Source organism: Corylus avellana, chromosome 10 (assembly GCF_965113065.1).
Source record: "Corylus avellana chromosome 10, dhCorAvel1.hap1.2, whole genome shotgun sequence".
Taxonomy (NCBI): Eukaryota; Viridiplantae; Streptophyta; class Magnoliopsida; order Fagales; family Betulaceae; genus Corylus; species Corylus avellana.
The window spans coordinates 8,111,666-8,176,688 of NC_142499.1; the positions used below are offsets into that span (position 1 = coordinate 8,111,666).

At 35.3% G+C, this 65,023-nt stretch overlaps 3 protein-coding genes across 3 annotated transcripts; 2 read left to right on the forward strand and 1 right to left on the reverse strand.

Annotated features, from left to right (window-relative positions):
* The first annotated feature begins 21,874 nt into the window (after window positions 1–21,874).
* LOC132161910 (F-box protein At2g32560) lies at window positions 21,875–25,032 on the forward strand. Its single transcript, XM_059572130.2, has 5 exons — window positions 21,875–22,639; window positions 22,720–22,799; window positions 22,910–23,082; window positions 23,184–23,258; window positions 24,457–25,032. Exons 1-5 carry the CDS (start codon window positions 21,956–21,958, stop codon window positions 24,642–24,644), a joined length of 1,200 nt encoding a protein of 399 aa, XP_059428113.1. The 5' UTR covers window positions 21,875–21,955; the 3' UTR covers window positions 24,645–25,032.
* A 557-nt stretch (window positions 25,033–25,589) lies between these two features.
* Window positions 25,590–42,118, forward strand: LOC132162063 (Ubiquitin-associated (UBA) protein). The gene is made up of 8 exons (XM_059572308.2): window positions 25,590–25,723; window positions 25,836–25,936; window positions 32,730–32,870; window positions 34,712–34,778; window positions 36,676–36,827; window positions 36,959–37,060; window positions 37,493–37,615; window positions 41,500–42,118. The coding sequence occupies exons 1-8, from the start codon at window positions 25,699–25,701 to the stop codon at window positions 41,665–41,667; spliced, it is 879 nt and encodes a 292-aa protein (XP_059428291.1). The 5' UTR covers window positions 25,590–25,698; the 3' UTR covers window positions 41,668–42,118.
* A 1,786-nt stretch (window positions 42,119–43,904) lies between these two features.
* LOC132191625 (uncharacterized) lies at window positions 43,905–48,635 on the reverse strand. Its single transcript, XM_059606711.2, has 7 exons — window positions 48,557–48,635; window positions 47,419–47,923; window positions 46,265–46,317; window positions 45,996–46,060; window positions 45,827–45,905; window positions 44,973–45,278; window positions 43,905–44,306 (listed from the first exon to the last, which is right to left on the reverse strand). The coding sequence occupies exons 2-7, from the start codon at window positions 47,871–47,873 to the stop codon at window positions 44,152–44,154; spliced, it is 1,113 nt and encodes a 370-aa protein (XP_059462694.2). The 5' UTR covers window positions 47,874–47,923; window positions 48,557–48,635; the 3' UTR covers window positions 43,905–44,151.
* Between the last annotated feature and the right edge of the window lie 16,388 nt (window positions 48,636–65,023).

Sequence of the window (65,023 nt, forward strand, 5' to 3'; positions counted from 1 at the left end):
GTATAGTAGTCAAATCCCCTTGATTTGATTACAATCTCAATATTTGATTACAATCAACCCATAAATAAAGAATATTTGATATCAAAATAATTATGGAACATACGAAAGATATATTATATTTTCTGTATATTCTAACATATATATATATATATATATATATATATATATATAACCCCTTTGACATCATTCTTATGCCCTGCCCCAATAATGGTAGGTCTTTTTAAAGAGATGGTACTTTTGTTGATAGTGCGTTAGAGATTTGGAGGATAATTGCACAAACACTTTTTGCTTCATCGCTTTAACTCAACAGCCATGACATCTCTATTCCTTTTTTATTTTATTGGTCGTATATATAATACATTTCTTCTTTGGGAAAAGAAAATAAAAATTATATAAATATAATACTCTTTTTTTTTACATAGCCACTCCTCTGAGAGGAAATGATTATTCAAATTAGTGACATCTGTTTAATAAAGTGTGGCCCTTAACCGATTGAACTATCCGTTGAAGACGTACGTATATAGGTGAAGTAACTAATGCAATAAGAATAATACAATGGATTAGGATATAACTTATAGTCAGATTTTAAGAACTCTAACAAAAATAGTAGACAGTTATACGAGTGCTATAAAACTTGACGATATGGTAATAAAAAAGCAAAATTATACTTAGTAGATCGTTATGCGATTGTGATAGCGAAAATAAACTATTGGTTTTTTTTTTTTTTTCTTTTTACAAAACCCTTACCAATTTAAAGGTTGATTTTCATTACCACATCATTCTACAGTCTACTAAATAACATTATTCCACTAAAAATTCAGGCGTTAATTTTTATTACCATACCATCTCACTTATATACTGTCAGTCTAGTAAACAACTTTACTCGAATGTCATCCAGTTTATAGAAACAAGTGATCGTGAGAAACATAAAAAGGATAAAACAAAGAGGATTAATAGGGCGGAGAGAATTTTCTCATTGTGCGGACATGTCAAAAAAATAAAAAAGTTGTAAGAATATACAGGAATTGAACCATGACTTCAACATCCACAAAAATGGAATCTGAATAACATATAAGAACCCTAAAATCTGATACGCACAAATCCTCAATGCATACATTAATTGAATGAAAAGGGTCCACTTCAGTTTCTCCTGAAGAAACCGTCCATTTTGGGGGCTTTCACTTTAGTTTCTTCCTCTGTGGAATCCAGGTAGTTACAATGACATCACGCCCATCTTCAGCCTCTAATGGTGGGTTTTTTATTTTTTCTTTCTTTCTCAATTTATATGAATAATTTGTAGCATCAAATCAAAAATTAATATCATTCCTCTTTGTAGCCAATATTCCTTCCATTTTAAAGGGTCCCCCACCACCTCCCACATGAACATTTCAAAACATATCAATAATACAAGCATGGATTAGGTGCCTAACCAAATGGTCCATGCTTTCCCACGCCTGAGGCCAATGTTTCCCGAGAATAAACTAAAAGTAATGTTATTTAATAGACTGCTATACACGACTGTTATATAACTGGGATGGCCTGACAATGAAAATTAGGCATTTTATTTTTGTTTTTTACAAGTGTTGATCCAAGAGTAATGCTACACACTCAACTCTCATATCACATACTCTCATACAACTGGGTTGATGTGAAAGTGTTCGTAAGCCTTTGGATCAGCTTTTACTAAAAAATCTAAGGCCTGATAAACACTGTCACATCAGCCCAGTTGTATGAAAGTGGGATAAGAGTGAGTATTTAGCATTACTCGCTAAATATAATGGCTGATTTTCATTGCCACGTTATCAAATTGTACGAGAATCATATAACAGTCTATTAAATAACATTATCCGTAAATTAAACTTACCTTGGCAATTCAATTTCTCTTCTGCTTTGCATTAAACAAGTGGATGAGGTAATGAAGACATAGAAGTTGATAGGTTAGGAGATTAGATATCCACAAACTGCACACAACCTGGATAGCACCAACACAAAAGTAGTTCATCGTCGACACTCAAATGCACACCTAGAAATCCAACTCCCGTAGCGTTATAGGATAGCAATTTAGACAGTAAAACGTGAGACAGTTAATTTAAGATTTATCTGCTCAAATAAATTTTGGACTATTCATCTCCATGCTCAGACATATAGTTTCTGGAAAAGAGGAATGTTACGTTCCTCTTAGTATATTTTTGTGTTCTCTTAATCCTATGTGAATATTGTTTTCTAAAAAAACTTATCTCGTTGGTTCCTGATATTGTTTTTAGAAAATAATATTTACGTAGAATCATGAAAACACTAGAAAAACATAAAAAAAGATCCGTGTCACTTTTCCTATAAAAAAATAAAAAATTCTTTCATATGTGATGTCCAATTTGCTAATAATTCAAACAATAAATTGTGGGTAATCGATAGAGTTAGTTGCAATAATTGAGTTAGTTGCAATAATTGAAGCATCTACTGTACGCCTAGAAAACACAATCATAGACATTCAAGTAACCTAGAGTGAGGACCACCAAGTAGAGTAGGAATTTGTTTATTTTACATCACAAAGGATATGGGTAACAAGAGAATCCAGGCAAGTGTCAACTACGTTACACACAACCCAACAAGATGGGCATCCTCCAATAATCACTTTTAAAAGCATTTCCATCCCTTTCCTTCCCAAAAATATGATCAAGATTTGTTTCATTTTTTAACTTCTCATTCCTTTGGACCCAAAAAAAAAAAAAAAAAAAAATTGATTGATATTATTATTTTTTCAAATGGTCTCCTACTGTCCTACTCTTTATAGAATATTTCATCTAAAAGTGTTCAATTCTTCTTCTTTTTTTAAAAAATATATATATATATATAACCTAGTAAAAAACTCAATTCATTAGAGTTTTGAGCAAAGACCATATACTCTTAAAGCAAACATGACATTTAATTTAGAGCATCTCGGCAATGATATGTAAAATAATTTCTCATTTTAGTTACAATTTTTTTTATATGCATTCTAACATATTCTTTATTATATTTATTATATTATTACCCGCACTTGTATTTTAAAATATTTATATTTTTTTTCGATTGTCATATTTCTTTAACGTTCTTTTTTTTTTTTTCATAACCTTTGTATATGTTTTAACAATCATATTTTTCAACGGTAATAGTCGAGTAATGCTACAAATCTCTCCAAGAATAATGTAACTCTTAAAATTATTATTGAGCTTGCGATTGATCATTATTAGATTTTGATTAAATAGTGATTTTAAAAGTTATCTCATCTTTTGAGGGATATAAAAATGACACAAGAGGAACTTTTAGAATTATTAATTTACTCGCGATAGCCACATGAGCAAAATTATGAGACTACATTGGTTTTGCCTACTTTTCTGTTAGAGTGTACTGCCCAGCCACAAAGTAAATGCTCCACAAAAAATGGTATAAAATTCATTCAAATTGATTTGGAAGAAATTTTTTTCAACCCACTCTAATAAATATCAAGTATCATCTACCATATGAGAGCTATATATATATATATATATATATATATATATATATATATATATATATATGTCCACACTAAAGAAGGAGTGAGGTTTCGAACTAATGACATTTACTTCATGAGTCGTGTTCCTCAACCGATTAAGCTACCCCATTGGGGACATTTTTTTTAACATTATCAATAGTCATGTATGGATACAAATTTCATTCGAACTGGTTTAGAGGAAACTTAATTCCTTCAACACACTCTAATAAACAGAGACAATCCTCTCTGTTTTCAGCTTGTTAGTTATAGGATGAGGGGTAAAATTGTCCAATTTTTTTTTTCCTGAGGGACGGGTGGGGTAAGTTATTTTATGTTTTTTTAGAAAACAATATTCATGTAAGATCAGGATAATACTAGGAGAACATTAGAAGGAATCGTAACATTTCTCAAAACTCAAACATATTAAATGACACTCTTTATTTATTAAAATAGGTTGAAAGAAATTTTTTTCTAAACCAATTTAGAGGAAATTTTCATCCCATAAAAAAAATTAAAAAATTAAAAAGGAAAGAAAGAAGTAAATGCATTGTAGCTGTTGGAGTTTACTGGCAAGCTACAAAGTAAATGCTACAAAGTACTAAGTAATTTGCTTCTAAAAAAATAAAATAAAAAAATAAAAAAAGCTACACAGTAAATGCGCCACAAAAAAATAGTAAACGCGGACAAAATTTCTGTCGGGTTGTATTAACTTTGCTTTTAATAATAAACCTAATGAGAAATATTATGGACAATATTTTTATACTTTTAAAATTGATGTGATTTTAAAATAACTATTAAGGATCTGTTTGAGATTATGACTTTAATAAGTGCGATTTTAAAAATAATATTTTTAAAATCACTTGTTTTTAAAATGGTAAAGGCGTTTGGTAAAACATGTTAAAAAATGTTTTTTTTATTAAATATTTGTTATGTGAATTCATGATTTTAGTTTAAATTCGCAATTTTTTCAAACAAGCACCTCCTAGCCTGCTTATTGAAATTGCAGATTTTTTTTTCCCTATTTTAAATTAAGTACTTTTTAAATCGCAATATCAAACGCTTTACGTTTTGAGATATTTTTAAAAAACGCGGATTATTCTTGCGAAACCGCAATCCCAAACGCACCCTAAATCAAAATTCAAGAATGATTCATCTAAAATTTAATGGTGATTTTAAAAGCCACATCAGTTTTAAAACGATAAAAATAGGATAAAAAGATGGTCCTTTTTTTTTTTTTTTTAAAGGGAAAAATTCCATACTCATTCATTGATAAGAGGTCGCAAGCAAAGCTCTTACAAACAGAGCAAAAGCTCTAAAAGCAATTATAGCCGAAGCTAAAGTTATATACGTTAACAACATACCAATCAACCAATACAAAACATTTGTTAACCCATGACTATTCATCAGGTTTAAAAACAGATCTACACCAAACAGACACTTTCCAATGCATAAGTAACGCTTATTTCTCAGCCTTTAGAGCAAAGAACCCCCAAGCCGAAACTCTTCCTCTTCGACCCGATAGCTAGGATATCGTTCACATCCACAACCCAAGGGTCTGGACCAAAGCAGCAACGAGCAAATCAAAGAGAGGACAAAGCCTTATTACAAGTAAAAAACATGAAAGAAAAACGTATAGGGAAATAAAGGGATAAAGCGGAAATACAAGCAAAAATAGGAAAAAACGGAAATAGAGGGAAAAAAAAAAAAAAAAAAAAAAGGAAAAAAAAATACTATGCAGATAACGGTAGCCGGGAGGAAGCCAATCGCGTGCTAGCCGGAAACCGACGTTGAAGGTGGGGTTGGAAGTTCATTGCAGTGGGGACGCGAAAAAGACCCGACAGCGGACAGTGGGCGGCAAAGCAAGCGCGGAGGAGATCGGCGGTGCACACAAAACAAACTGGGGGGAGAGTTTGAGTGAATCCCCAAGAGCAGCACCCACAGAGTTTGCCAAACAAGCAACAGAAGCAAATTACAACACACCAAGATTAACGTCAAAAAAAAAGGCAGAAAGGGAAAGCAAAAAAAAAAAAAAACGAAATCAAAACTACAGTCGGAGCGAATAGAAACCCAAAACACAGCCGGAAATACGGATCCATTGCAAAAGGTGGGATGGGAACGGGCGAAACCGGTTAGCAAGGTTGTAGGGCATGTGTCGAGGTGGAGGGCGGAGGGCAATAGATCGGTAAAAAACGAACCGGTCCAAAGCCAAGTCTGATCCAGCAAAAAAAACGCAACAGAGGGTGATGGCGAGGGAGGAAAGTGGCAAGGTGGAGAAATGGAGAAGGGGCACGCTAGAGAAAAGTGGACCAAAGGGGGGAAAGGGACAGAGAAGGGGGAGAGAAGAGGCAACAGGGCTAGGGGCATCAGGTAAACTTCTAGCACTCGTTGCAAAGAGGGCGAGGGGAGGAGGGAGGCAGCCAACGGCCATCCCTCCTCCCCAAGCCTGGAGATACCTTACCTGTGTGGTTGCAGAGCTCAGAGAGAAAAGAGCTAGGGCCGGCTCCAATGAGAGAATGTAAAAGTATAGATGGTCCCTAGCATTACTCAAACATAAAAAGCCACAAAGTGAATACAACTAAACCACAAAGTAAATGCACGGTCAAAGTAAATGCCCCAATAGCAAGGGATCCGGCTTAAAAGCAAAAATCAACCAACTACTTTCCAACGGTCATATATTTTCTCTATTATTTTTTTTTTTTTTGGAAAAATATAAAAAAGCCCCAAAATTATCAGTTGTTTGCAATATAGCCCCCATAATATTCAAAAGATACTAAAATAGCCCCCCAAACTACCAAAATGTATCATAAAGGCCACTTATTTTTTATATTCCTATAATACCCCTATTCTTTTAACAAATAAAATAATAAAATAATTGTTAAAAAAAATTAAAAAAAAATAGTGAAAAATACAAAAAAAAAAAAAAAGTTTTTTGGAAGAAATAAATAATTAGTCACTGTAGTTGGCCTAAATTATAAATTATTTCATATCATATTAAAGTAAAATCAATGGGCGAATAAAAACAATTTTTTTTAACAAAATTTGACTCCAGTAACTAAATTGTTTTTTTTTAGAATATCTCAAGAATTGTAGTCATTGTAGTTGGCCTAAATTAGCCAATGTAGTTGGCCTAAATTATTTATTTATTCCAAAAAACTTTTCTTTTTCTTTTTTTTGCATTTTTTAAAAATTGTTTGGTTTTTTTTTTTTTTACAATTATTTTATTATTTTATTTGTTAAAAGAATATGGGTATTATAGGAATATAAAATTAAAAAAAAAAAAAAAAAAAAAAAAAAAAAGTGGTCTTTTTGATACATTTTGGTAGTTTGGGGGGCTACTTTAGTACCTTTTGAACATTTGAGAGCTATATTGTAAACGGCCGGTAGTTTAAAGGGTTTTTTTTTTTATTTTTTTCCTTTTTTTTTTTTTTTTTTCCTAAATACAACCGTCAACTACAAAAAGGAAGGGAGTGGGAAATCTTTGTCACTATGAAGGCATAGGAGAGGGAGAAGTAGGAATGGAGTCGGGTTTAGATCCGGTAGGGCCTAATAACTTATACGGTGGGCACAAAAGTTTAAACTTCCTAATTTTCGTTGGTGTTTTGAATAATGGGAGAGATGTGCCAGTCATGAGTGAGCGAGAGTAGTTAGAGAGAAAGAATCACTACTAAAGAGTCACTTCGATGATAAATGACTTAATCTCAGAGACATTGCTAATTAGGATGCTAGAAGAGCACTTAAAAAAGTTCTAGTGGCTAAAGGTTTTCTTTACGTGGTTTAAAGGTAACAAAGAGAACAAAAGAGAGGTTTCAAAATACGCTCAAAGGTTGAGAACCTCTCTCCAAATTGATATGAACAGTATTGAGATTCATTTAGATTTTTTAAAATATGAGATTCTCGTATTTAAAATTTGAGTCTTTCATTTTATTAAACAGTCTAATTAAATAAATGCAAAAGTTTATTTATTACCGAAGTAATTAATTTTTGTTTTCAAGAGGTCAAATCCACTTTCCTCAGTAACACAAATTTCTGCATTTGTTTAGATCATTAGATGAAATTGGGGATCATATTTTAGAATATGGATAAATGTAAAATTGGTCCATGTGGATGACCTAAATTATAAATAACACCCTGTGATATAACAAATAATTTATAAGTTCCTGTAATTTGCCTAAATTACAAATTATTACCTATGGTATAAAAAATAATTTATACGTCCTTAAAGTAGGCCAAAATAAGAGTTTACTACCTAAAATCAATTTTCATTAAGTAACTTAACAGAATTCTTTACTTTGTTACGTCATACCAAAAGAAAAAAGCGACGCGTGTTATTATGAATTTCTAACTTTAAAAAATGACAACTATGATTTTTTACATCATTTTAAGACACCAGCTAAGATTACACATCAGCCCACTCCACGTTATACTGCTACAGCAAATTAACATATTCTCTTCTATATCCAAAATTTTACTTTATGTGAAACCCTTCCTCATTTTCATCTTTCTCGCCACAATTTGGGAGCATTTTGCAAGAATTTGACAGTCACATTCAGCGAAGCGATTTAGGAGATTATGTTAATTTACTGTAGCAGTATGACATAGAGTGATGGCTAATATATAATCTTAGCTGGTATCCTAAAATGATTTGAAAAATCTTATTCGTCTTTTTTTAAAGTCAAAAATTAATAATAATATGTATCGCATTTTTAATTGGTTATGACGTGACAAAGTAATGAATTCTGTTAAATTACTTAACAAAAATCGATTTTAGGTAGGAAACTGTTATTTTGGCCTATCCTAAGAACCCATAAATTATTTTTTATACCACATGGAGTGATTTGAAATTTAGGCCAATTACATGGATTTATAAATTATTTGTCATACCACATTAAGTGATTTATAATTTAGGCCAACCACATAGACCAATTTTACATTTATCCCTTTAAAGTATGAGAATCTCATATTGTAAATAATCTGAGGGAATCCAAATCCATGAACAACAACCTCTCACCCTTTTGTAAATCGTGCAAAACACGCGTTAAATAATCAAAATAAAACCTTGGTTTGATAAAGTAAGCAAAATAACTAATTAAATAATTAATAATAACGAATATCATATGTTGTTACTTATCACAGCAATGACAGACTTATTTTGTTCTCATCGAAAGGCATAAGATTTTAGCTCTCAATGGGTAATACAAATTAATTATGTCTATGATTTGTATGTGATGTATTTTGAGCATATTGGATATTGACTTGTGTCTTTCTATTATTATTATTATTATTATTATTATTTTTTGAAAGGAGACTTGTGTCTTTCTATTATGACAACAATAAAGATCTCTAGATATAAAGAAAAAAAGACATAAGGTCGTTTTTTTAGACATTTGGGCTTTTCAATCTGAAGCATAGTTTTCATTGGAAAACATAAAAAGGACCAATTTAAATTAAGCACAACTATTGATCAAACATTTGTGTGTTATTTTCATACTACATAGTATCACATTGGCTGGCGATTCATGTCTATAAGAGTGTTAGGGTATGTTTGGATTGCGCTTGAGAAATAGAGTTTTTAATTTTTTTTTTTTTAAAAAAAGCTTTTTGAAAAGAGCTTCATTTTTAAGCTTTTGCCAAAAGTGCGTTTTGACAATTTTTTGGCTTTTTGACCTTCAAAAGCACTTTGAATTTTTTTTATCCAACAGATTTTTTTTTTTTTTTTTTTTCCAAACAAGCTTTTAGAGTATTAAACGCACTTTTAAAGACCACAAACACAATCTCAAATAAGCCTTTAGTAATTGTGATTTTGGAGTGGCCTCGTGTCGATTAAATGGTGTAACGATGCCCAAAAAGCCCATACTTGATAGGCTATTAATAAAAAAAATTTAGGCTTTGCCTCTTAGAGTTTACTTTTTATCATAGGAAGTACCTTTAGTTTGCCTAAAGACAGAGATGGTACTTCCGTCAAAATTCCGACCAAAATTTGACCACGTTAGCACCAATCACAAATTGACACGTGTCCATATAATTAATTAATTAAAAAAATAATTTAAAAACATTAAAAAATTATATTTAATTAATTTTTTTTTTTAAAAAAAAAAAAGTTTGGGGGTGGCCAAAGCCACCCCTTGGCCATATGGGGGGGGGGGGGGGTGGCCTAGCCACCCCATATGGCCGTATTGATGGTGGCCGAACCACCCCATGTTTGAAAGCAGAACTAGCATCACGACATAGTCGACCATGTCTCCCGAACAATCTAGATTCCGGGGTTATGCTCCTCGTTTGCGATTGCAATCTCTGGTTGTTGAAAGATAGAGACTTCGTTGTGATGGGACAAATGACTTTTTTTGGTAGGATCACAAGCCGCTTCAATAGTTCATTGAAAGCCTTTGGTGTAATGAACTGCAAGCCCTTAAGAAATAGAAAGAAAGACATAATATGACATTGAAGACCTAATGGAGGTCTATTTCTTGCTTGATTGGCTGTCATTAAGGGTGTCAACCCGATCGCGGTCCCGGTTCCTGGTTATTGACTAAAACCGAAGTACCCCGGTTATTAATTTTGGAAAACTAGAACCGAGTAACCGGTTCCTGGTTAACTGGCTATACAATAATCGGCCGGTTCCGGTTAGTACTCGGTTATTTGGACCGGGTAACCAGTTTTAAAAAAAATTTGTATTTTGGGCTTATTTTGGACTAAAATTCTCCCAAATTCGGACCTAATCAAAAAGTCTTCAAATCATTATGATTTCAAACTTGAAATTCAATGGGTAGAACAAAAACTCAAAGAGAAACTAGACATTTCAACAATATATCAAAATCCTCAAAATCCCATGCATGAACCTTAATTTTCGGACCCAACTCAAAGTCTCACAATTTCTAGCTTCTAATCCCAGAAGTTAACGAAATTTACAAGAAAAGGGTAATGATTTTACCTATGGCTGGAATCTTTCTTCTTCTTCTTCTTCTTCTTCTTTCTTTCCTTCTTTCTTTCTTCTTCTTCCTTCACTGCCAGCAGCTCTCTTTCTCTCTCTCTCTTTCTCTCTCAATCCGGAACTCTCTTCTCAATCTTTGAAGCTCTCTCTCTCTCTCATGTGTGTGTATGTGTGTTGGCAGGAAAGATAAGAGAAGAAAGTGAAAGGGAGAAGAGAAAGAAATGAGGGGGCTATGCGTGAGGGACACTAAAAGAGGCGGAAGTGAAAAAGTGAAGTCGTTTAGGAAAACGGCTAAACCTAAAGTAAAAACAAAAGCAAAATATATATATATATATATTATTATATATTGGTACCCGGTTACCCGATTATAACAGGGTGCCAAAAACCGGAACTGGAACCGGGGTACCCGGTTACTGGTTTTTTCCAACTGGTTCCCCAGTTTCCCAGTTCCGGTCTCGGTTTCCTAGTATTTTTTGACACCCCTAACTGTCATGCTAGTTCTGCTTTCAAACATGGGGGTTGTAACACCCTTGCTTCAAGTGGTATGATATTGTCCGTTTTAGGCTAAGCCCGCACGATTTATTATTAGGTTTAACCCCATAAGGCCTCATATCATTTAGAGAAAGTATATTCCACATAAACACATCATCTTTTCCATGCCCAGGCAATGTGAGACGTCACAATCACCCCCTCTTAGGACCTAACGTCCTCGCTGACGACCCTCATGGTCTTGTGCACGCTCCCCTCATCTCAGACTGAACTATGGTTCTGATACTATATGTAACACCCCTGTTTCAAGTGGTATGATATTGTCCGCTTTGGGCCAAGCCCGCACGGTTTTGTTACTGGGTTTACCCTCAAAAGGCCTCATATCATTTAAAGAAAGTATATTTCATATAAACACATCATCTTTTCCATGCCCAGGCAATGTGGGACGTCACAATCACCCCCTCTTAGGACCCAGCGCAGGCATTGTGGGACGTCACAATCACCCCCTCTTAGGACCCAGCGTCCTCACTGGCAACCTTCATGGGCTTGTGCATGCTTCCCCCATCTCAGGCTAGGTTATGGCTCTGATACCATATGTAACACACATACTTCAAGTGGTATGATATTGTCCGCTTTGGGTCAAGCCCGCACGGTTTTATTATTGGGTTTACCCCTAAAAGGCATCATACCATTTAGAGAAAGTATATTCCATATAAACACATCATACTTTCTATGCCCAGACAATGTGGGACGTCACAATCACCCCCTCTTAAGACCTAGCGTCCTCATTGGTAACCCTCATGGGCTTGTACACGCTCCCTCGATCTCAGGCTAGGCAATGGCTCTGATATCATTTGTAACATCCCGATATTTCTCTTCTTTTAGCTTATAAATAAATTCAAGTGTTAAGCTGAAATAATCTCACACAGCAAAAAAACTGTAATTATCAATACAAAACAATACCGTTAAAATGTTTTTCTTTATACAAAAATACCCAAAGTTATGCCGTACAAGGCATTTATACAAATCTATCCGACAATCCAAATTCTAGACAAAACTTAACTAACTTGGAATTTCTATACATCTCAATATGAATTTTTAATTACAACTACATAATTACCTTGATTTTCCATTCCTGCAAGCACTACAAAAACTGTGAAGTAGTGAGTCAATTGATTTCCGACAATATAAATCATTGTTGAATCATATATATATCAAAAGGCCAGACAAGTTATATAACCACAAGAATCCGTATTATTGGATATTAATATCATACTTAGTAAGTAAGAATACTTACAGTGGGTTACAGGAATTAATCATCAGATGTAATTACTTGTCGAAACTCATTTTGTTGTAATTGATCATTACCCATAAATTTTCCAATCACTCTCTCTCTCTCTCTCTCTCTCTCTCTCTCCAAACTCTCTTTCTCACCTTCTCTCTCAATCTCCTTTCTCTGATTTCATCTCAATCTGTCTATGTGGTTATAAAGGAAAATAAAGATAAAAAATATTTATAGTGGGAAGGGAGATGTACGTGTGTTTTCCAATCACTCTCTCTTCTTTCTCTCTCTCTCTCAAACTCTCTTTCTCACCTTCTCTCTCAATTTCATTTCTCTGATTTCATCTCAATCTCTCTATGTGGTTATAAAGGAAAATAAAGATAAAAAATATTTAAAGTGGAAAGGGAGATGTACGTGTGTGAGAGGAGGAAGGTTAAAACAGAGAAAAAAAATAGGAAGTGGGTTGAAGTGGGTTGGATTTCGCTCCAATTTATAAAAAACAAATCTAATAAAATCCCAACTTCCATTAATAACTCCACGAATTTCTCACTTCATAAAATCTCATTAAATTAATCACCAACTATAATAATCATACTCCAAAATATATTAATCAATCATCAATTATCATATCTCTTAAATCACTCAATCAAAATATAATCTCTCATATCAAATCAGATGTCAAATCGATATTTATTCCTATAATATTCATATGATCTAATCAATTTCTCAAGAATAAATATCATTACCTAATATGAATAAAATATCGTCAAATAAATATCTCTAAAATAAGACTTTGAAAAATCTGAGAGGGTACAATCTTTGTATAAATGCCTTGTACGACATAGCTTTGGGTATTTTTGTATAAAGAAAAGTATTTTAACAGTATTGTTCTGTGTTGATAATTACAGTATTTCGGCTGTGTGAAATTATTTCAGTGTAACACTTGAATTTATTTACAAGATAAAAGAAAAGAAATATTGGGATGTTACAAGGGTGGTTCGGCCACTCTTAATCTAACCAGATGGGGGTGGCCAAGCCACCTCATGGCCAAAGGGGGTTGCCAGCCACCCCAAACTTTTTTTTTAATTTTTTTTTTTAACATTTTTTAATTTTTAAAAATATTATTATTATTTAATTAATTATATGAACACGTGTCAATTTGTGATTGGTGCTGATGTGGTGTTCATCAAATTTTGGACGGAGGTACCATCTCTGTCTAAGAGCATTCACAATAGCTTTCTTCTCATTTTCCTTACATTTAGGGAATCAAAATTACTTTTTGCCTCCCTATTCAAATACATAGGGGTGTTCAAGAACCAACCCGCCAACCGATAACCGCTTATAACCATTAATCGATTTGGTAGTCGATTATTAAAAACTGCTAACTACAACCGCCCTAATCGGTTAGTGGTTTTAGGGGGTAGGGAAAGACGGTTGTAACCGATAACCGCATTTATATATATATATATATATATATATATATATATATATATATATAAAACATCCAAAACGACACCATTTTGGTGTTAAGGGTTTCATCTTATTCTCCCTAGTCCCTCCCTGCCTCTCAAGCCCTCGTTCTCTCATTCCACGGTGCAAATCCCTTCACACTCTCATTCCCTCGTTCTCTCAAATTCTCAATCCCTCTTGAAACCTGTAGTTGTTGGCTGTGATTACTGCTTTGCTTCCATTTGGTTTGTATTTTGTAATATGTATCTAGATTTGAGATTTGTTTTTTTAATTTTTTTCATTTGTACTTGGATTAATGGACTTTGGCTATGTTTTTTTAGCCATGTTTTTTAGCTATAGTTTATTTGCCCTTTTTTTCCGTCTTTTTTTGGAACATTTTGGCCTTAAACCCTGAAAATAAGAAAAAAAGAAAAAAAAAAAAAAAAAAAAAAACAAATTAAAGGCCCAAAACACTTTAAAAGCCCATTTAAAAAAAAAAAAAAAAAAAAAGCTGTTATAACTGAGTGGTTATTGGATTGAATAACCGCTAACCGCCAATTATCAAATAACCGATAATCACCTAGGCGGCTGTGGTTATTAAAAATCAATAACTGCCAAAGTCGGTTGCGGTTATTGATTATAGCCAATAACCTACGGTTATAACCATTTGAATACCCCTACAAATATACTCCACAATAGCTTCTTTTTATAGTTCCTTATAACATTAAAATATTATTTGTTTTACTTTTGTTTTGTTTTTATATTCATTTATTTTACATAGGAAAGTGTGAGAGGAGAGAGAATGTTATTTTAAAATTATAATAAACCAGGTGGATTGCTTCGGTTCAACTGTAGCAATCCTAATGTATATGGGAGATATAGAGAAGCTATTGTATGTAAGTTTTTGTGATTTTTTTTAGATTTTTCCTATGTATAAGGAAGGGAAGCAGCTTTAGGGTAGTTGCTGGGAATGCTCACCCAGCAGGTTCCTCATCATTTTCCCTACATTTAAAATGATTCAAACTACATTTTGCTTTTCTATGTCAAAACACACCCTAATAGTTTCCCTTAATCATTCCTTATATTATTAAAATATTTATTTTTTTAATTATATTATATATATGAGAGGGGAGATGAGAGAGAATTGTAAGACATGAGAGAAGAAATGAGAGAGAATTATTTTTTATTTATTTTAATAATCATAAAGATTGCAATAGTGAAACCCAAAACATTGGGTTTCACTGTAACAATCATAATGTTTAGGGTTCATTTAAGGATTCTGCAGTGAGATGTTTTTTGCAATTTTTTAGACATATTCCTTAAACTTATGGAATAGACTCCCTTATAAGGAGTTTGTTGGGAATGCTCTAATGCAAGACAGAGGTACCTCCTGTGATAAAACGTAAACTCTAGGAAGAAAAAAAAAAAAAAAAAAAATCATATGGATGAATAAAGTATTTAACATTTTTTATTTATTTATTTATTTATTTAAGACACTAAAAAATAAAAATAAAAATAAAACCCAAAACCGTGTAAAATAGGCAATAAAAATTAGGGGTGCAAAGGCGGTTACGGTTAGCGGTTAGTGGCAATAACATCTAACCGTAACCGCCCTAGCGGTTAGTAAATTTCACTAACCGCAACCGCTAACCGCCTAGCGGTTAACGGTTAGCAGTTAGTGGCCGGTTAGCGGTTAGTGAAATAGATAACCGCCCGCTAACCGCTTTTTTAAAATTGGGCTTTTTTTTACCCTCATTTTTTTTCTTGTATTTTTAATATCTTCTTGGGCCCAATTGCTATAAATATTTGAATTGTCATTGGATCATATGATTAAGTGTTGATCTTATAAACTTACAAACAAACAAAAATACTTCAATTGTAGTTATAAGTAACACATTGTTTAATCCAATGTCAATTACTTAATTTGATATTATATGAATCACATTGTCATTGTCATTGTACATGAATAATTGATTAAGTATTGGAATTATAATTGGATCATATAGTTAAATATTTATCTTATACATTTATATTATTCAATATGCATATAATATAACTATAAGCAATTATATATATATATATATATATATATATATATATATATATATATATATATAATTCAAAATTGTTCAAAATTGTTAATTTTCTTTTTTTTTTCTTTCAAAAAATGGTTAAATTTCTTTTTCTAAAAAATGTTCAAAAAATACATTAATACTTCAATTGTGATTATAAGTAACACATTGTTGAATCTAATGTCAATTACTTAATTTGATATTATATAATCATATAGTCTCATTAAATTATATCATATGATTCATATGATTAATTATTTAAATTCTTATCATATTTACTTATAATCTTTTTTCTTTGAATTGAACTTAATATCTAATGGTAAATGGTAATGTTCAAACTCCTAAATCCTAAATTCCTAAAGTATCTAATAATGCTTTAATTAAATTGTAGACTTGTAGTTATAAGTAACATATTGTTTAATTCAATTGAATCAATTGTGATTATCATTGTACATGAATCATATGATTAACTTGTAGACTTATGACTTATGAGTTATGTCATATTATATATGTATTATTTATTATTATATAATCATATGATTTAATGATCAAGTCATCATGTGATATAATCATATCAATTATAGTGATAATATATAAATTACTAAAATTATAATGATAATACATTAATACTTAAATTATATTTATAAGTAACACATTGGTCATTGTTTAATCCAATGTCAATTACTTAATTTGATATTATACGAATCATATCATCATTGTACATTAATAATATGATTCACTTGAAGTCTTGAATAAAGTATTTGAATTGTCATTGAATCATATGATTAACTATTGATATTATACATTTATATTATTCATATACATATGTAGACTTATATAGACTTATAGGTTTATAACATACATTGGAAATAAGTCTCTAGATATTTAATTGTTGTATTAGTATGAATTAGTATACTTATGAGTTATGTCATATTATATATGTATAATTTGTTATTATATAATCAAATGATTTAATAATCAATCTCATGTGATATAATCATATAAATTATAGTGATAATATATTAATACTCAAATTGTGATTTAATTATTTTTTTAAAAAAATTGTGATTTAATGATCAAGTGATTATATGATATAATCATATAAATTATAGTGATAATATATTAATACTCAAATTGTGATTTAATTATTTTTTAAAAAAAATTGTGATTTAATGATCAAGTGATTATATGATATAATCATATAAATTATAGTGATAATATATTAATACTCAAATTGTGATTTAATTATTTTTTTAAAAAAATTGTGATTTAATGATCAAGTGATTATGTTATATGTATAATTATAAAAATATATTATATAAAAAGGCGGTTAGCGGTTAGCGGTTAGCGGTTACGGTTAGTAGACCCAATAACCGCTAACCGCTAACCGCTAGGCGGTTATGACGGTTAGCGGTTAATGCGGTTAAATGGTTAGGCGGTTAGGCGGTTATAGCGGTTAGCGGTTAGCGGGTGGTTAAAAACCGCCCGCCTTTGCACCCCTAATAAAAATATGCCAAGGTAGGCCAAAAGAATCAACAAAATCTCGGTCACACATGTACTACAATATAATAAAATATAGGTCACGCCTTCCGAGGTTTCTTGGTGTCTTTCTTTTTGCTTTGTCTCCCTATTAGCATAAAAGTTCGGCATATATTTCTAATCACATGAAACAAAAAACCAAAAAAAAAAAAAAAAAAAAAAACACTAAATTTTAGTAAGAGCCTAAATCAAATCGCCACTAGGCACTAGCTATTCTATCCCACGCGCAGAAATTATATGATAATGAGAGAGAGCATATCAGGCACATAGGGGCATCCTCCCTCGGGCCTCTAACCTCGTTCTCCAGTTGGTCTGAAATTAAAAATCTTTCCTTCATGTGTTTTTTGTTTTCACAAATACGATTATGACCAGCTACCAATAGCATTGTTGACGTCTTTTTTTCTTCGGAGGAAAATTCACATATCCTCTTCAAATTATAACTTAATTTATTGTGTTCTTTTCAAACTTTTAATTGAGACAATCTTTCCTCTAATGTCCTCTAACAATGAAAATACCTTTAATAAAATTAAAAATTAAAAAAATACTAAAATATTAGGGTGTGAAAATTTTCTTTTTTAAAAAAATTCTTAAAGAAAAAAAAAATATTATTATTATTATTTTCAAATTTATTGGAATATTTTGTCTTATTGAACAAAATTTATGATCATTTTTATTTGGGTTAAATACTAAAAACCACCTTATGGTTTGGACACTTTATTTTTTACCTCCTAAGTTTTGATTTGTATCACAGGAAGTATATGTAGTTTTGATAAATATCAAATTGGTCATTCTATTCATTGACCGTTAGTTGACTTAACGGAAGTCCACGTTACTGACATGTGAACCAATTAAAATTCAACACCTTGCATAAGTAGTCACGTCATCACACCTAATTAAATTTTTTATTTTAAAAAATATATATTTTTTCAAGAAAAAAAAAATGGGGGGTGGCCTCTTGGCCATTTGAGCCACCCCCTTGGCTCCATGGGGTGGTCGAGCCACCCCCAGTACCTATTGGGGGTGGTTTTGGCCACCCCCCTCGAGCCAGATGGGGGTGGCCATGGCCAAAGAGCCACCCCCAAATGGCCAAGAGCCACCCCAATTTTTTTTTTTTTTTAAATAAATATATATTTTAATTTCTTTTTAAAAAATAAAAAATTTAATTAGGTAGCCACATCATCACTGATAACGTGGCTTCTTATACCAAGTGTCGAATTTTAATTGGTCTATATGTCAGTGATATGGACTTCCGTTAAGTTAATTAACGGTTAATGGATGGAATGACCAATTTGGTCTTTATCAAAACCACAAGTACCTCCTGTGATATAAATCAAAACTTAGGGGGAGGGAATAAAGTGTCCAAACCCTAAGAAGATTTTTAGTATTTAACCCTTTTTATTTTTTCACTAGCCTTGAAAAGATATTGTCAATTTTTTAGTAGTTTAAATGAGACATTATTCATTGGGTAATAATTTAAAGAGGTATGTAAATTTTTTCCTTTTGTCTTGAGATTCTTATTCGGGATTGTAAAATTGATTATTGTAATAAACCGTGTTATTATTATTATTATTATTTTTGTGTTTGTTTTAATTTCTTGTAATTTTTCTTTTCTTTGCTTTGCTTTAGTCTTAATAGAAGGAAAAAAAGAAAAGAAAAAAAAGTTCCTTAAAGATAGCTCAGTTGGAGATCACGCTTTATAAAGGAGATGTCACTAATTTGAATTTTTTTTTTTTTTTTAGTGAATATGTAAAAAAAGAAAAAAAAAAAAGAAAAAAGAGAGATAAAGAAAGATGAGGTGTAAAGTTGATATGAGAGTCGGTGGAAGAGTTTGGAAGCATCAATATCCAACAAGGTAGTACGAGTTTACGTGTGATGAGCAATGGCATCAACTTATATTAAATTTGTCCAGCAATTTGTGTGGTTGTGGTCTGTGGGGCGTTGGAGTTCGGTGAAGTTAGGCAGAGGGTCAGGTGGATGTATATACCCCTTTCAATTAATTGCTTTAAATGCCATTTCTAGTTCTTTCTTTTGGAGAGAGATTTGGAGGGACCCATCATGACTATTTCAAATTCAACATTATAAAAAAAAAAAAAAAAACAAACTCATGGGATTCTCATACGCTCTTTTATTTATATATATATATATATATATATATATAAAGACTAATCTAAAGATTTATCAGCACTATCACGTCCAGTGCTGGCAAATGAGTCAATGTATCGAGTTGGGTTGACCCGCAAACTTGATAAAATACACTCCAACACAATTTGTCTAGCTAAACAAGTTAGATTTGTAAACTCGAATGTGACTCACGGATGACCCGACAATCCACTTGACCCATTTAGATTCAAATGTGGCATGTTTAACCTTTTTAATTTAATTCAATACGACCCGTTTAACCAATTTTGACTTGTTTTAATATGTATTATTATATAAAAAAAAAATATATATATAATTTCATAAATGGATTAAGCGAGTTAACTTGTTTATGACTCGAACTCATTTATACCAAATTGAGCATCTCCAGTAGCATTATGTATTTTATCTAGTGAAAAAGTACTACTTTTTACTTTAACTATTATTTTTTCACTACATTTCAACAAATTCTCTATTCCATTCTCTACTTGTTTTAAAATATTATTATTATATTATTGTCAACACTTAATTAAAGGAAAAAACAAACATATATATAGAAATCATTCATAAAAACAAAAATAAATATATATGAGGAACATTCATCTCACATGCAGGTACTAATTCTTAAAATTAATAACATAAATAAATATATGCAATATAACTAATAATTCTTAAGATTGGTGTATTTTGTGTTTGAAATTTTGGGTGAAAAGATTTTGTGTTTGAGAGAGAGACGTAGCATATATGAAGAGGTATTCAGAATAAATAAAAGATGTTGGGTGAAAAGAGCTGAAATAAAGAAACAATAAACAATTCACTGTAGCAATGTAATTATTCTAACTAATGGTAAGCTACTCCGTTAAAGCTAAAAAAAGAGCAATAATAATAATTAAATGTAATTAATATTACTCTTTTAGCTAAGCTGTTTGCGAAGCTTACCAAAAATTACCAACCCTAATCACATCACCCAATTAAAATTAAATAATCTTGTGATTCGCATATGGTGAGAGACATATGGCTTCTTTTAAGTATAGATTCCAAATTCCTTTGGCAAACAGAAATTCACCTAATCCTTCCCCTTTGGCCATTACCAACCAACCCAGATCTGTTTTCAAATTAGGATAACCTCAAAGAACCAAATACGTGGCGCTCTCATCTCATAAACTAAATCTAACAGGCAGCTCAGAAATTCAAAAAAAACAAAACAACTAAATCTAACAGAAAACTGTTCCTCAGATATTATTCTTAATTCCCTCAAAAAGAAAAGAAAAAAAATCTGACAGCTGCCCCCCACTGTCCGTACTTTTTGTTCCCAGTGGTGGGGGTGGATGCCAATGCATTTAAGAAGAGCAGCCTTAATTACTTTAATTAACTACAATTACGACACCTTGTCGGTAGAGTTGTCTACCACTCTACCCTCATTTAAAACGCATTCATTGAGGATTATAAAAAACGGAACCATCTTCGATTTCTTGGTCACAATTTAAAGTTAGTTGCATTTAAAAATATATTTGCAACAAATGTTTTATAGAGTTTATAGTACGTAGTTATATTTAATTAATATGAGTTTTTTTTTTCTTTTAGTCAATGTAAAATATTGGGATACCTTCACTTAGGACCTTTGAACTACTACGCGTTTTGAAAAGATTCTCAAAATTTTATAAACTCTCGATTTCACTTTCTGAACTTTCAATTTGATGCAATTGACCACGTCAATTTTTGTCGTTAAATCCTAACTGAAACTACTAAAAATACCAAATTACCTTCTCAATTTTTGTTTTTTAATTTTCAATTAAGGGTAAATTTAAAATTTTACAAAAGTTTTAAGGGTCTAAAAGAGATTTAATCACTTTAACGTCTAAATACTAATGGAGGGAGATAAATTGCATTATATAATTATACTTTTGAGAATGAAATTAAGAAATTTTTAAATTTGAGGTTCTTTCAAATCGCTAGGTAATTCCTAAGTCATTTGTTAGCATGTAGAATGATTATGATAGTGATGGCAATAATTTACTTTTTCTTTATTAAAAAATAAATATTTAAAAGAACGTAAATGGTGAAAGGGATGATTCAATAGAATTTGTATTGAAAATATAATATCTAAAATAAATAAAAAATAAAAAATGTGTAAATATTTGTTAAATATAACAACTTTAAATTCTTCCTATGAATTCATTTGAAATAGAAAAAATTTGTTAACAATTCGGACAAATATATATATATATATATATAAAAGTATTTGTAGGTTCATCTCCAACAAAAGGGTATAACTGCTGGAACAGCTAGCAATCCGAGAGAAAAATTGCTTGAAGCTTTGAGGCTTACACGACAACTCCGTCCATTTGGTGAAAAAAACACACGCGCTTCCTTTTCATTGGTGGATATTTCTTTGTCGAAACAAAAGAGTTTCACATTTTGGCTGGCACTTTCTCTCATATATATGGTTGCTTCCTTCCACCATTGCTTCTTCTGCAAGTAGCTTCCTCCAATCTTGTATTCATTTGTTGCCAAAAATCACACACACCCATTTGATAGCTATATGCCCAATGCTTTACTTCCTGATCTCTTGTGTATCCTTCATCCTCCTTTCCAAGTCTTTTACTAACAACCCACTTCCTCCATGGGAAGGTGAGATCACTGAGATGAAACTTTTGTCAATTTGGTTTTGGGGGGAGTTATCAAGTTTTCTTGTGTCTTGGATTAAGGAAAGCAGGGTTGCTATTAGTTTTTTCCAAGTTTCTAGATTCATGCCATTGAAGAAGATGAGTCTTAGCTCCAAAGTAGAGAATGTGGTAGAGGAGAAAGACGACACTTCTCTTTTGGATTTGCCTGAGTTGGCTTTGGAATGCATTCTTGGCCGGCTTTCGCCTGCTGGGTTGTGGAGTATGTCAGCAGTTTCTACTTCTTTGAGGGATAGATGCAGAAGTGATCATCTATGGGAGAAACACATAAAGCAGAAATGGGGTAGAGTGATTGGTGATGCTGCTTACCGAGAATGGCAGCAATGGCAGGCTGCAGCCGCAAGAAAAGGTCCAACACTCTTGGATCAAGCCAAGGAAAAAGGGTTTTTTGATTCCCTTTCTGGGCTTTGCCCATTTTCATGGTTTAGACCGAAGTCAGAAAGAATCAACAAGTCAAGGTGTTCTTTACCGGTTGATTCGATCATGGCTTGGTATCTCTCTCTTGAGGGTGGCAAGCTGTGGTTTCCAGCTCAGGTCTTTAATCGTGAGGTAATTAAGTGGCTGCAACAAACTAATCTTCTGCTTCTTTGAATGTTGAACAATTCAATGATGTTTTTTTTCTTCTGCAGAATGGTCATGTTGGGTTTATGCTGTCATGTTATGATGCCCAACTTAGCTATGATTTAAGGACCGACACCTTTCGGGCAAGGTATTATAGGAAGAGAGTCCTTTTGGATTTCTGTTTGTGTGTTTTTATATTTGAGGAAAGAATTTTGGGATTATGTTGACCCTGGAGCTGAAATGGGTGTTTTGTTGCAGATACTCCCCCCACGGGCGGCGGACAACAGAGGAAACTATACAATGGGATAGGATAAGAGCACCCCCAGTTGATACTCCTCCACATGTTCTTCATGTCTCTGATTGTTTGAATGACTTGAAGCCCGGAGATCACATTGAGATCCAGTGGAGAAGAAAAAAAGAATTCCCTTATGGTGTGTTTCTTCTGAACCACCATGCTTCTCTGAATTCTTTTTACCTGAAATTCCAAAACTTGTAGATTGCAATGTAATAACTTGTGCTGAATGTGTTGCAGGTTGGTGGTATGGTGTGGTTGGCCATTTGGAACCATGTGATGGGAATGAGAATCACTGCCACTGTCATCACAGTGGTGAGAAAGATCATCTTAGATTCTGTAGTTGTTATGAAATTTTCTTTTCTGAGTTTGTATATGTTAAAATCTCTTCAATTAATTATTCTAAGTGTTGGGTTTAACTTACTAAGGGAGAGTTTGAGCTCACATGTGAGGGAGAGCATTACTCTTTCCTATAAGCTTAAGCTCTTCATATCAAGTAAACAGCACATTTGTTGGGCGTGATGATCTCGCTCGATCTAGAGTATGCAGAAGACTTTTCCTTTTAAGACTTGTTGAGTCCAAACTCCCTGTGTTCACATATCTCTCACCACACCAGTTTGGAGGCTACAAATACTTCACATGTGTCTCACTCACACCAGTTTGTTTTACTGCAAAAGTGAGAAAAAGAGTGCATATATCATAGCTTCTAGTAAGGGACCTATCCTAATATTGTGACTTCCTTGATTAAATTATATGTTGTTGTTGGTATAGACTCCAATATATGTATATATATATATGCATTCAATGAAATATAATATAGGAAAGATCCAAAGCATGGGTGTGAGTGTCTGGTGCAGATATCTGAAACCCAATATGATAATCAGTGCAGCAGAGAGATCAAACCTTTTTTATTTTGTGTAGGGTACCACCTGTTATTACTGTTTATTTTGCTCTCTTTTTTTTTTAATCATTATTTTGACTTGATCTCCAAACCCTCAATCTAATTTGATTTCTCAAGTGATTGTAGTTTCTGAAAAAGGCAATCTGTTCTTGTGCTCATGTTTCTTTTCAAACCAACAGAAAAGTTGATTTTCCTTTATATGCTCATTTTGGCTTGATTCATGCATATAGAATCCACCACACTGATTCAAATTTATACTCTTTTCTTTTTGTAACATCCATCTTTAGGCACCTCTGCTGTGTGTGCTTTCTTCTGAGCTTTACTCATTTTAATCTGTGGTTATCCTTCAAGCATGGTTATGGTGGCATGATTAGGATCCTTTCCGTTTCTTAATTTTTATTTCCATTTTTGAGAAATGCTACACTTATAATTCCTTACAACTTGCTGACAAGTGTCAGCATGTGATTAGAGTCACGCTAACTACCAAAAATAAAAAATAAAAAATTGTAAGACCCTCCAATCACATGCTGACACGTTCCAACACATTGTAAACAAGTTGTAGGTCTAACATTTTTCTTTAATTTTTGTTTACAAGTTTCCTATTGATGGCAGACGCGGTGATATTGGAGTTCAACCAGTATAATCTTGGCTCCCGATGGAGACGGATGGTCATAGACAGGAAGGATCACCAGGAGGAAGGCAATGAAGTAGATGGCTTTTATGGCGGAATTAGGAAGCTTTACAACAAGGAGGAGATTGCAAAGTGGATGCACCTTTGGCCAACTCAAATCTTGGAATAGCATTCCTCATGACTGCTTTTGTAAATTATTATACAATTATCATATAACTAGGATAACATGGCAATGAAAATCAGCCTTTAAATCAACAAGGATGTGTAAAAAAATAAAATCAAAGGTTAATTTTTACTACCACGTCATTCCAGTTGTGTGGTAGTTGTACAATAGTCTACTAAACAATATTTTTCTTTGTAAATAGACTCCCTCTATAGCTGTGAACGAGGAGAGCTAATATTCATAGGAATCATTCCAAGAGAATGAAGATTAGGTTGATTATTTTTGGTTTTGGCACATAGAGGCCTTGGGATGCAAATATAATGTACTATATATAATGATATGAATTTTGTAATGAAAAATATTACTCAATAACTCTCTGACTAGCTTTGCTTTCTTTGTGTTTGACATATTTTCAAGGAAATTCAGTACTTTTTGTTTAGATGGAATGTAGGATGCTTCTGTTGTAATGATGTGGAAATTTCAGTGGCTTGCTGATATAAATGACACTTCTTCTTCTGCAATGTAGATCATCTACTAGTAATTAGGTTCTCATTACAGATTTTAGGAACACAAAACTCCCTAATTAACTTTTAGGAACAATAAATTATGCTATTTTTCATAATTTGATTTTAGAACCTAACAATATCCCCAAATCTAATTTAATAAATCTTATTATACCCATAATTTTTTTTTTTTTAGAAAGATGTTTAATGTTTATCTCTTTATTAATTCAATTTTTTATTTTCATATAAATTTTTGCTATATCTCACACAATACAAAGACTTCTAGTATATGTTAACTCAGAATAGATAAAAAAAAATAAATAAATAAAAAATAGTATATGTCAAATCCGATTTTCCACATGAGATGTGAAATAAATGAATATATTATAATATACAAAAAAAAGAAAAAAAGAAAAAAAGAAAGGTAAAAGGTACAAAAGCGAGAAGAAAGAAAAGGAAAGAGAATTCCACAGAGAAAGAAATCAAAGCAAAAAACGAGTTTCTTAAGAAAGTCGTTCTTTAGCTTCGTGTCTCCTCTCTCCTTCACTGAGAAGAAAATGAACGGTGGTCCATCTGGCTTCAGTGCGTACAATAATCTCATCATCTTCTTCTAATGTTGCGTTTCGTACCCTTTTCTCTATTCCTCTCTAATTCTCCGAACATTTCTGGGTTTTTGTTTTTTTTGGTGGCACAGACAATGCCCCTGTTACAAGAGCCTTTATCATTGCCTCTGCTCTCTTTACGGTCTTCTTTGGGATCCAAGGCCGTTCTAGTAAACTCGGATTGTCATATCTGGTACTCCTTTTTCATTTGATGTTTCTTTTTTAATTTGTTTTAGTGATTTAATTTGGTTGTCATGTCAATTCTTATCAATTTATTGCTTTTTTTTTAGATGTAATTACAAGTGGGTTTTTTATTTTCTTGCTGTTTCCGTGTTAATTGCTCGAACTGGGGAGTATAAATTATGGATCCTCTTTTGTTGATTAATTTTTGTTGTGTGTACTTAATGATGATCTTTGATTTTTAAAAGTGTACTTTAATCGTAGTTTTGAGTTTGTTTCCAATGTGGGCCATTTTTATCTTTCATCACCTTCATGAGAAATGATTTTAGCTTATGTACTATTGCCTTTTCAGTTGACACCGTAAATTGGTTTTGCGCTTTCCTGTACGAATAGCTAAATTGAGGTTGACTTGCTGTTATGGTTCTTCAACGCATGTTTAATTGTGTTTTGGGCTTGTTTTAATGTGGATTGTAGTTACTTTTTCGTCATCATCATCATCATCATCAGAGACCACTTTTAACTGATGTATTGTTGCTTCTGACATGTAATCAGGATGGGGTTTCTAATTTTTTGTGGATAAGCTTGAGTTGAGGTTTTAAATCCAGTTTTTCATTATTACTTGATTTAGGACAAAGGGCTCTTGTACCAGAGTTGATGTAGGACTAAAGTTTTGATACAAAATCTGATGTAGGACAGCAGCACAAGATTCTTTGTATATGCTTAATTAGGATGAAGTTTCGGCAGTGATTCAAAAGATTGAGTTTTGAAGATTTTTAACTTTTAAGGGCTGAAAACAGAACTTCTGGTTGCAGGATTTTTCGCTGGCAGTAGGAATTTGAGGGAATTAGGATTGTTTGGATTAGGGTTTGTGGTGGAAATGGCTTGAAAGATATGTTGGGTTTGGATTTAATTATGGAGTAACAATATGAGTGTATTTGGAGCACAAAATAGGTCAGTAAAGGAAGGGATCAGATCTGACTTGAGGATATGAACAGGAAGTGTAATATATCTGATTTTGTGGGTTTTGGAGGCTGGTAAAGGTGGGTTGTGCTAAGGTTTTTTTTTCATATGGATTTTTAGGGTACCAAGGGTGACAAATCAAAGTATGGTTGCAAGATTTCAAGTTGCTGGAAATTAAGGAAGAGAAAGAAGAAGATAATCTAGGCATTGCATTTAGTTTTCCTAAGCGATAGGCTTGGGGTTTCTTTGGCATCATCCTTGGAAGTTTTAAGGATTGTGAGAGGACTTTGGAGGAGATTAAGTATTTATTTTCAAACACTTTGTAGCTTTAGACAACTGCTTTGATTCTCTTTTGGTGATTAGTTATAATGATTTTCTTGCTCTTTTTGCCCCTAGCAGCTAAGTGGCTTCTCTTGTACACTTCCTATGTACCTGGAGGCTGTTACACTTTTAATGATATCCTAATTACTTGTATAAAAACAATGTCAACTATACAGGTGCTGGGACATGTCACTGTTCACATGACTTGAACCCTTATTAAAATATGCCTTCATAACACTAAGACCTTAATGTTATGAAGTAAGTGCTATATGTTTGACTTTATGGTATAGCATTAACTGCTATATGTTTGACTTTCTCATTTTTCTTCCCTGACATATTGGAAAGTGACATGTCATGCCTTGAACTTTGACGGGGCTTGTTCAAGGAGAAGATCATGTTTTTTTTCTTTTGCCTCAAGGGGATGACTCCTATACTGCGTTGTTTGGAAATAAAAAAGGACCTGTTTCATGTTGGGATGGAAGTCAATTTGTAGATACACGAATATGCATACTAGACACACACTTCTATACTGGCATAGTTAAAAATATATGCATTCATGATATCTGCCTTGTCACAAGAAACTGGAAAAATTTCTGAACAACTTGGCATTAGTGGATTCCTAGATGTGTAAAGAGATATGTTTAATTCTAAATTACTTAAACTACAGAATCAAGACAGAGAATGTGTGCACCATGGAGCAATTTTTTAATATGAAGTTATAAATTTGCTTTTGTTCATCTCTATGGAACTTTGTACATCTGTCCCCCTTCGCAATTAAGAATTAATGTTTTCTTCCAAGGCTTAGTTTGAAACTACATGAGATACTTTTGCAAGTATTTTATTTTTCATAAAAAGTTTCAGATGTAGAAAAAACTATATTATAGACAATATACGAAATATAATTTACTATAAAATTATCTTTTGATGTTGTAACTCCTTAAGAAATATAATTTAAGTAACCAACTCTAGTTGAGACTAAGTTAGCTGAAGGGGAAAAACGGGGGGGTTATGCTGACTGTTTTACTTGTGAAATCACATTGAATATGCATTTGTAATGGGAAGAGGCATTTCCCAAGATTTACTTTAAAATTATCTTTCGATGTGGTAACTCCCTAAGAAATATAATTTAAGCAAGGGGAAACTTCACTTACCCCCTTGAATTGTCACCCCTTATGCATTGTCCCTCCTAAAGTCCAAAACATCTAAATCTAGTATATCGAACTTTTAATTTTTTTGGTGGATCATGAAGCTTAACATTGTAGTGTGGAATGTGAGAGGGTTGAATGCCCTCAAAAAAAGGTTACACATTAGGGGTCTCTTGAAAGAATGGAAAGTAGATATAGTGTGTTTGATTGAGACTAAGATGGAGGCTATTTCCCGTAAGGTGATTCATAGTCTTTGGGGAGGTCAACATGTGGGGTGGAAGTACAAAGGTTCAAATGGTTTGTCGGGGGGGGATGTTAATGATGTGGGATAGGAGGGTAGTGGAGTGTAAGGAGGAGTGTGTGGGGCATTTCACTTTGGCTTGCTCTTTTCAAAATGTGGAGGACAATTGGGTTTGGGTGTTTGGGGGGGTGTATGGGCCGAATGAGGAAGGGGAGAGAAGGGCACTTTGGGAAGAGTTGGCTAGATTGATGCGTGTGTGGGAGGTTCCTTGGTGTTTGGGCGGGGATTTTAATATTGTACGGTTTCCTAGTGAGCGTTCTAGTGCTTCTTATTATTCTTCGGGCATGATGGACTTCTCGGATTTCATTTCAGAGAACAATTTGGTGGATATTCCGATGATGGGGGGTCAATACTTGGTCTAATAATCAAGATAATGAGAGTTGGTTGAGGATTGACCGGTTCTTGCTTTCTTTGGAGTGGGAAGATCACTACCCAGCAGTGTCACAAAGAAGACTTCAACGCCTGCTCTCCGATCACTTCCCTTTATTACTAGACTGTGGGACTCCTTCTGGAGGTAACAAGTGTTTTAAATTTGAAAATATGTGGCTTAAAGCAGAGGGTTTTGTTGACAAGGTTTCTTCTTGGTAGGGGTCGTATTTGTTTGAGGGTTTACCTAGTTATGTGCTTGCTAATAAATTGAAATCCCTTAAAGTGGATTTGAAAAAATGGAATGAGGAGGTGTTTGGGGATATTGGGAGGAAGAAGGAGCTGTTGGGAGGTATTAAGGAGTTGGATGAGTTGGCAGAGTCGAGAGGCTTAGATCAGGAGGAGAAGATTTGGAAGGTGGACTTGTTGAAAGATTTGGAGAATACCTTGTTGTGTGAAGAAATTCATTGGCATAAAAAATCGAGAGCTTTGTGGCTCAAGGAGGGGGATCGAAAAACTCGTTTCTTCCACAAGATGGCTAATTCTCATTGAAGGTGCAATTGTGTGGAGGTGCTTCGTATTAATGACGAATTATCCGGGGATCCAGCTGAGATAAAAGATCACATAGTGCAGTATTACCAAGGCTTATACTCGGAACAAAGCACTTGGCGCCCTAGAATGGATAACCAACGTTTTTTGTCTGTTGATGAGGAGGATAATAGGTGGTTAGAAAGAGATTTTGAGGAAAAGGAGGTTTGGGATGTGGTAAAAGGCATGGATGGTGATAAGGCCCGGGTCCAGATGGCTTTTCCATGGCTTTTTTTCAAGCTTGTTGGGGTGTTGTTAAACAAGATGTTATGGCGGTTTTCGCTGAGTTCCATCGTAGACGTCAATTGGTGAAGAGCTTGAATACAACTTTTATTTCCTTGATTCCGAAAAAGGCGGATGCGGTGGAGATGAAGGACTTTCGGCCCATTAGCTTGGTGGGAGGGGTGTATAAAATTGTGTCTAAGGTTCTTGCCAATAGGATGAAATCTGTTTTGGGTAAAGTCATTTCCTATTCTCAAAATGCTTTTATTGGGGGTCAGCAAATGCTAGATTCCGTTCTCATTGCAAATGAATGCGTGGATAGTTGCATGAAATCAGGGGTGTTAGGTGTTCTTTGTAAATTGGACTTGGAAAAGGCCTATGACCACGTAAATTGGGATTTTGTTTTGTATTTGCTGCATAGGTGTGGTTTTGGCAAGAGGTGGAGGGCTTGGATAGGGTGGTGTATTAAGTCGGTAAGATTCTCCATTCTTGTGAATGGTTCTCCAGAAGGCTTCTTTAACAGCTCGAGGGGAATTAGGCATGGGAATTCTCTCTCTCTGTTATTGTTTGTGCTTGTTATGGAGGCTTTGAGTAAGATGGTGAATGAGACGGTAGACCAAGGCCTTTTGACTGGTTTCTCGGTGGGAAATAGGCTCTTATTGGAGTTGATGGTCTCTCACTCTTTATTTGCTGATGATACTTTGATTTTTTGTGAAGCTTCTATCGAGCAAATCTGGTATGTACGTCTCATTCTTTTATGTTTTGAAGCTATTTCGGGTTTGAGAGTGAATCTGGGAAAGTCAAAGATTGTGGCCATTGGTGAGGTGGAGAACATTGGGGTATTAGCTAATATCCTTGGGTGTAGTGGAGTTGCCTATGAAGTATTTGGTCTCCCCCTTGGGGCGCCTTACAAGGATACGATTATGTGGAATGATGTGATCGAAAAGATGGAGCGTCAGATGGCAGGTTGGAAGAGAATGTATCTCTCTAAAGGAGGTCGTCTAACTTTCATTAAGAGCACTTTGGCTAATCTTCCGACTTACTTTTTGTCTCTGTTTTCGATTCCTACAAGTGTAGTTAAAAGGCTTGAGAAAGTCCAAAGAGATTTCTTGTGGGGAGGAATGGCAGATGAGCCTAAGCTGCATCTTGTAAGCTGGAACCAAGTCTGTCATCCCCTACGCTATGGTGGTCTTGGTATTCAGAAGCTGCACTAGTTTAATCAAGCTCTTTTGGGGAAATGGCTTTGGAGATTTGCGAATGAGAGCGATGCTCTTTGGTGTAAGGTTATCAAAGCTAAATATGAAGTCCAGGAAGGTGGGTGGTGCACGAAGGAGGTTTCGGGTTCTCATGGTGTGGGCCTATGGAAGCACATTCGTCAAGGTTGGATTTTTTTTGCCAAAGGTATTCGGTTTGAGGTGGGGGAGGGTTCAAAAGTTCGTTTATGGCATGATATTTGGTGTGGGGATAATTCTTTGAAGCAAGCCTTCTCGTCCTTATTCAGTATCGCTAGACACAAAAAAGTTTGGGTGAAGGATAATTTTACTTGGAGGAATGGGGTGGTCGAGTGGAATGTCATTTTTGTTCGGCCCGTACAAGATTGGGTGATGGATTTGGTTTCTCCTTTTTTTGATTGGTTGTATTCTTGCAAGATTTCCATAGGCTTTGTAGATCGTATTTGCTGGTCTTCGTCCAAGAAGGGTAAGTTTGAGGTTAAGTCGCTCTACAAGGCCTTGCTCCATTCCAATCAAGAGGTGTTTCCTTGGAAGAGCATCTGGCGTACTAAGGCGCCTCTACGAGTGGCATTTTTCGGGTGGATTGCGGCTCTAGGCAAAATTTTGACTCATGATACTCTGCGTAAAAGGAACATAGTGGTAGTGGAGTGGTGTTGTATGTGCAAGAAGACCGGAGAGACAGTCGATCATCTTCTTCTCCACTGTGAGCTCGCAAGTGCTCTTTGGCATACGATTTTTAATCAGTTTGGGTTGCATTGGGTCATGCCTTGCAGGGTGAGGGACTTGTTCGATAGCTGGTGGGCGGGAGGACAATCCCGAAGCGCGGTTGTGTGGAAGATGATCCCTCTGTGTCTTATGTGGTGTATATGGAACGAAAGAAATGTTAGATGTTTGGAAAATTCCACTAGGACTATAGAGGAATTGACTCATTTTTTCTTCTTTACTTTTTACTCTTGGACGGCCGCTTGGCTAGCTCCATTAGTGATTAGTTTTTTTGATTTTTTCTTTCATTTCTCTCCCTCTTAGGCCCCCTCTGTTTATACTTCCCCTTGTATGTGGGTTGCGCCCCTTTGCGCTTTTTATATTATATCATTTACTTATCAAATATATATATATTTTTTTTCAATGTCCCCTCTCCATTGGGATTTTCTGTTAAATCCCAACAAAATTTCCAAAATACCCCCTTATTTTTTTTAGAAAAAATATTTATTTATTTATTTTTTTTTTTGCAAAGATTGAGGCATGGGTATTTTTGCAAATACCGTTAAATTTGGACCAACACTTTAATCTTTGCAATTTTTTTTTTCCTAAAACAAATGGGGGTATTTTGGAAAAAGTTAACAGAGGGATGAGATTGCAAATAATTGAAAGATGGATATACTAAATTGAGAGAAATTGAACTTTAGGGAGACATTGCAAAAATAATGACAATTCAGGGGGGTTAAAGTGAAGTTTTCCCTTTAAGTAACCAACTCTAGTTGAGACTAAGTTAGCTGAAGAGGAAAACGGGGTTGTGCTGCCTGTTTTGCTTGTGAATCACATTGAATATGCATTTGTAGGAGGACTGTATGTTAATGTTCATAACCTTAAAGTCAGATATGCTTAAATTTTTTTTTCTGTCCTCTTGAAAGGTTACTATGAATTTATGTGATCATTTTATGTTTATGTCAGGATATTTTCGGGAAGCTTCGGCTTTGGAAGTTAATTGGATCAGTTTTTGCCTTTTCATCCACACCAGAATTGATGTTTGGACTCTACCTGCTGTACTACTTCAGGGTCTTTGAGAGACAGATAGGTTCCAATAAGTACTCGGTGAGCAATCATCCAGTTTGAACTATTGATGAGTTCGACTTCTATGTCTTATCCACACACTAATATATCATAAGTATCTTGTGCTTAATCAAAGCCATAGGATAGATGAAGTAGATACTGAATTATGACTATCATGCAAATTTCCAAGGATGTATGCAAGTGACAAAAAAATTAAAAAGCATCTTTGTGAAGCTCACCAAGTGTCATCTTATCGTTTTTCTTGTGCCTGCCCAAGAGGCCTTAGAAACTTGTAGTATAAGCATTCTGTTGGGCAATGCGAGTCAATATCACTACATTTTGTATCTCCCTACAAACATGCCTTAAAAAGGTTATCATTTTTTTCCCTGGGGTTGGTGCTTTATTTATGTTGCTTTAAAGCATTTGGTATGGCGCCAGTTACCTAAAAGTTACATGAGGTGACTGGGAAAGAGTGAGTGTTTTGACTGTTTCAGGTGTCAGATCGACTCATGACATCAAAACCGTCCTTAGATTTAATTAAAGAAAATATACAAAGATAGAAGCGTGCGACAAAGATTTGTTTCTGAGAAGTGTTTCTTCTAGTTACTCTCAATTACAACCCCCATTGAGGGAATTTCATATTTGAAAATAATAGACTGAATAGTTCTACACTCCCATAACACATGGAATGTATGAAATGGTATGGTTAACCTTCCGTCTGCAAAAAGCCGCACATAACAGACAATATGGAAAAGCGGTTTAAATTATGTTGTCAGATGTAAATACATTCACAATCCTTGATTAGGGCAATTGTTTTTCATAAAATAGAGATTGAAATTATGAAGTTTTATGCCTTGAATCAACATATACATTAAAGTTAGAGAAAATATTTAAAAGGGTGAAAGACTCTTTCTCTGGGAAAAAAAGAGCTATCAACTTGCTTTATTTGGTTGGATGGCTGGGACTTCAGACAGTGACTAGTCTTCTGTTAGTGGCAGCAACTGGTTGAGGGCAAAAACCTAACCATGCTTGAAATGAACTGAATGGAAAAGGTTCCCAATCTAAATTCAACTGGTGCACTTTTCAAATTTGTGGCAAATTAAGATGATCTAGTGATTTGTCATTCTTGATTTGGTGTTCAAATTGTTGACTGTATTGTCTCCAACACTGTTGTTAAAAACTCATCCCGACTCTTTCTGAGTTGAACTTGCCCTAACTCTTTATGGCTCAGCGCATGCATGGACACTGTTCTGTTAGTTGTTTGGTGGGGATCCCTAAAATGATTTATTTTTTCTTTTGAGAATTTATACTTGGAGCCTACCTTAGGCTTTTCTTCACAGGGATTGGGGCACACAAAAGATGAGTGAGCTTAACATGACAGGACTAGCATTGTTTGTTACACTGTACTTAGAGAATGATTTTTTTTTTTTTTTTTTTTAGTTGGTTGTATTCCTATAACTGAGAATTTGGTAAATGATACCAAGTATATATGGATGCTTGTTTTATTGATTAATCGTATTCAAGTGTTCTCTGATATATGATATTTCTTAATTTGGTTAGTAATATCCTGTTGATTCTTGTATACTTGTTATTTGTTAACACATTTACCAAGTATATATGGATGCTTGTTTTATTGATTAATCGTATTCAAGTGTTCTTTGATATATGGTATTTCTTAATTTGGTTAGTAATATCCTATCGATTCTTGCATACTTGTTATTGTTAACCCTTCTACCAATCGGTTATCAAACACCGGGGAAAAAAAGTGGAAAAAAAAAGAAAAAAGTACAGCATAAAAAAACAGAAATTAATTCTTCTGCACTTTGATATATTGATTTTTTTCCCCCTTTTTGATTTTAAAGTTTGTCTGCCCCATTATGCAGGTCTTTATCTTGTTCTCTGTAATAGTTTCATTACTCTTTGAGTTCCTTGCTCTAGCGCTACTGAAAGGTATGCATTGCTCCAAATTATGCTTTTCTAATTTATCTGTTTCATAAATCTCTTTTGTCGCTTTATTTTATTTTTTATTTTTTGATAAGTAAACAGATTTTAAAATTGGGAGAAAATAAAATAAAGTTGGTATCTTTTTTTTGTTGCTTTATATCTTCTAGTTCACATTTTTGTTTTTATGTAGCCTTGTGGTTTGAATCCACTCAAATAGAGATTTAAGAAAACATGCCCATAGATCCGAGCTCATTCTCTCTTGATCATTGAAGCTTTGAGCATTTCTTTCTCTTCAAATGTACCACATTAAAAAGAAGGGAATTGCGTTCCAAACAATATTGATATCATTCCGGCCTACCCTTCTATTCCAACACACCGAAAGATCCATTACCCATCTAGGCATAACTCACTTTAGCCCAAACATCTGAAATACCATGATCACAGCTTGCGACATCACAATGAAGAAGAAAATGTTTGTGGTTTCCCCACTCTTGTTACACATCTAATACCAATTTATAACTATGATGTGATACTTGCGAAGATTATCCGAAGTGAGAATTATCTCAAGGGAAGCTGTCCAAGTAAAGAAAGTCAATCTCAAAGGAGCCTTGGTCCAAACGCTCTTCCAAGGGAAAGGGGAGTCACCATTAGGAACCTTGTAAAAGGATTTGACCTAAAAAGGTCTTCTTTTTAAGGGCATCCAACAAAGCCTATCATTGACCTCCCAACTCACCCTAGCGAAATACAAAACATTTAAGAAAGAGGAGACGGAGTCCACCTCCCAATCATGCATCAACGTGGTGAAGTTAATGTTTCAATGAATCATATCATTGCTAACACTCTTAAGGTCAACAACCATTGCATCCCTATTCCTTGCAATGCAAAATAACTATGGAAAAGATTCCTTCAAAGGACGATCTCCACACTATAAGTCATGCCAAAACCTGGTACAAGAGCCATCACCTTCCTCCACACTATTAAAACCAGAGAAAACATTCCACCCCCTCTTAATGTGTTTCGAAAGATTCACCCCATCAGCTCCAGTGACTCCCTTTGTACTTCATCCACCCCCAAAACTCCCATACTTCTTATCCACAATCTGACACCAAAAAGCCTCTCTCTCCACAACAAACCTCAATAACCACTTACTCTAGAGCTTGATTGAAAGTAGTCCACTTCTTGATCACTACCCCTCCAAGCTGAATAGGAGTACAAACCTTCTTCCAATTAACAAGATGAAATTTAGGCTCATTATTCAAACCACCCCACAAAAAATCCCTCTACAATTTTTCTAACCAATTAGCAATGCCAATGGGGATAGGGGAGAGGGAAAGCAAATAGGTGGGAAGGTTGGAAAGAGTACTCTTAATCAACGTTACTCGACCACCCTTAGATAAGTAAAGTCTTTTCCATCCAGCTAAGCAGAGTTGGATGTAATTTCTTTCTTATTTGTACTTCTATATTATATTTTGGCTATGACTACATTCATGGCTTGACAGGGACTTACTTCCTAAGTCTAGTATAAACTCTCATATTGTTAATCATGGCTTAAAAAGGAAATTAACAATGTTGTGTGGCTATCAATTTCCTACAAAACAAAATGTTGTGTTGCCAGGTTGATTTTTTATTTTATTAAATTATTGGGTTGTATTATGAATAACTTACTCATTGCCCCCATTGGGGGAAAATTCTGATTCTGCCCTTGCTGGTGGATAGAGTTTACTCTCATTTATATCTGGGATTCCAGGAAAAGGATTGTGCATAGTTTAAGTACTTACCCTATTTCTTCTCATGATTTCCTGCATTTTCTTTTTCTTTTTCTCAAATACTATGGTCAGTAGAAGGTTATGAATTCTGCAGTTATAGGCTTCATGTTAAAGTAACTCGTATTTATTTTTGGCAGATCCTGCGGTCAACCAGGTCACATCTGGACCTTACGGTCTTATATTTGCTTCATTTATCCCATTTTTCTTTGATATTCCAGTATCAACATGGTTCCGTGTATTCGGTGTGCGCTTCTCTGATAAGTCTTTCATATATCTAGCTGGTCTTCAGGTAAAAAGTGAATGTGGTTTATACGTACTGTTTATGGTGCAAGCTAGACCAAATGTGTAGTTCTTTTACCATATTTTGCCTCCCCATCTCCCTTCAGCCACTAAAATCTAATTTTAGTTTCTGTCTTGCAGCTTCTTTTATCGTCTTGGAAAAGATCTATCTTACCAGGGATATGTGGCATTCTAGCTGGTTCCTTGTATCGTTTGAATATCTTTCATATCCGCAAGGCAAAGGTCATTTATCAGTGTCACCATGGGAAAGAAAGATGTTTTATTCTTTTTCCTTTCTGCCATAATATTCAACATGCTTAGATGACAACTTGGTATTCTGTTCAAATATTTCATAAATGCTTCGTTACAGCTGTGAGCTTCCTACAAGGCACATTAGTGAAGCTTACATCTTGAGAGTGAATTATGGGTGTGAAATTATATGTAGTGACTTAATTGGAACTTTCTTCCTACGCATGGACACATTCCACTCACAATAGTGCTAGACGTATAAAATTTTTATTCCCTTCCTCTGAAACTGTTTCTTACATCTTTAAATAGAGAATCTTTCAAATTGTTTATGAGGTTCTCTTATTTGCATATGTGGCAATTGCTTCTGCTCAGGTTGAAGTTGATTAAAGTAATATGTGATTGTGTATGTTTTTTCTTATGTTACAGTTCCCTGAGTTTGTTACTTCATTCTTTTCACGGCTTTCTTGGCCAACCATGGGGAGTCCGCCTTCAGCACCAACTAGGAATATTGTAGGAAATGCACCATCCTATGCAGGTCGCCGAGTGGAGGCAAGTGTTTTGCTTAATGCTTTTAATCAAGTCTTTAATTTGCTTAGAACATATTTTTACATAGAGTTGTAATTGAAATAGCTCAAATTAACACCGTACAGAGTCATTTACCTAATGTGTTGGTTTTAAAACCGTGAACCGAGAATGATGCTGGGGATATTCATTTGTATAGATCCTAATATATGCTTTTAACTCATTTTACATATAGGGGCCTCTGTATTCCCTAGACATTCCATTTTATGTGGACATTGTTGAAATTGAATGAAATCATTGTACTACTTTTCATACCCACTGGTTGTTGATTATATATGCAATAAACTAGGGGCTAAGCTCGTCAGTCTGATTTTTATTTTCTTTGCATATCTTTTGGAAGTTTTAGAATATCATTTTGCTAGCAATTATATCAATTTTTTCTGATGTCGATTGCATTTAATACCTAAAATCAACTTAATGGAGAAAAGTTTTAGATTTTAACTACCCATGATTCAGCATGCAGGTTTTTGGTTTTAAGAGTCTTAAACATTGGTTGAAGACCACATTTTTTTTTTTTCTTTTGATAAGTAATGCATGTCCAATAAGAATTGTAACGTTCCTTTTTCTTTCTTTCTTCTTACGGGTGCATTCATCAAGCATTAAGTACAATTAAAAAGATAATTTTTTCTTCCATGGGCTTCCTTCAAGCATTTTTTTTGGAAGTAAATCAATCTCATAGTCATTAGAAAGCGCAATCTAAATACATAAGAAGCATACAGAGAGACTCCTAATTAGGGAGAAAAAGAACACAAGTCCATAAATTCAGTAAAACTAGAAAAGCAAGGACTATTATATAGCACCATCCAAGCATAAAGAGGTTTGAACATAATAGCTTTTAACTCAATACCAAACTCTCACAATCTTTGAAGCTCGTCGTGTATGCTTTCTCCAAATGCACCACATTAAGCACAAAGGAGCCATCCTCCAAGCTTCAAAAATGAAACGGCTTCCTAGCTGGCTTTTCCAACCAACCAATCAACCAACACTCCACCACCGTTCTAGGCATGACCCACTCTATACCAAAAAGATGTAATATCAAAACCCACAATTCTCTAGTCACTTCACAGTAGAGAAGAAGATGATCTATGGTTTTCCCGCTTCTCTTGCATATGCAGCACCAATCTACTACTATAACATGCCTCTTTCTTAGGTTTTCCAAAGTTAAAATCTTCTTTCCTAGCGCCGTCGTCCACACAAAGAACTATACTCTCGAAGGAGCCTTATTTCTCCAAATGCTCTTCCAAAGAAATGTGGAGCCAGTGGGAGTGCAAAGTGCATGAGAAAAGGATCAGACTTCAAACGTCCACCTTTTGGGACGAATTCAACAGCTTTTATTCTTGCCACCTTGTCTCAACCTGAGAGTACAAAAGATCAAAGAATGAAGTAACCATGCCCACCTCCCAATCATACACTAGTCTGATAAAGGACATATTCAATTGAAGATTGCAGTTAGAAAATTGCACATAATTTGCCACCCTAGCTTCCTTACAATGAGCAATACTAAACAATTCCGAAAAAGCTGCTTTTAGGGGATGATCCTCACACCACAAATCATGTTAAAACCTGATCTTAGACTCGTCTCCCACTGAATATTTGACAAATCTAGAGAAAAAATCCCCACTCCCTCCTAATGTTTTCCCACACCCCCACTTTGAAGGGCACCACTGGAACACCATCCTCTCCTCATGCTATTATATTTGGTTTCCACCACTGATCTCCACAAAACCGAGCATTTTGCCATAACTATTTCCCCAAGAGAGCTCAGTTAAACTGAATAGGATTTCCGACTCCCAAACCATCAAAGCAAATCAGAGAACAAAGACCAACGACTAGATGGAATTTGAACTCGTCACCAACTCTATCCAACAATAGATCCCTTTGAAATTTCTCAATCTAGTTAGCATCACTTATGGGGATGGGAAAGAGGGACATATAATAAGTAGGTAGATTGGAAAGAGGGTGTTTAAACAGTGTCAGCCTACTACCCTTGGACAAATAAAGCCTCTTCCAATCAACTAAATGATGTTTTATTTTTCCAACAATACCAAACCGTATTGATTTAGCCTTGTACAAAGCTCCCCAAAGAGGACACCCTACAACCAAGCTTACAAACTAACCTCCAACATCATCCACATCACTAGTAAGGACTAACTGTGATTTAGATAAGTCAATCTTCAACCCCAAGACAACTTCAAAACATAAGAAGAGACAACGCATGATGACAAAGATGATTAGGATTTGCCCCACAAAAGATCAAGGTATTATCCGCAAACAAAAGATGAGAAGGAGCTCGTTATTTTTCCTCGACCCTACTGAGAAACTTGATAAGGGCCCCCAATCCACTGTGCAGACAACATTCTACTCAAACCCTCCATGACAACCACAAACAGCAGAGGAGATAAAGGATCTACCTGTCTTAGGCCACAGAAACTATTAAAGAATCCAAAATAGATCCATTAATCAGAACGGAGAAATGTACCATAGAACTATAGTAAGCTATCCAAGCTCTTCATTTCTTCCCCAAAGTCACATATCCTCAACAGATACAATAGGAAACCTCAATTAACATGATCATAGGTCTTTTCTAGGTCCAATTTACGGAGCACACCAGGTTCACCTCATCTAGTTCGGCTATCAAGACATTCATTAGCTACAATAGCTTAACCTACAATCTGTCTCCCCCTGATGAATGCATTTTGACTAACAGGATGGAAGTCCTTAATATCCACAGCCTTAGCTTTCTTGGGGATAAGGGAAATAAAAGTTGCATTGAAGCTCTTTTCAAACTTCCCTTGAGAATGAAACTCCTTGAAAACATTCATGATATCCTATTTAAGGACCTCCCTTGAAGATGATAGTCCTGGAAAACATTCATTGCTTCATCCATTTAAAGTCTAAATTATAGGGCAATGGTTGGGAGTGTCATATAGACCGGCCAAGTTTCAAATAACCTACAGTTGGCTATTGCAAGTGAAAACCAACCCAATGTTAGTTCTAAGGTGCCAGTGAAAGACTATGCTCTGTCTGTAAGTAAGAGAATGCATATTATGACAGTTTGTGGTTTGATCTGTTAGAAGGGAAGCCAAGTTGATGTAATACATTGACACGTATCCCCGTACCTTGAATGTTTGACCAAAACTTTTTTATTTTATTTTTATGAATGGATAAATTGACCAAAACTGGAACTTCGTTTTGGGGTTTTTTTTTTTTTTGATAAGTAATGTTTATATATCAAAAGCGTAGAGGAGCACAACCCTAGTACACAAGGAGTATACAAGAGAAACGTCTAAATAGAAGAAGAGAAAAGAACAAGGAAATCATATCTTTCCTTTGTTCTGGGTTTTTATCATATCTTTAAAATTATATAGTATCTTAGAATTCTTCAAAGCCCTGGCTAAATAACCATAGGACTCTAAGTAAACCTTACGATGTTGGAGATGTAGATTGTCATTAGGCAAGAAGTTTGTGAAGCGTAATGAGCAAATATCAATATGAACTATAGTTTATTAGCCCTTGGGGCGCCTGCGCTTTTAATGATATTTTGATTGTTTATCAAAAAAAAAAACTATAGTTTATTAGCCAATACTCATATGGTCATGTATAGTATTTCTAAAAGCCTAAACAACTTAGCTTATACAAGACGGGTAGGGAGCCCCTGGTCATGTTTAGAAGTTATTAGAGGACAATAACTAAACTTTAAGGTGATTTTTTTGGTCAACTCATCTGATTGCTTCTTGTTTGCATATTTTTCTCTTGAAACTGATGTGTAAAATATAAGCTACATTTGTGTGAAAGTTCTTTCGTACTACAATTATTTCTCTAGAGGATTTTATTTTCTCCTATGGTTACAGAGAAACTACCCTTCTCCCATGCCATCATCCGTAGAGCCATCAGAGGACTCTATTGCTACACTGGTTTCCATGGGCTTCGACAGGAACTCCGCCCGACAGGCACTTGTGCAGGCTAGAAATGACGTCAACGTGGCCACAAACATGCTTCTCGAAGCGCAGGCTCACTAATTCATCGACATTGTTCTGTGAAATGAAACTGATTGTTTCTAATTCGGAGACAGAATCCTTATTCAATTCAGACATGCTGGTCAAACAAATTTTCCCTATCTGGTGACCGGATTGATATATGCTTAGAGAAGCCCGGTCAAGGTATTCACAGAATCTTTCTTAAGGGTTCTCTTTCTCCCCCCCCCCCCCCCCCCCCCCCCCTTTTTTTTTTTCCTTCCTTTTCATTGTAAGTGTTAGTTTCTTTTTTCTCCCCTTTCATTTTGAGTGTAGCTATCAGTTTCAAGATAAGTATTTTATACACGGATGACAGGAAATTAGGAGCATGTGCAACTGTTCACACCATATGAGAACATGGATATCCCATTTGAAAGAGAATCAGTTGCGCATGTTACTTAGGGTTGAAATCTATTTGGAAATTGTTGATATAATATTCACATTCACTTCGAGTACATACAGCTTGGACCCCAACCCCCACAGAAAAATCATCTTCATTTCGTGGCCAAGATTTAAAGTTAATGCATGTAACGGTGTAGATGATTTTACATTATTTAAATTCCAATCCCTTCCCCCAGCTGGCTCTCTCTCTCTTAACTCTGGAAAGGAAAATGATAAGGATAAATGTGAAGAGAAAAAAGTACTTATCTTTACAAGTAATCTAAAACTCTCTTTACAAAAATGGGGCATTGGGAAGGAAGAAGGTTGGAAAGGGGGATGGAATCACATGGAACAATACACTCGTATGATACATTTTGTTCAAAACTTATAGTAAAGATCAATTATTTTTTTTATTTTTTTTTTGGGCATATCGAAGCAGGCCGAGATGTTAAGAGGTTGCGGGTGTTTTCCCTTCTAGACTATTTCAACGTGAATAAAAACTTTATAAATAAATTCTTGTCCGTTTTAACTTTTTATTTTATCTTTAAATTTAAACTTGCCTTTAGTTAAAAAAAAAAAAAAAAAAAAATACACTTTACCTCCTTAAAGTTTGTGGCGATTTTTAATTCGATCTTCAATGTTTTAATTTTGGCAATACACCTTCTTAAATTTTCAAATTTTTGCAATTTAACCAGTTGTGTCCCAAACTTCTTGTATTGTCCATAATTTTTTATTTTTACAAAAAAATTTTAAAAAAAATTGCCACCATTTGGCCATTTTTTGCACTTCCAATTTTTTTTTTTTAATAAAAAATAAAAAATAGCGGCAATATAAAAATTTAGAGATAACATTGGTTGAATTGTAAAAATTTGGAAATTTGGAGGGTGTATTGCTAAAATTGAAATTTTGAAGGTCGAATTGAAAAACGTCCCAAATTTTGAGGGGCAAAGTGTAATTTTCTCAAAAAAAAAAAAAAAAAAAAAAAAAATCAACTTAGTTCTTATGATCGTAAACTTATATCTGTCTATTATTTGAAGGTTAAAGTAAATTAGCTTAATTACCAAAAATAGCCAAGAGGTTATTGTCTTATTGGAGAAATGAGAGAAAAGAAAAATAAAGTGGGTTTTGTGAGTAATTGAAGGCTTATCCGCTGCGCATATCTACATTTATCAGCGAGAAACCATTTTTCCCAACATTTCTGAGCCTACCCAATCCACTAGGTTGGCTCCCGATTCGGATTGGCTCAGGCTCGGTGTTACCTTTTAGATTTCCGACCGGGTCGGGTCAGAAATTGGTAATCAACCCACAAAATTGATTTTTTCAACCCCACCCGAATTTATATTAAACCTTATATAAAAAAAAAAAAAGATTTTGTCAGGTTCAAGTACTTAATTAAGGGTCAGTTGTGAATATCATTAGATCATTAACGGGTATAAAAGAAATCTAGAAAATTTTCCTACTGATTTGTGCGCCGAGATTTGCATTATGGTGAATTTTGTGAAAAATTCAGGAAGAAATCTCTAATGATTGGATTGAATCCATCCACCAATAACAAACTTGATTTTGGTTCAGGATTTTGGATAAATGACCATCAAACAGCCACCCTCCACAGTGATCTTGTCAACACCTAACTTTGATTCTTTAATAACTACAAGGGTAGCTTTGGAAAAGGTCACCCAAAATATTAACATTTTTTTTTTTTTTTTTTGGGAGTAAATATTAACTATTTGATCATATATAACAAGGGAAATATAATAAAATAAAATAAGAAAACTGACATATTCCTATTAAAAAAAAAAAAAAAAAAAGAAGCTCAATTGAGAAGATGATATTTGAAAAAAAATAGAAAGCAAACTAGTAAGAATACCCAAAATGCAGGAGAGCAATTTACTGAAAAAGCTTCTTCAATCTTCTACTGCAGCTCTCGTGGCAAAATACAAAAAGCTTTTGAGAGGCCTCATCCGTTTGCTTCTATTAATTTAAGGATATAATACTCTTTGTTTGAGTGTTATCTAAATATTATTACTGATAAAAGATTGTGACCACTTTTACCTTTGGAGGACTGGATTGGCAAAGAAACACATTTGCCTCACAATAATAATAATAATATTAGACACTGCTGATGTCCACTCGGCTTCTATGGAGCTGAAAGGCTGGGGTGATCCAGCTCCCACAACTGCATTGGATGCCTGACCAATTGAAGTAACCCAACCGGCCTTCACAGTGAGCACAGCACAACTTCCCCTCCAGTGCACCTTCTTCAACTGCGTCACACCATATATCAAAACTAAAACTTCAATTATTTCAACCATGCATAGATACACATGAATCTATGTACGTATGCACAAGCAGAAGTACCAGTATTTACTTCACATATACCATTAGATGTAAAAATGGTTAGGATTTAAAGTTTATACATCTAACAGTAGTGTACATGATTCCACATTATTTACATTTTTTTAAAAGATGTACCAACATTGAATTCATATACACTGACCATAAAATGGATATTAATTATCCAATTCAATTGAAATACAGAGAATCCTATTCCTATTTCACAGTTTTGTTTGCACTAATTGCCAATGAATTCCTGATTCCAAGATAATCCCAATATAGCAACTGCAAAATTCATCATGCATCACTATATCGGAACACTGTAGTAAGATTGCAAGAGAAATTAGGTCACAATTGAATTGAAACCCAGCATAAAAGAGATCTAAGAATGATTTCACAAGCTCAAACTTAACCATAGGATCACAACACAATTACACCACTTTCGGTTAGCCCAACCAGATGTAAGCACCAAGAATGGGACTCGTGTCATGGCTAAAGTTCGTAACACAGTTACAGCTCATCCCACAGTACGGGAATATATCTAGAGCTCAAGAGTACTAGTCCAAAAATCAGAAACTTCGAAAATAATAGTTTACCTGCTGTCATCCATCGTAGAGGCTCAACAAAAATGGACGAACACTCTGTCTCATCAGACTTGTAATAAGGGTTTCCGCTTTTACGCTTGTTCCACTCAAAGGATGTCTCACCCTCCCCTGGGATGTGATCTACAACATTCTCCTGCAATGCAACAACTCTTCGGCATTTCTTGCAGCGGTACGCAGGAGTCTGATTATTTCCTTCTTTTGAAGCTACTTCCAATTCCGAGGAAATTTCGGTAGACAGGCCGGGATCTGCCCCAAATTTAGAACTGTCTATCTTCTCCCCACGGTTATAAAACTCACCTGAAACCATGGGAGAGAACTGGATAAAACAATCCCTTTTCATTCTCAAGCGCATTGCAGTAAAAAGAAGCAATATCAACTGAATAATGCACATGGGAATACCAAGCTTTAAATAAACTTAGACCTATTATCACGCTCACTGGTGAATTAATTGTTACACAAACTTTCGGAAATTATCATGTTGAGCCAAAAGAATTGTACATCAACAGCAAGCAAATTAAGCTCTTTCGATGCTCTATACACCATTTGAGTGTTGATTCTAGACCCTTATTTATCAAGCATAAGACCATAAAGCAGATAGTTAATAAGCTCTAACTTAACTGATACCTCCTCCCTGAATAAGAACGGTATGGAGGATGAATGGAAAAGAACCTTTTTTAACAAATGACAGGATTAATTCTGATTCCATCCCATAAATCTTCACAAATCTCACACCTAAGCTGGATCGACCCTCAGACCTTCTCCTTTTCAAGAGTAGAAGTACCACTAAGAAAAAACCTAAAAGGCAGGTAAAGCTTGACAAAGGCATAAAGGGGGAAAAATTGTACCCAGTACTTTCAGTCGAAAGCGCTTGTATACTGGGCTTGCATGGTCAACCTTGAAGCCCATCTGCTCAAACATTTTTAACTGCAATGAGAAAAAGTAAACCATAAATTTCTAATAGGCTCAACATTACACCTTAGAATCACCATGTGATACAGAATTTTAATGCATTACCTGCTCTAGAAAGCCATCATTGGGGCAAACAAACTCGCAGCTATGCCGTAAGGATTCAAGCGCATCTGCAGGGATGTGTCGGCAGAAAAAGAAAATAAAAAGAAGAAAAAAATTGGGAATGCCATTTAAATTTGAGAAACGTCTATAATATTTTCAATTTCATTTGACAAAATGTCCATTAAAAGTACTGGAAACAAAACAAGAAGCCACAGGCATGCACCAATTTGTAGACATAAAGAACTTCAAACAGATAATTGATTTGTACACACCTTCTTGAGATAGATGTTCTGTTCTCATAAGATATGCCGTAAGAATAGCTGCACTGCAACAAACACATGCAAAGAAGGGTGTAAACCCTAAAACTTGACAATTAAGTAATCCGGAAAATGTAGTAAAATATAAGCTTCTGCTAGACAACTTCTGCCATTAGTTAGTAAGCTGACATATAAAAAACACTCCACTCTACCTTTATACGCTTAAGGACTGTTGGAAGAATTAAAAAAAAAAAGTAAAAAATAATAGCCAGCAAACCATTTTTAACAAATAAATACAACTTTCAAATCCATGATTTAAAAATCAAGTACACAGCAAACTTCTTGTCATGTGACCCACAAAAAATGGTATTAGGATGCAACTTATCCATTTTGTAGAATTTGAAAGGCAACTCAACCGATCCGAATTTTGAATTTTAGGGCAAAATTTAAATTCCTTGAACTGTATCGATTTTAGGTCTCTCTTTCAATCTTCTTCCTTTTTCTTTGAGAAGTTCAAGGGATTCTGGCAATCTTAACAAGTTAGAGAATGAAATCACCAAGCTACATTGCTGAGGCTGGTTGTCAAATAGCATAATTGAAGGAAAAAGACTTATAATTTTGGAAAGGCGCAAATGTGTTAAAAAACGTTTTCATGACTACAATACAAATTAAAGTGCATTCTAGCATCAGTCCTAAATTCGGAAACTTCACTAGCCCAAAATAGTGTTCAATTTTATTGCAATTTGTACTTTATCAAATCTTTATGGATCTGCAACTATAATTATCTTTGAAGAATTTTCTAGTAAAATTTTTTCTATTTTTCATTAGTTTTTCTCACTTTTCCCTGTTTGTGTTTGTATCTCAAACATTTGCAACTTTTGATAGTTCTTCAAGAGCTTGATTGAATGTTAAGTATTTTACTACACCGACTTTTCTGTTTTGAGGAATAGTGCAAATCCCACTTTGATCCTTCTCAATCTAAGACCACTAAAAGCCAGGGACTTAGTCATAGCTATAAGCACGCTACAAGAAAAATATGATAGGCACCCAAATGACAGAATAGTTTTTAGTAGTAACTTTTGTTTCCAAATTACAGCAATACGTAAAGCTATAAACCTAAAACCAGCCAACCAACAATATTTGTTTTTTTGATAAAAATGTATATATACCTTCTTGACACGCCGGCAAAGCAGTGCACCAAAACAGACCCCTCTTTTCGGCTCTTATCAATGAAATCGAAACAAACATCCAAATAATCCAGAAGGTCCTCACTCTCCATGTCTCTCAGCGGCACAGCCATCCTCACCAGCTTCAAGTCCTTGCCTGCATATTCCAAAGAGTACAAAAGCTTCTCCGGCGACAAGGAACTCTTCGACCCCCCATCACCACCCGAGGCATTCTCAGAACCCGAACCACCATCACCGCCACCAGACCCTCCAACATAGACCTTCTTGATTTCCTTTGTGGGGATAACGAGACCGCTACGCCATTCGGAGAAAAACGATATCGACGCCGAACTGAGGACCGATAGAATGTGTGTGATCTCAGTGCTACCTTTTTGGAGAATGTCCGCCGCGTCGCCGATGTTCCCGATGAATAGATTCTCACGAACACGGTACGGCATGACAACACAAGCACACAACGGATTCCGCCCAAACCCTTGAAAACTTTTGCCTACAAAAAAGTTTAAAATATGAATTCACGGTTTTTTACGCTATTTTACCTGATCATCAAGCAATACTAGCTCAGCTGGAAATGAAATTTTCTGGGAAAATGCTAATGTTCTGTTTGGCTGCAGAGAAAATGAAGGAAAAGAAACTGCAATCACATCACACATTGCTAACAATCAATTATTTTCTTCTAAATTAAAAGCTCCAGGTTTAGTTTATTCGAATTTTAGTAGGAAATAAAATCTAATCATAAAAGGTAATAAGCAATCAAATGGTCGCAAAAAGTGTCAGTAAAATTAATCTCTTTGGGTCTATTTGGCTTCTGAGCAAATGTTGGAAAGCAAGAATTGAAATTTTGAAATATCGGCTCCGGTAAGATGAAGTTCCATATCTCAGAAAGCACCGCGACATAAATGATAAAACATACAATTCAAAAATCCACCTTCTCTCTCTCTTTTCCTTCGTTTTCTCACCAACCAAACAGATTGAATTCTAAAGAATCGGGGACGAACCCGAATAAAAATCGAAAATTATATTCCGAAAAAAATTGAATTTAAGTTTAAATCGAAAATCGAAGTGAGTTTCATCTGTCACTTTCTATTGAGAAAAAAAGAAAAAAGAAAAAAGAAAATCAAACCTGAAATCTCGGAATATTCCGGCCACTCTCTCTCTCTCTCACTCTGCACTTATCATTTTCTGTTTAATTACAGTGTGACTATATAGTACTTGGCACGTGGGAGGCTTGTAACGTGGGCTTCCGCCCGTGCGAGATTTTGTAAGCTGATTTTGGCGGCCCACGTATATAAAACAAAGACGTGGCTTTTGGGACCCACCACTTACTTTCGGTTAGAGATCAAGGCCGCCTGATGACGTGTAGAGATCAAGGCCGTTAACGAGAGCGATTGGTTTGCTTGCCGATACTGCTAGTGGCTCGCGTGTTCACGATGGACGATCAGACTGGAGTTTGAGTTTCCATCGAAATCGGACGGCCATCTGAGTTGCCATAAATCTTGGTCCATAGAACAAGATGAACCTTACAAGCAGCTTACAATTATAGATTTTTCTTTTCCTTTCTTTATCAACCTCAGAACAATCGGGATCAATCGACCTATCCCAACCGGCCAAGACGCAAGTCCATTGGCACATATTAAGATAATTTTAATTTGATTGTTTAAATACTTTTTTTTTAAAACATATAAAAAATATAGTTTTTTTTTTTTTTTTTCTAAGCAAAAAGTCAAGCGAGAGGGACATACTATATCTATATTACTTGAAAATTACTACGGTAACACGAGTAATACTAAATACTATTCTTATGTTCTTATATTCTTTTAAAATTTATGTTGCTTTTAAAATTATCATTGGATCAAAATTAAAAAAATGATCTATTATAAATCCAAAGATGATTTTTAAATCACATAAATTTTTTTAAAAATACAATAGAGACATGTGAATGACATTTAACATTACTCTAGTGGCATTTACCTATTAGGGTCCGCCAAAAAGAGTCTAGACACGGGGAACTATAGATGTTTTTTCAAGTCTGATTGAATCATAATTTGACTTAATCCTATCAGGACATCAGTGGAACCCAAGACTACTAATACGAATACCTAATTGAATGTTCGGTACTCTGGTAGAAGCTCAATTCCTAATAAAATGTCATAACCTTTACTAATCTAAGACGTCCTGAAGTTATTTTATTATTTTTAACGCTGTCCTCAACCATAAGAACACCTTCATGCACATCAAAATACGTCCAACCTTATTAAATTGCTAACCCATCATTAGCCTTTCTTAAAACCTTAACACAGCCCACGGGTCTTTATTAAGCTCTTAATCAGGGGGTTATTCATATCAAATCGGCAAATCCAACAAGAAAACAAGACCTTAATCGTAAACATAAACCTTCCATGCAATAACCAACATGTAAACTAGCATAATCAACCTAGATGCTCAAAACCACAAGCTAAGAGGATATGCTACAAAAATGAAACTAAACAATAGATAAACAACGAGATGATACCTAATAACACTATTAAAAACAAAGGTAAACTAAAAGAGTTACCTAACTAGGTTCGTAGGGTTTTACTTATAGGCGAGTTAGGGCGAGTAGTGGAGCTGATGTGTCCAATTTTGTTTTTGTTTTTGTTTTGTTTTTGTTTTGTTTTGTTTTTGTTTTTGTTTTTGTTTTTTTTTTTTTTGTGTTTTTTAAAAAATTTCTACCAAACATTGAACGCTCGAATCCAACCTCAACATTCTCTTTCGATCGTTAGAATCCAACTTTAAACGTTCTCCTTTGATCATTCGAATCTAAAATTGAACGTTTCCTTAGGCAAAAAAAAAAAAGAAAAAAAAAAAGACTTCTCTGTCAACCAAAACTCAATACATTATTATTAGCAAGAGTGTACTTAAGCTTGATTAAAGATCAGGGTATTGCAACAACAGAGAGTTTTGTTTGGTTAAATTGGGCCATAAAGTCTTTGAGGAACTCATTTTCTCCTTGCTTGAGAGTTAGAAGGTATATCATCCGCCTCCGTCACTTTCATCTGCTGAATTAGGTGTATAATTGTTTACGCAATTTTGCGAAGTACTTTATAAAATTGGGCTTGAGGCTATATATTGAACAATCTTCTAGCATACCGCTAGCATTCCCAGTAGTTACCCGATCATTTTTCCTAAATTTAAGGATTCAAATTACTTTTTGCTTCCCTATTCAAATATACTCCACAATAGCTTCCCTTTATAGTTTCCAATAACATTAAAATATTATTTGTTTTACTTTTGTTTTGTTTTTATATATTTTTATTTTGTATAGAAAAGTGTTAGAGGAGAGAGAATGTCATTTTATGATTATAATAAATCATATGGATCGCTATAGTTGAACTGCAGCAATCTTAATGTATAGAGAAGATATATGGAAACTGCTGTAGGTGAGTTTTTGTGATTTTTTTGAGATTTTCCCTATATGTGTAGGAAAGGGAATTAGCTTTAAGGTAATTGCTGGGAATGTTCTAAAACAGTTACAGAAAGACCCGACACATTATCTCATCTAGCACTCCTTGTAGGGACATATGAGCCTTGCAGGCCTCGATGCGATTTGTTAGGTTATAGTTAATTGGCCTTATTAGGTGCACAATACCTTGAAATTTTTTTAAGTGTTTTAGGTTTTTTCAAGGTTGTTTTTGGAGTTTTTGTGACTTCACAATAGAAGTACATTAAAAAAGTTAGCGATGGAACCCTAAATGTTTTCAGTTCTAACGGTGTTGTCAAGCGTTCTAACGGCAGCCTACGAAACAGTTAATAAAAATGAGATTTTATCTCATTCAAACAACTTTGAAGAGCCATTTTTCCTAGAGAATTTCATATCTAAAAGGCCCTTTGGTACTTGGAGACACTGTTTAGGATGATCCTAAAGGGTTTCTAGATTCATTTTCCATCACCAAAAGAGTGTGTCTAATTGTGGAAGCCCTGAAAGCTTTGACCTTTGCCCACACTTGATGTGTTCTTGAGTTTTTAGCTAACAAACCATACACAAACTGTTATTCGAGAAGAGTCTACCAAAGGGTCCGTAAGGAGATGCACTATAAGAAAATTGGATGACTCGGATGCTAGCAGGTGGCTAATTGTCTTACAAGATCTAGGATCTTGCAAAGGGATGTAAGTTTTCTTTTATCTTGTAATAAAGATTTTTCATATAGTGATTTTTCGGGTTTTGCTGCTCATAGTGGTTTTTAGACATTTGATGTGTTCAAATAGATTTTCCACTTCTTAACCAAAAAAATTGTGTTCTAGTTTGATGTGATTTAAATTTCGTTTTTATATTGTTGTTCCTTCTTGCTTGTGCAGGGGTAAAGAACCGATCTTTGGGTTCTTTCACGATTCACTGAGTCTTTGGAGCCATTGTAAGGCTCCATTTGAGGCACTTTGAATTTTGGGGGGGAGTGGAAACCCCATGCTGTCAACCACGGAGGAGTGTTTTTCGTCCTAGTGTTTGACCACCTCATCATATTTTGCTTGCAGGTCCTATATTAGCTCAGAAAGAGGCTAAAAGAGGACAAAATGACCATCTTTGATGCTTAAGTTAGTGAAGATAGAAGAGATAGCAAACTGATAGAGTTTGAGTAAGGGTTATGAATACGCACCTGGTGAATGGTCCTCCCCTCCTTATATAAGCTCGTCGTTCTCACCTCTTTTTGTTAGGGTTTTGGAATTATCCATGGTAAAGGGCCTTATGGGTTCTTCGATGGTTGGGTACACAAGTAACCACCACCACCCCCCTATTTCCTTGGACCAACTTAATTATGGGTCAGTTCATGGGAATTCTAACTAGCGGGTGATTTTTTAGCAGGTGAGCCTTAAGGGCCTAGCGAGGGTTAGTTACACAACTATCAAATTTGTAACTATACCCAAACGTGAGTTTAGTAACATTCTTAGAAAATCTAGACTCCTAGACATCGTATTCCAAGGAGAGTATGCATTGAACAAAAAATTAAATTTCTCGAATCAAATGCAATGTTAATGTTCTTTGTAATTTAAGGTGTTTTAGGAACACATATACTCTCATGTGCTCATTTTTCAGTGTTAACTCCTTTAACGTGGTAGTGAAAATCACAATTGGATGCTACATGTATTTTAATTTGTTATTTTATTCAATTGTGATTTTTAAAAAAGTAAACACTTGAAAGTATGTATAACACTTCTCTTTTGTACGTATAGTCACTATTGTGAATGCAATGTTATAACTATTTTTGCTAAATAATTAATTAATAAAGCTAGGTTTAAAGTTTTTGTTCAGTGGATCTCATTTCTTCATCTCTTTCTATTACTTAGCACAATTTTGTTTTTGAAATTACTATTTTGTTTATCTTAAAAAGGGAAATTAATATGTTAAGATTGTAAATCTTAACTCATCCTGTTAAGGGGCATAAGCCAAAATAACAATAAAATTATTGAAGTATTTTATTGGTTGGAACTTGGAAGATGTCCGTGCACGACATCACGTGCCTTGACTTGTTTATTTTCTAGAGATATTTGTAGTGAGAGTGATTGAAAACGACGCCGTGTGAATAGTGCCAACTTCTTTGAGCTTCGTTTTCTTTGTGATTATGGGTCTCAAATAAACATAAAAAATAAATTAAAAAAATTAAAAAATTAAAAAAAGAAGAAGAAGATGATGGGTCTCAAATGCTCACAAAATATAATGTCAAATTATTAATCTTTTTGTAGGCATCTCAGAGGACAGTCCAATTAATTTGGTGGCATATATACACACTAGTCTTTTATGGAATTTATACCCATTATTTTTTAAGGGTTAAATACCTTATTCATCTTTAGGGTTTAACAACATTATTTTTTTTTTTTTACTTATAGAATTTCCTTTTGATCACATGAGGTTCTTGTGGTTTGCTTAAAGATCGAGATGGTAATTCTATCCATTTGTCGTTAGTAAATTTAACGGAATTCTACGCCACTGACTGGGAAATCAATTACATTTCGACACGTGTCCTAATTGTCAAATCATCAAATACAATTGGATTTACACCATTGCCACATAATAACTTTTTTTTAACAAGTAATAAATTAAAATACAATTAATTTTATTTACTTCAAGCTCTATCATGAAAACAGAACCTCAAACCTTTGATCAAAAAAACTCCAAACTGTCTTCAAGAGGTACTTCAATCAACTAGAGCCATGTCTAATAAAGTGAAAGTCACTAGTTCAAATCACCATCTCCTATTGTGCGGACATGTAAAAAAAAAAAAACTCAAACCCATTCTTCGCCAACCCCAATCTCCGGTGAATCCCACCTTCTTCCCCAACCTCTGGCGATGAAGCTTTCCCATTTTCCGGTGACGAAGCTTTTTGTTTCTGCCCGAGAATTTCATTAATCTCGTCGAGAATTTTGCTTTCCGTTTCTGGGTTCTTGTGTAACCAGAAGAACCATGCCAATGCCGCTGAGCTCCTGTCTCGCCTTGCTAATATGAAGCTAATGCAGAAATCTCAAAGGAATATTACTACCTTGTTTCCCTGAGGAATATAGTCAAGTCTCTCACATCAAGGTCAAACAAGCTGGTCCTACCATTAATTTCTTCCAACCTCTCTATAATTCTATTACTGTTTTTTGGCTTAATTACCGGAAAATGAAAATATCTCATTCATATATATATAGTAGTAATATTCCTCAGATATTTCTGCACTAGCTTCATATTAGCAGGGCGAGACATGAGCTCAGCGGCATTGGCATGGTTCTTCTGGTTAGTACACAAGAATCCAGAAACGAAAAGCAGAATTCTCGGCAAGATTAATGAAATTTGTTGGGTCATGGATCAGCTCCTAAAGCCCCAATGGGTCCTAAACCTGACCTAAGCAAGACAGCATGCCCGACAAGGCCTCGAACAGCTTTCTTCGAGGAGGTTTCGTAAACCGAAGAGGTCTCGGATGCTAAACCCAAGACTCAACTCCTCGGAAGCAAAATAGTCAAGAGCCAAAGGTAAATCAGTCATTTTACAACTAAGGACATGCACGACTAATGCAAGTGATCATTATCTCACATTCAAAAAAGCTCTCTACAGCATAGATGGCTATCCACATATAAACTACCCCTACATAAGCGAGATAAACAGCTATTCAAATTCAAAAGGTTATCTAACTCAAACAAAAACCTTATCACATGTCCCAGGATTCCTACCCTTATCAAAAACTGCGAAACAGATATTTAGAGATAGGAATCCCGAGACGTGCGGGAAGCAAATTCTACTCCATGCCTTTAAATACAAGTCTCAATTTCAATCAAAGGTAAGCGTAATCTTAGCTCTAAAAACTTTGGTTGCTTATACACCCTTTCCTCACATTCTAACTTAGGCATCGGAACTTCCCTACCGGGACACCACCAGGGGCTCTAATCCTGTTGTTCTTTGTGTGTGTAGCCTGAAGTATTCTTGAAGTTCTCAACACCCCTGCAAGGCGTGCCACGTCACCATCTCGGAAAACTGTGCATTAACAGTTTGGCGTCGTCTGTGGGAACTTGACTTTCATTCGTTTGATCAATTCTCATCATCCATTATTCTGATATGGTGACTACACGTTCCCATTCTCAATTAGAGCGTTAAGCCGGGGTACCTCACACGACAATTGGAGTTCTTCCTAATTTAGATGATTTCATGAAGCAGGTGACTGAGTCCATGAATGCCTTACAGAAGCAGAATGAAGATCTCGCCACCAGGCTCACAATAGCCGAAGGCCGAAACAGCCGGAGGGATCAAGAGCGGGAGGAAAGGCAAACCAAAAAACGTGAGGAAAGGCGTGAGAAGGAGAAACGCGATGAGATCCATAGAGGGAAGTTGGTCCAAGGTCATGATCATGACGATGATATGAGTTCAGTTCAAGCCAGCCATCACACAACTGTCCAGAACGAAGAAGATCGTCAACAGACAAATCCTTAGAGATCTCGTCATACTAGATCTCGACGGGAGCAATCTTCTCTCCAGGAGGTTAGTCGTACTGAAGGGCATAATGAGAGTAACGTTAATGCTGACCTGCAGGATCTCAAGAAAAAGTATGAAGAGATGGCTCGCTAGATGGTTAATGGCGAAGAGCAGTCCAATGGAGGGGAACTCATGGAGAACACGAATCTGCCTTTCACCACTCGGGTCATGAATTTTTCCCTACTTGACAAGTTCAAGATGCCCTGAGTCAATAATTATGATGGCACAGGGGATCCTACGAAGCATGTGGAGAGTCTTCGTGCGCATTTTATCCTCCATGGCACCCCAGACGAGATTTCGTGCAGGGCTTTCCACCTAACTTTGGCTGGAGTAGCCAAGGATTGGTTCGGAAGGCTCCCAGCCAATTCAATAGATGACTTCAAAAATCTAGGGTGCCTCTTTTTAAGTCAATTCTTGGCAACCCGGAAAAGGAAGAAGAATCCGACCTATTTACTCTCCCTTATTCAAGGGAATGAGGAGTCATTGAAGGAATTCATGCTCAGGTTCAACAAGGAGAAGCTGATGATTGAAAGCCCGAATGAGCAGACAGTACTCGATGCTTTGATGCATGGAGTAAGGGCTGAAGGGCAGTTGATGGCCGAGTTGGCGAAGAGTTCCAAATTAGTGACTCTCAGCCAATTCATGACAAAGGCTGAAGAGTACATTAATCAAGAAGAAATTGTCAAAGCTCTCATGAAGTCTCAAAGAGAGGAAATCCAAGCTAAGAGTAGTACTGTTAAGACGATACCGGCTAGCGTTGGAAAGAAAGAAGAGAAGAATGTGAAGAAATCAGGGAAGGTGGCACCATCATATCCGAGGATGGATCCTCAGAAACTGCAGAGCCCGAGGTTCACTCCACTGAATACTAGCATGACTGAGGTATTCATGGAGATCAGGAGGGATCCTGCCTTCAAGTGGCCGAACAAGTTGAAAGGCGACCCTAAAAGGCGTGACCCTCAAAAGTTCTGCGACTATCATCGTGCCCATGATCATTTAACCGAGGAGTGCATAACCCTGCGGCAAGAGATTGAAAATCACATCAGAAACAGGAAGTTGGTGAGATTCCTGGCAGATGAGCGAAATCGAGGAAGGAACCAAGAGCTCCCGTTACTTGAAGAAAATCGAGAAGCCCCCAGAAACTGAAAAGTGAGGCCGAGGGATGATCGGTATGTCGAACAGATGCCCAATCAGTAGGCAGAACCGAGACAGATCGGGATGCTCATCCACCTCGGCATCAGGATGTAATGAGGGAGATCCACACCATCTCAAGAGGAATAGCTGGCGTTGGAAGGTCTAGTTCATCTAGAAAGGCTTATGCAAAAAGAATGCAGGCTGATGGTGAAGTTTTATCGGTAGAGAGACCCTCAAAGATTACAAAGAAGGAGTTGATGACTATATCCTTCTCTGAAGAAGACGCCAAGGGGGTCATACTCCCCCATGATGATGCGTTAGTAGTTACGTTGACGGTGGCCAACCATAAAATCCACCGAATCTTAGTGGATAATGGCAGTTTGGTTGATATTTTGTACTGGCCAATCTTCAAGCAGATGGGTATTGACCGGGATAGAATCCAACCATTTGATTCACCGTTGGTAGGGTTTGCAAGAGAACAAGTCCAGCTGATAGGACTCATCTCTCTCCCAGTTACTACAGGAATAGCTCCCAAGCAATCTACAGTCATGGTGGATTTCTCGGTGGTCGATCGATCGTCTGCTTACAACACAATTATTGGTCGACCATCCCTCAATAAGTTGAAGGCTGTAACTTAAACTTACCATTTGATGATGAAGTTTCCTATGGAGGAAGGAGTCGGAGAGGTGAAAGGGGATCAAACCGCAGCGAGTAAATATTACAACATTTCCTTCAAAAAGAATGCAGATCCTGTTCCGTTGACCGTCAGCACAGTGGGTAGTAGAAACAAAGACCCCCCAAAAGGGGAACTAGCCGAACCGTTAGAAGACGTGGGGCTGGGGGAAGGCAAAGTGGTGAAGATCGGAACACAGCTTGCCTCGGGAATCCGAGATGCTCTCATAACCTTTCTTCGAGGAAACCTGGAGGTATTTGCATGGACTCACGAAGATATGCTAGGAATCAGTCCCGATGACATTCTTTACCAGCTCAATGTGGACCCAAGCATGAAGCAAGTGAAGCAAAAGTGAATGAAGTTTGCCCCAAAGCGGAATATGGCCATAGCCGAGGAAGTAAAGAAGCTACTCAAAGGTCGGTTTATAGAAGAGGTATATTATCCAAACTGGTTGGCCAATATTGTGCTGGTCAAAAAATCCAACGGGAAGTGGAGAATGTGCGTGGATTTCACGGACCTCAACAAAGCATGCTCGAAAGACAGCTTTCCTTTGCCACGCATCGATGCGTTGGTAGATTCAACAGCTGGATATGGCCTGTTGAGCTTTATGGACGCTTTTTCTGGTTACAACCAGATCTACATGCATCTAGAAGACCGTGAGAAGACCGCGTTTATAACTGACTGAGGCTTATACTTCTACAAGGTCATACCTTTCGGTCTCAAGAACGCAGGAGTGACATACCAGAGGCTGGTCAATAAGATGTTCATAGACCAAATCGGGCGTAATATGGAGGTTTATGTTGATGACATGCTGGTCAAGAGCGTGCTACTAGAAGACCATGTAGACGACTTGCATGAGACGTTTAGAACATTGAAACAGTATGGAATGAAGTTGAATCCCGCGAAATGTGCATTTGGAGTTTCATTGAGAAAATTCCTCGGTTACATGGTGTTAAACCGGAGGAATAAAAGCCAACTTAGAGAAGATCCAAGCAATCTTAGACAAGCAATCCCCTAAGAATACGAAGCAACTTCAACAGTTGACGGGTAGGATCGCAGCGTTGAACCGATTCATTTCTCGGTCAACTGATAAGTGCCTTCCATTCTTCAAAATCTTGAGAAAAGCATGAGTGGTCTAAAGAGTGTGAAGAGGCTTTTGAGTAGTTGAAGAAGTATTTGACGAGTCCACCCTTGTTAAGCAGAACTGTTCTCGAAGAAGCACTGTATTTATACTTAGCTATCTCCCCAACAGCAGTTAGTGCAGCGCTTATCCGACTTTAGTTGCTTATACACCCTTTCCTCACATTCTGACTTAAGCATTGGAGCTTCCCTGCCGGGACACCACCGGGGGCTCTAATCCTGTTTGTTCTTTGTGTGTGTAGCTTAAAGTATTCTCGAAGTTCTTAACACCCCCTGCAAGGCGTGCCACGTCAACATCTCGAAAAACTGTGCATTGACAAAATTCTCGACTAGAAATGGAAAGCATCGTCGCCGGAGAATGGGGAAGCTTCGTAGCGGAGAGAGTGGAGACTTCATGGCTGGAGGTCAAGGAAGAAGGCAGGATTCACAAGATATTAGGGTTGGGGAAGAATGGGATTAGGATTTTTTTTTTTTTTTTTTTAATTTTATCAAAGGTTTAGGGTTTCTGTTTTCATGATAGAGCTTCAAGTAAAAACAATAATTGTATTTTAATCTATTACTTGTAAAAAAAATTTTGTTACGTGGCAAGGGTGTAAATCTAGTCATATTTAATGATTTGGCAATTAGGACATGTGTCGAAATATAATTGGTCTCCAAGTTAGTGACGTGAATTTTCATTAAGTCTACTAACGGCAAATGGATGGAATGACCATTTCGGTCTTTAGGCAAACCACATAGACTTCCTGTGATCAAAAGTAAACCCTAGAGGTAAAAAAAAATAGTTGTGAAAGTCTAGAGATGAATAAAGTATTTAACCCTTTTTTTAATTAATGGATCAGCCACAATGACCAAATAACGGACCCCCAAACTGATGTTATAATGCATGCCCATCAATGGAAGGCCCATACTGATTTACACTAGCCCATGAGGGTAAAATGCGAAACCGGCGGTCAAGAGAAGGGAAGCCACTTTCACAATGACTGTGGCCTAGCTTGGAGCACCAATAAAGTTAAGCCACGTGCCCAAGGTTGCATGCCCTAGATAAAAGCGGCAACCCACGTTCTGCACAAGCGTGCCTGAGCCATCAACAGACTCCATGATCCCACAATTTAACACAACCCACGATCCCATTATCCACAATTTTAGTATTTACGCACAGTAAATCCTTGGGAATGTGGGGCTGAGAATTCAGGAGTCACTACTAGTTATAGCTGCTACTTAATGCCTATAAAAGGAAAGCTCCTACCAAGTATTTGATTAATCACACTCAAGCATTCATTTGTTCACTTTATCTCTCTGAGAAAGAATCAACTAACTTAAGTATTGGAGCTATCCTTCGCCGGCACACCCCGGCAAGCTCTTATTCTACTTGTTGTTTTGCAGATTACATCTCTCGGATTGCTAAGTCACTATTGCTCGAAAACTGTCATCAACGGTTTGGCGCCATCGGTGAGAAAAGACATTTCAATTCTTATAAACAAAACCGATATGATGACTACACGTTTGAGGGATCATCGGGAGGATGATATTCCAACCCAAATCTTCAAGCTGGACAGCTTGGAACCTCCATTGATCTAAATGACCGTATAGCCTCACTAGAAGATCATATGAAGCGTATGTCACAAAAAAGAAGATGATGGATCTCAAATGCTCACAAAATATAATGTCAAATTATTAATCTTTTTGTACTCATCTCAGAGTACAGTCCAATTAATTTGGTGGCATATATATACACACTTGTCTATTATGGAATTTATTCCCATTATTTTTTTAATTAAGTGCTAACATTTTGAGTGAAATGGTAATATTTGTGCTAATATAATATGATAAGTTCACCTCTTGAAACCTATATTAGGATAAATATTATTTACTCTTATCGTATTCTCATTTTATTTGATTAATGTGATAATGTTTATCAGTCATTTATTTATTTATGGAAAACTTCACAGTATTTTTTATTTTTTATTACTATCTTTAAACTTTAAAAAGTGTCAATATAATGTATCAATCTTCAATTTTTTTCAATTTCAACAATTTGTTAGGATTTTCTATTAGAGGGGTGTCAATATTTTCAAAATACCCTTCATTTTTATAGGAAAAAAGAGAAAAGAAAAAAAAAATGTAAGGATGTAGCTGTTGGTAAGGATTTAATGGAATTTGCAAAAACACTCGCATCTGAATCTTTGAAAAAAATAATTCATATATATATATATATATATATATGGTATTTTGAAAATATTAGCAAGATTTAAAGGAAAATCCTAAGGGATGGGTGAGATTGAACAAAATTGAAATATGAATATACGAAATTGACACTTTTTAAAGTTTAACGATATGATTATAAAAGTGACAAAAGATCAAATGTGGTAAATGAAGTTTTCTTAACTTTCGTACTTTTTTATTTTAACAAAAATTAATCCTTCTTTGATGAACATGGCCACATCAACTCATAATTCTTATTTAAGAGTATTACTCAGCGCCAACATTATAGTGGTTCATAGACTCGTAATTCTTATTTGATGTTGAAGTTATAAAATTACAAAAACCAACATAAAGTAATGATCACTAAAAAATTAAAATATGAGTAATGGGAAGAATAAAACTTTCATAACCACCACTTTATTAATTAGCTTAATTGTCCATTTTTTTTTTTCAGAGAAAAAGGATAAATTTGTTTCCACTATTAGAAATTTGTTTCCACTTTTTAAGATTGTGTTAGATGATGTTATGTGTTTTGCATCCGATTCAAAAGAGTTTGGACCTCATGAAGAAAAAGTGTGGACATGGGATCGACAAGCACTAAAAATTAGAGTTATATAAGTACAAATTAACTAAAAGTAGAAGTATAAATAAACCCTATATATAATATATGTATGTGATGTTTGTGCATAGTTAGATCCCGAGTTAGAAAAATGAGCATGTGAGATATTTGAGCATGGAAAGTGTATAAAAAAGATAAAATATCATATGCATTCCCTATGTTTAACATGATATATTTGAGAATGGAAAGAGTATAAAAAAATATAAGGAGAAACTTCACAAAGAGCTGCTGAACTACCGCGAGTTTTGAAAAGACCACCATTAATTTTAAAAACTCACAATTTCACCCCTCAAACTTTCAGTTTGATGCAATTTACCCTATTCCGTCAATTTTTACCATTAAACCCTAATGGAAACCCATAAAAAGACAAAATTACCCTTCAATTTTCTTTTTTTAGAAAAAATTGAAAAAACAAAGGGTCACAAGGTGGCCCAACCGTGGATCACCTTGTGATTTTCTTTTTTTGATAAGAAATTTATTTATTTATTTATTTTTAATTTGAAATTAAGGGTAAATTTAAAATTTTATAAAAAAAAAAATAAAAAAAAAATGGAGGTATAATGGTCATTTTATCACTTTTAACGTTTAAAAATTGACGAGGGAGTAAATTGCATCAAATTGAAGTTCAGTGGATACAATTGAGAGTTTTTAAAATTTAGGGGAGTTTTCTCAAAACGTGTGGTAGTTCAAAGGTCTAAATTGAAGTTTTCCCAAAATATAAAATATTATTATATCCGACCCTATGTTTGACATGATATTTAATGGCATACCTTTTTTTTGAAAAAAAAAAGGAAAAAAAAATATCAAATTGGGAAAGGGTTACATTAGATCAAAACACCATAAATTTGGTGGGCTCTCCAATAACAAACCAAAAATGAAAATAACACCATATAAATACAACCAAATAGTAGAAAATAGGCCAAATAAGTGACCCTGTCATCTTTAATGGGCCGTATAAAGCGGTTATTGAAGCAAAATGAGCACAAATAAGGACACGAACCTCAAGAGGTTTCTCAACTATTTTTAAAGGTGAACGAATCTCAAGAGGTCCCTTAAACTTATCTGAACCATCGCTAGAAAAATTACAACAACTATCGGAAGGAAGCTGAAGCGGGAAATGCATTGTCAGCAACCACCCTCAAACCTAATGGCATACCATGATTTTCAAACCATCGACATCCCTTGTGCTTAGGCATGTTAAGAATCCCTTTTATCATACATTAATTCATTCATTTAACTAGCAGCCACCACCACATGAGAGATACTTTTCTCTCTAAAGAAGCTATAAAAAAATTTAGGGAAAAATCCATTTTACCCCCCTAAAGTTTTAGGAGTTTTTCAATTTGAACCCCAAAGTTTAAATATTGGCAATGTACCCCATAATGTTTCAAAAATTTTCAATTTAAACCTTTTGTTACTAATTTTCATTAAATTGGACGGAAATCTATGAAACTACGTAATTACCCTCAGGCTTTTTTTTTTAAAAAAAAAAAAAAATTCCGTCCAATTTAATAGAAATTAATATAAAAGATCATTATAAAAAATAGAAAGATAAAACTTTACTTACCACCTTGATCTTTTATTATTTTTGTAATTACATGATTTAACTTTAAAAGTGTCAATTTTGGGTTACAATCTTTTAGAAGTTTGCAGTGTCAACCCTCCCATTAAAATTCAACGTTTTGATGAGTGAAATCTCCATATTATCTGTATGACTTTTATCAAATTACAAAAATACCTTGAATTTGGAGGAGGGTATTTTGAGAATTTCATTTTCTTTGTTAGGATTTAAAGCTAAATTTGGATGGAAGGGTTGATATTGTAAATTTTTGAAAGATGGTAACTCTAAATTGGCTTTTTTTTTTTTTTTTTTTTTTTTTTTTTTTTTTTTTTTAAGTTTAAGGATATGATTGCAAAATTATGAAATTAAGTGAAGTTTTTTCAAATAGAAAATTATAAAATTAATATTTTTTTAAATAATAATAATAATAAAAGATGGCTTATTCAAGCTCATCTTGGGCCATTGTTGACAACTTTTCTCATCAAATGTTTTTTTTTCTTTTTTTTCTTTTTTTGGTAAAATCTTGAGTGGGTCTACGTTGGCATGCATTTTTTGTGAAGATTTTGGATTTGAAGCTCTAGGTTTAAATGGGTCTATGGGTTTACATGGGCCTACAAACCAACCTATAAAAGGTGACATTTGTTCTTTGAGTTTAAGTACGTGAGCATTACATGTTTTCTTATTAATGTTTTTTTAAAAAGGTACATGAGAGAACGCCGCATAGGAAGGGTTAACCCTAGTTTGGGGGAGGAGGGATGGCCGTTGGCTGCCTCCCTCTCCCCCTCACGCTCTCCGCATGGTGAGCTAGGTTTAAATGGGTCTATGGGTTTACATGGGCCTACAAACCAAGCTATAAAATGTGACATTTGTTCTTTGAGTTTAAGCACGTGAGCATTACATGTTTTCTTAGTAATGTTTTTTTAAAAAGGTACATGAGAGAGCGCAGCATAGGTAGGGTTAACCCTAGTTTGGGGGAGGAGGGATGGCCGTTGGCTGCCTCCCTCTCCCCCTCACGCTCTCTGCATGGTGAGCTAGCCTATTTATTTGATGTCCCTAGCTCCGTTGCGTCCTCCCTTTCCCTTTGGCTTGTGCGGTTTTCCTCATTCTCTGCCGCCCCTTTCCCTTTTGTCCCGTTCTCTAGTTTTTTGCCTTTTCTCCCTTTGTCGTTGTGCCTGCCTAGCCGTTTCCCCAGCAGTCTCTGTCGCGTCTTGTCTGGGTCGGGCTTGGGTTTGGATCGATTTGTCTTTGCTCTTGCTTTGCTCGATCTCTCCTCCTCCGTCTGATTCACATTGACGCGTGCCCCGCCATCTTGCTCTTCGGATCCGTCTGTGTCCATCCCACCTTTTACACCGGATCCGTCGCTTTGGCTTTGGTTTGTTTCTGTTCTGTTTTGTGGTTTATTTTCCTTTCCTGTTTTTGCCTGTTATTTGTCGTTTCTTCTCGCTGTGTTCGTGTTTGTTTTTGTTGTTTTTGCTTGTTTGGCACACTTTATGTGTGCCGCTCTTGAGGGATTCACTCAAACTCTCCCCCCCCCCCCCCAGTTCTTTGAGTGCGCCGCCAATCTCCTCCACGCCCACTTTGCCATCCATCATCCGCTGCCGAGTCTTTTGAAGCGTCCCCCCGCAATGAGCTTCCAATGCCACCTTCCATGTCGGTTTCTAGCCAGCACGCGACCGGCTTTCTTCTGGCTGCTGGCATCCGCTAGTGTGTTTTTCCTATTTGTTTTTCCCTGTATTGTTGGCTTTATGTTGTTGTATTTCTGTTTTTCCTATATTTGTTCTTTACTTTCCTGTTTTATTTCCCTGTACATTTTTTCTTCCCTACTTTTGCTTGTAATAAGGCTCTATCCTCTCTCGTTTGATCTGTCCGTTTGTATCTTGATGCTTTGTGGGGTATTTGATTTTGGTCCAGACCCTTGGGATGTGGATGTGAACGATATCCTTGCTTACGGATTGAGGATGATGAGTTTCAGTATGGGGGTTCTTTGCTCTCATGGCCGAGGAATAAGCACTACCTATGCATTGGATTGTGTCTACTTGGTACAGATTTGATGTTAAACCTGTTGAATAGTCATGGGTTACCAGATGGTGTTATCATGGATTGGCCTTGATTGGTATGTTGGTATCTTCGCTGCCTGTAACTTTAGCTTCGGCTATGATTTGCTTCAGAGCTTTTTGCTCTATTTGTAAGAGCTCTTGCTTGCGATCATTTTATTAATGAATGAGTACGAAATGTTTCCCTTTCAAAAAAAAAAAAAAAAAAAGGTACGTGAGAATGACGTGCAATTA

What these genes read in the sequence shown, in the direction of transcription:
- LOC132191625 (XM_059606711.2), bottom strand. Translation starts at nt 47,873, where the DNA reads ATGCCGTACCGTGTTCGTGAGAATCTATTCATCGGGAACATCGGCGAC. An exon ending in AGAACATCTATCTCAAGAAG is followed by an intron (nt 46,061 to 46,264) that starts GTGTGTACAAAT and finishes ACATCCCTGCAG; the next exon opens with ATGCGCTTGAATCCTTACGG. An exon ending in ATGATGGCTTTCTAGAGCAG is followed by an intron (nt 45,906 to 45,995) that starts GTAATGCATTAA and finishes TTCTCATTGCAG; the next exon opens with TTAAAAATGTTTGAGCAGAT.
- LOC132161910 (XM_059572130.2), top strand. Translation starts at nt 21,956, where the DNA reads ATGCTTTACTTCCTGATCTCTTGTGTATCCTTCATCCTCCTTTCCAAG. An exon ending in ACCGACACCTTTCGGGCAAG is followed by an intron (nt 22,800 to 22,909) that starts GTATTATAGGAA and finishes GTTTTGTTGCAG; the next exon opens with ATACTCCCCCCACGGGCGGC. An exon ending in AAAAAAAGAATTCCCTTATG is followed by an intron (nt 23,083 to 23,183) that starts GTGTGTTTCTTC and finishes AATGTGTTGCAG; the next exon opens with GTTGGTGGTATGGTGTGGTT.
- LOC132162063 (XM_059572308.2), top strand. Translation starts at nt 25,699, where the DNA reads ATGAACGGTGGTCCATCTGGCTTCA. An exon ending in AACTCGGATTGTCATATCTG is followed by an intron (nt 25,937 to 32,729) that starts GTACTCCTTTTT and finishes TGTTTATGTCAG; the next exon opens with GATATTTTCGGGAAGCTTCG. An exon ending in TTCATATCCGCAAGGCAAAG is followed by an intron (nt 37,061 to 37,492) that starts GTCATTTATCAG and finishes CTTATGTTACAG; the next exon opens with TTCCCTGAGTTTGTTACTTC.